The sequence below is a fragment of the Xenopus laevis genome, chromosome 5L, assembly GCF_017654675.1.
Source record: "Xenopus laevis strain J_2021 chromosome 5L, Xenopus_laevis_v10.1, whole genome shotgun sequence".
NCBI lineage: Eukaryota > Metazoa > Chordata > Amphibia > Anura > Pipidae > Xenopus > Xenopus laevis.
Genome location: NC_054379.1, coordinates 63,079,585 through 63,151,673, shown reverse-complemented (window position 1 = coordinate 63,151,673; position 72,089 = coordinate 63,079,585). Strand labels below are relative to the sequence as shown.

Below are 72,089 nucleotides of genomic sequence, written 5' to 3'. Positions count from 1 at the left end.
GCTCTGTTTCCCACAATCTTTATGATCATGTCCTGGCAATACTGGGTATTAAGAGCCTTTGTAGGGGAACTTATGAGGAAAGGGCCTATTAGCAGAAAACATTCATTGAAGAAAGAAACACTTTTTATTATTTTTTCTGTAATTCGGTATCACTTATGGATGAGTAGGTGTGGCAAAACCTTTGGGAGGAAGGAACCATGGATTTGACTGTTAAGAAAATTCTCAAGGATTTGTATTTCATCAGATTTAAAGAAATTAGTAAAAATAAAGAAAATATAAATTGGTGGAGGAGAATTCATTTTACATGGGAAATTTTTTTGATGATATTTAATTTGCTTTATGTAAAAATTGTTCATTCATAATCTGTCTATGATTTGAAAATTTGAATGTTAGTGTATTTTGTTTTTGCTAATGTTTTTATTTAAATTATTTAATAAAAATCCCTATCTGATCCCCATTGTAAGCAGCAGTCCTGTCCTGTCTTATGGCTGAGATTCAAAAAACCATTTGCTTTCATGTTCCAGTACATGGCAAAACTCCATGCAACTTCAGCGTGAGCCAACAAATCGCATGTCACGTCGGATGCACTAAATCTAATGCAAGTGATAGGAATGTCAGATGTTGTCGCAGCATGCATCTGACACAATGTGACTGGCTGATGTGAACAATGCTGCATCTTCATCAGACAGTTGCGCCATGACGGATGCACGCTGCGTCAATATCCAACATTCCTATCACTATTAGATTCAGCGCCTCCGACGTGACATATGCAATTTGTCATGTCGTGTCGGCTCGCACTGAAGTCGCCCGTAGAGTTTGGTGCCAATTCCTGTTGTTAACAGCCCCAACCCCCTACTAAAGTCCTGCGTGTGAGGCTGTTCACCTGAGCAAGCCCTTGTGCTTTCAAATGCTGATTAGCTAAAGTCCACAGGAATACACATTAAAGGTGATTAAGGTACAGACAACAAAGGGTAGGGGTGGGGGTTGTGTGCTGTTGTATTCCTTGTGCTAAGTAAGAGTTTGTGGGAGATGGTGATGTGAGCTCTTGTGTAGGGAGAGAAACCACCATCTATACTTAAGCCTTGCCTTTTGCAGTATCTGGTCTGGACAGGAGTCAAAATAAGCCCTGGCATTGAAAATACACAGAGGCCCAAACTGTACCCAACCAGCCCACTAAAGAGTGACTTTCTATAGTATCTTACAGATAGGGTTGCCACCTTTTATAAAAAAATTTACCGGCTGCCGGGGGTGGGGCCTCAAAGGGGCGGGACGTGATGTCAAAAGGGGCGGGACATTATGTCAAAAGGGGCGGGCCACACCACGGACGCTAGAAGAGGCAAAAGAAAAGGTAAGTTTACAGGGGATTGGGGGCGGGCCGAGGGGGTCTTTTTAAGGGTATTACAAATTTACCGGCAGTTACATTGCCGGTAAATTTGTAATACCGGCCCCGGCCTTGGCAAGTATTTTACCGGGTAGGCCGGTAAAATACCGGCCGGGTGGCAACCCTACTTACAGAAGCAGCTCCTCTCTCTCACAGAACTGGCCTGCTAGGTGAGTATAAGTGATGGGTGCAGGTCTAGATTTAATTTTTTGGCACCCCTAGGCACCCCTTCCCGCTGCAATCGCATGGCACAGCCCAAGTATGCGCCAGTTCACGCCCCCCACCCCGGAACATGCACCCCTGTGACTGCACACGCATGAGCAGGACCATTAGGGAGAGGTGTTACCTTGGATGCAGCTAGGGTTGCCACCTGGCTGGTATTTTACTGGCCTGGCCGGTAAATATTATGGCTGTTCCCAATGTTATTAATAGGAAAAAAATATAAATATATTGGAAAGTCTGTATTTTTTTCCATAAAAGGTGGCAACCCTAGATGCAGCTACATGGCATGCTTCCCCAGAACTTTTGTCGCCCTAGGCCAAGGCCTTTGTGGCCTTGCCACAAATCCAGGCCTGGATGGGTGAAATATTTTGCTATGAAAAATGGTCAAAGACTGTAATATACAGTAAAAACATGTTTATTTAATACATGCTTTTAGCTACACAGAGTGGAAATAGAGATCAGCCCAAATGTGAATAATATTCCCTCTAGTACATACAGTAAGGTAACTAGGTCTGGACTTGGAGTCAAAACAGGCCCTGCCATTTCAAGTACACGGAGACCCAAACATCTCTCCACCAGCCCAATAAATAGTGACTTTCTATAGCAACTTACAGCGGCCCCTCTGGCATTTGCCAGAACTCACAGATTCCCAGTCCAGGTCTGTTGAACAGGCCAACAATGTGGGCATTTACAATCTGAGTTTAAAGTTTGAGCAACAGTGGAGGGCTTTTACAGCCTGAGTATGATATGTAAACAATGCAGGAGCCAGCTAATCACAGTACTGATACCTTTAAGGGCATGTGTCCCATCAGATGCGCCAAAATAAAAGGTAAGTAATAGCAATGTCGGATGTTGTGCTGAATGTTGCGTCTCATCAGATGCACACAGTGACAACATCTGGCATTGCTGTTACTTACCTTTGATTCGCGCATCCGATGTGACGCATGTGACTATTTGTGTTGCGCTGGAACGCGCTGAAGACACTCTTGGAGTTTCAGCCTTAAAGCTTATACATGGTAATCAGTCACAGCAGCCGGACTACATTTGGGGGTGGGGGATACACAGGATAGACCTGCTACTGGGATTATGTAGACCTGTGGCACTACTTCCCTGAAAATATTCTGCTTTTTTGGATTTAATAAGTGGGACAATTTACATTGGAACATACAAGTAAAAATGCCTTCCAAGCTTACTTTTTCAGTACTTATCTACAAGAGATATATACACAGCCAGCAGAATCAATAATTTGGTTTATCTGGAGATTCAGATGGTTAGATTGTAGCTGTACCAATGCACACTTATGCTTGTTCTGGTCATAGTAACATAGTAACATAGTAACATAGTAAGTAAGGTTGAAAAAAGACACATGTCCATCGAGTTCAACTTTTTTTTTTTTTTTTAATTAACTACCTATCTGCCAGTTGATCCAGAGGAAGGCAAAAAACCCATCTGAAGCCTCACCAATTTGCCTTAGAGGGGGAAAAATTCCTTCCTGACTCCAAAATGGCAATCGGACTAGTCCCTGGATCAACTTGGCTATGAGCTATTTCCCATAACCTTGTATTCCCTTACTTGCTAAAAAGCTATCCAACCCCTTCTTAAAGCTATCTAATGTATCAGCCTGTACAACTGATTCAGGGAGAGAATTCCACATCTTCACAGCTCTCACTGTAAAAAAACCCTTCCGCTTTTCTTCTAATCGGAATGGGTGACCTTGTGTCAGCTGGAAAGACCTACTGGTAAATAAAGCATTAGAGAGATTATTATATGATCCCCTTATATATTTATACATAGTCATCATATCACCCCTTAAGCGCCTCTTCTCCAGCGTGAACATCCCCAATTTGGCCAGTCTTTCCTCATAGCTGAGATTTTCAATACCTTTTACCAGCTTAGTTGCCCTTCTCTGTACCCTCTCTAATACAATAGTGTCCTGTTTGAGTGATGGAGACCAAAACTGTACGGCATATTCTAGATGGGGCCTTACAAGTGCTCTATACAGTCTATGCCCCTTTTAATACAGCTCAAGACCTTATTTGCCCTTGATGCTGCTCACTGGCATTGCTTGCTACAGCCAAGTTTATCATCTACAAGGACTCCAAGGTCCTTTTCCATAATGGATTTGCCTAGTGCAGTCCCATTAAGGGTATAAGTGGCTTGGATATTTTTACATCCCAGGTGCATGACTTTACATTTATCAACATTGAATCTCATTTGCCACTTAGCTGCCCAGATTGCCAGTTTGTCAAGATCATGTTGCAAGGATGCCACATCCTCAATGGAATTAATTGGGCTGGATAATTTTGTGTCATCTGCAAATACTGATACATTACTTACAACGCCCTCCCCTAAGTCATTAATAGGGATGCACCGAATCCACTTTTTTGTGAAAAGATTCGGCCGAATACCGAACTGAATCCGAACCCTAATTTGCATATGCAAATTAGGGGCGGGAAGGGGAAAACATTTTTTACTTCCTTGCATATGCAAATTAGGATTCGGATTTGGTTCGGCCTGGTAGAAGGATTCGGCCGAATCTGAATCCTGCTGAAAAAGGCCGAATCCTGGCCGAATCCCGAACCGAATCCTGGATTCGGTGCATCCCTAGTCATTAATGAACAAGTTAAATAAAAGTGGACCCAATACTGAGCCCTGGGGGACCCCACTAAGAACCTTACTCCAAGTAGAGAATGTCCCATTAACAACTACCCTCTGTACCCGATCCTGTAGCCAGTTTCCTATCCACGTGCAAATGACTTCATTAAGCCCAACAGACCTTAGTTTAGAAAGCAGTCGTTTGTGGGGCACAGTATCAAACGCTTTGGCAAAATCCAAATAGATCACATCTACTGCCCCCCCCACTGTCCAGAATCTTACTTACCACATCATTAAATGCAATCAAATTCGTCTGACATGACCTATCCTTCATAAAGCCATGCTGATTGTTGCTCATAATGCCATTCATTTGGACAAAATTTTGAATGTGATCCCTTAACAAGCCTTCAAATTATTTGCCCACCACAGATGTCAAGTTTACTGGCCTATAATTGCCAGGCTGAGATCGTAATTCCTTTTTAAATATTGGAATAACATCAGCTTTTCTCCAATCCATAGGCACCATACCAGATGACAGTGAATCTGAGAAAATCAGAAATAAGGGCTGATCTAAAACTGAACTAAGCTCTCTTAGAACCCGGGGGTGTATGCCATCAGGCCCTGGAGCCTTGTTTACATTAATTTGTATTAAAGCTTTTTGAATCATATCCTGAGTCAGCCACTGACTAGATTGAGCTGAACCATTCGTGCAGTTATTAAGTGGGCCTGTGAACCCAGACTCCTCTATTGTATACACTGAAGAAAAGAACTGATTTAACACATTTGCCTTATCTGTATCTGTTACAACCATACTGGTACCATTATTTAATGGAGCAACACTCTCAACCTGCATCTTTTTACTATTAATATATTTAAAAAACTTTTTAGGGTTAGTTTTCACCTCCACCGCAATTAACTCTTCATTTCTTTTCTTAGCCTTCCGGATTACTGATTTACAACATTTATTAAAGTGTTTATATTCATTAAATGCAGCTTCTGTCCCTACAGATTTGTAGTTTTTAAATGCCTTTCTCTTCTTTCCCATTAACTTCTTTACTTCTGTATTAAGCCACACAGGATGATTCTTAGAGCTTCTACGTTTAGTCCTTAAGGGAATAAATTCAAGGCACTAAAATTAGCTTTTCCAAAATTCATGGTTTTTGTTGCCCCAGTATATTTTTGTTTTTTGCACCAGACAATAAAAGATATAACATTATGGTCACTATTACCCAGGGGTTCAATGACTTGCACATTTGCTATAAGTTCTGGGTCATTTGAGATCACTAAATCAAGAATAGCATTTTGTCTGGTAGTCTCCTCAACAACCTGTGCTAAAAAATTGTCGTGCAATAAGTTTATAAACTTGTTCCCATTAACTGATCTGGCAGTACCGTTGCTCCAGTCAATATCTGGGTAATTAAAATCCCCCATTATCATTACTTTACCTAAACTAGCAGCCTTTTCTATTTGCATTAGGAGCTTTGTCTCTTTCTCCTCACTTACATTAGGGGGTCTATAACATACTCCTACAATTAATTTGCTGGATTCTTTACAATTGGTGAAGAACTCCACCTATACGACTTCTGCCCCCTCATTTTCTAACATAACCTCCTCCTTTATATGAGCTTTTAAATCCTGCCTAACATACAGACATACCCCTCCTCCTTTTCTATTGCCTCTGTCCCTCCGAAACAAAGTATAGCCACTGATATTTACTGCCCAGTCATGCGACTCATTCAGCCATGTTTCAGCCACACCAATCACATCATATTTTCCTTCCAACACCAGCAGTTCCAGCTCTCCCATTTTACCAGTCAGACTTCTTGCATTTGTAAACATACATTTAATACTGGTACCATATTGAACATATGACATGTGGTCCTCCCTATCCTTAACAGTATCCCCAGCCAAATCTCCTCCCCCATTTTCCCTTTCTTTGCCCACTATCTCATCTAACCTGTCTTCCACTGAATCTTTTACTGAACCCTCCCCCCCCACACCTAGTTTAAAATCTCCTCCAACCGTCTAGCCATCTTCTCTCCCAAAACAGCTGCCCCATCATCATTGAGGTGCAGCCCATCCCTAGCAAAGAGCCTGTAGCCGACTGAGAAATCAGCCCAGTTCTCCAAAAACCCAAAACCCTCCTCCTTACACCAATCTTTCAGCGACGCATTAATCTCCCTACGCTCCCGCTGTCTCCTTAGTGTTGCTCGTGGCTCAGGTAATATCTCTGAGAAAATTACCTTGGAAGTCCTCGCCCTCAGCTTTGCACCTAGTTTTTTAAAATCATTTTTGAGGACTTCACCACCTCCTCTAACTTTGTCATTGGTACCTATGTGTACCAAGACCGCTGGGTCTTCCCCAGCCCCTCCCAATAATCTGTCCACTCGTTACACCACATCCGCGACAGATTACCCTATCCACCTTTCTAATAATTGAATCCCCTATAACTAGAACCTGCCTTTCCTTCCTTGCACTCCCCCCACCACCCGTATTAGAGCCACTGCCTCTCGGGGTGCTCCGAGAGTCAGCCTGCTCCATACACGCCAGTTCGGAGTTTTCCTCCCCAGCATCTTCAGCCAAAACGGCGAATTTGCTGTTTTGGACAAACTGTGGACCAGCCCCCCTACTCTTCTGTCCCCTACTTCCCCTCTTGACTGTCACAAACCTTCCTCCCTCATTAGCCTCCACTGCCCCTTCTCCTCCCCCCACTCCACTAGCCCCTGCCAGTGGTTGCTCTGCGAGTCTCCTGTCATTCCCCTCATTTGCCGATGCTCTCAGTGCTGCAAGTTCACCCCTTAGAGTCTGCAGCTCAGATTCCAAGATGAAAACCCACCGACATCTCTCACATGTAAATACTGCATGGAACTGCGGCTCCAACAACACATACATGTGACAAGACACACACTGAGTAATACCAGCAAACCCACTCATATTTACACTGGGTACTTACAGTCTCCCAAATGTAATTCCTCACCAACACCTTTTTGGTTTTAAACGCCTTAAGGTTTTTAACGCTGCTTAACACTTAATTCACATGCAACACTTAATTCACATGCAACACTTAATTCACATGCAACACTCGCTAAGCAGCTCCCACACTTGCTTTGCCTTCACAAGTTTAAGGTTTCAACTAGAGCACACAAAGCCTGTTCAAAATTTACCTGATTAACCCCTCCCCCTTAATTAGAAGAAAGAGGGAAAGGAGAGAAAAAAATGCTATTTGCTACCAGCATTAAAACAACCCCTTATTAACTTTTTTTTTTTTAAAAAATGTTCCCCTTAGACCTCTAAAGCTAAAACACAAAAAGAAAATAAATGCACTTAATGTATCAACTAGTTTACCCCAAAGAGAGAAAAGAAAAAGCTGTTTGTCTCAGTCAGATAACTCTCAGAACACACAGCAGTCAGTTATTTGCACTTACTCCCTCCTTGCACCCAGCACTCCCAGCATGCACAGCAAACACCAACGCCTTAAGGTTTTTAACGCTGCTTAACACTTAATTCACATGCAACACTTCGATCACATGCAAAACTCGCTAAGCAGCTCCCACTCTCGCTTTGCCTTCACAAGTTTAAGGTTTCAGGTCCTTACACTAATGACAACATTCAGGGGTGGAACTACCGGAGGAGCAGGGGGTGCGAGCAGGCCAGGGCCCGCACCCCCTCAGGGCCCCCCAGCAGTCCGCGCCGCTTTTCGGTGCATATTCCTGGACAGTTCCGGGTGTACGGAGGGGGGCGGGTGGCCCGGCTGCGCGTCCTGCGCCAGGGCCCGCCCCCCTCTAGTTCCATTTCTGACAACATTTATTACCAAAATTATTATTATTATTATACAGTATTTAGATATTTAGGTGAAATTCTCTATGGATTGGTAATAATTTTGAAAAAATAATGGCATTGTAGAGAGGTGGCATGAAAAATAGTTTATCTATATTTTATTCACAGTTTATAGAACTGAATTGGTGCTGTGTGAGGGCTCAAGAAACAGCCTTCTATGAACTCTGAACCAGTGCCAATACATGTATTAAGGTTTTAGGGTGAGGGAGAGAGAGACACAGATGGAAAAATCAGGGGAGGAAGAGAGAGATGGAGATGAAAAAATCTGAGGAAGCAGAGAGAGACACAGATGGATATTGGGGGAGGGAGAGAGAGACAGATGGAGATGTAAAAAATTGGAGAAAGCAGATAGAAACACAGATGGAAAAATTGAGGGAGGGAGTGACAGATGAAAAAAATCGGAGAAAGCAGAGAGAGACAGAGATAGAGAAATTGGGGGAAGGGGGAGAGAGAGAGACTAATGGAAAAATTGGAGAAAGCAGAGAGAGACACAGATGAAAAAATCGGGGGAGGGAGATGGAAAAATCTGAGAAAGCAGAGAGAGACACTGATGAAAAAATCAGGGGAGGGAGACAGAGACAGATGGAAAAATCTGAGAAAGCAGACAGAGACAGATGGAAAAATCAGAGAAAGCAGAGAGAGACACTGACGGGGGAGGGAGACCAATTTTTATATCAGTCTCTACTGATAGAAAAATTGGGGAGGGAGAGAGATCAAGATGGAGATGGAAAAAATTGGAGAAAGCAGAAAGAGACACAGATGGAGAAATTGGGGGAGGGAGACAGAAAGACCGATGGAAAAATTGGAGAAAGCAGAGTGAGACAGAAAGAGACTAAGCGCTTCGTCAAATATACAGTACATCAGTTACAGAAGGAGAAAAGAGCTCAATATTTTACATGGTGCAGTGGTGGTCTAGTGGGTTAAGCACATGTTTTTGGCAGGAGAGTTTGGTGTTCAATCCCTAATGAAAGTTTTTTTTTACCTTCTTATTTGTATTAAAGAGTACACTTTTTATTATAATAAAATTGCAGCCCAATCCTTTTATATTAATATGCACAATACACACTGTGTCTCTCTCCCTCCACCAATTTTTCCAGCTAAAAAAAAACAACAACTTTCATAGGGGATTGAATACCAAACTCTCAGGCCAAAAGCAACCACTTAACCCACTAGACCACCTCTGTACTATGTAAGCTGTAGAGCTCTTTTCTCCATTTGTAACTGATGTACTGTATATTTGAACGAATGGTATTAGCTAGTGCTTAATGACCTCTAGTGGCCACTACTGGTATCTCATGCTGGTAAATGCGATAAATGCAGAGAGGCAACGTAACACATCGCATTTTCTGCTGCTTATCTAGCTTACAGCACGATAAGCGTACAAAAGAAAGTGGCTGCATCTGTATATCGAATGCCTCTATAAAAGTCCCAAAATGCAAATAATCTTGGGGGGAGCTAAGTCATCACCCTTTGAAATATTTAAGGGTACGAGACAAGGTCGCCCCTTTTATTTAATATTGCACTAGAACCATTAATTTGTTTCATTGATTTGTCTAAATTGATTAAGGAAATTTCCATCATGATTTATTGCTGATTTTAAAAAAAACCAGAGTCTTCATTTAAGATTGTTAAATGTAAATAATTCCAAAGAATCATTTAGACTTATATGGTCTCCTTACTTTGAGTTCTGTGACTCCAATACCAGAAGTCAAATATCTCAGTTTCTTCAATTGTAAAATGTTCATAGGGGGGTTATCTGACATTCCCAAGACAATGGGCTTTTTCTTTCTTTTTTTTCTTTTCAGAATGTCTGTGCGTCCACTGGCTTAGTTAGTGATAGTTAGTTCTTGTTAGTTTCTATTTTATTTTACATATTACTTCATTGTAAATTATACATTCTGTATAATATGTCATTGTATTAATCTTCTTATTCTGCATACTATTTGTTATCATATTGATTTTTATGGTTTATTGTGAAAACCATATAAAATATTTCAAACTAAGACCTGGTGGCATTTGAGTAGTGGAGAGCTAGTCCCAAAGCCAAAGGGAGCTGTTATAGGTGGAAGAGTAAGCTGTGACCGGGTCCTTGGAGCCTGTTCTGAGTTTGGCATACCCTGCGTTACAAATATGGTCTGTTAAAAGGGACCACCCTAAGAAAGAAATAATTAAAATCCTGTTTTATCATGTTAGTCAAATAAACTTTCCTTTGGTCTGGGAATTCATAATTATAGCAAGCAGGCAGGCACCATTTTGTGGACACTAGCTAGCCTTGCATCAACTCCTCGAAATCTTGTTTGTGCACCAGAATAGGGCACTTGATGTCCATTCCCATGCACAGGCTACACAATTAAATGGTAAAGTGAGAGGGGGGTTGTGGGGAGTGCAGTAATATCTAGTAAGTGCTGAATGGAAAGTGGAATTAATTGCCTGTCCCGCCTCTATACTTGTATCATGGACAGCACCACTCACGATTTTCCATTTCTTTAAAAAGCCTTTATTAAGCCATGGGCTCTGACCCAAACAATTTGGCAATGTTTCAGACTGCCATTGGTCTTTTAACAAGCCCGCCTCTATGCCTAAAGCAATATTTGGTTGATAGCTGAGAGTTTTAAATGGGTTTACAGCAGCTATGGATGATTTAATAAGAAAAATAATTTAGATTTTATGTTTAATTTGAAAAGGACTTATTATACAGTTTTTTTATGTCTAGGGACAGGTCCACTTTAACTTATACATTTTACATAAAATATGGCATAAAATGTGGATAAATATGATTATGGATATGAATACATGTATGAAGTAGTCCATTTAAAGAAGATGTACTCCAGAAGGTGAACTCATCAGGAGCAAGTGGCTGACATGAGGTATGCAGACAGAGGGAGGACACTGCCTTGTGGCATGTTATAATGCAATGTCTTTATATTGGGATTCACATGTTTTGATAATACTTGCTGTGGTGATTTTGCACTAATAAGTATTTGAAGTGATCTACTCTGCATCTTTCATATTGAAGAATTTGCCATTTGCTATTGCATCCTTTGTGCATTTACTCATGTGTAGATGGTATGTATTCCAAATTAAGGGTTTATTTATTCAGACAAAAAATTGTGACCTGACAAAAAAATAACTACCATTTAAGCTTCTGTTCTGTAATAATTGGCACAGCATTTATATAATTTAGACATGAAAGGTTGAACTTGATGGATATTTTTTTTCAATGTTAATATGTTATGTTACTTTTGTATTATTATATGATGATTGCACTTTTTCTCATTTACTTAGACTCCCTTTCGTCATCTATGGTACGAATGGACCAGATGAAAGTTGATATAATTTCAATATTTAAAAAAGGGATTACAATGTCAACCTGTTATTTATAGGCCTGTTTGTGAGAAATTTGTTGTGGACAAGTTACTTGGAGGTTTTTAAAGAATACATTCATGGCATTATAATTAGTAATCATCCTTGCTTTATGAATGACAGATCGAGTCACATAAAAGTATGTTCACAGCTGCGTTTCACATAAGGAGATTTCACATTACAAGGTTTTAGTAAAGAAGGGTTAACTTCGTGAAAGTTGGTAAAAGGGATACAGATACGGTATACTAATTCCTCATCAATTCAAGGTGGCTCACAAGGGGACCCTTGCTGGGATGGTGCTCAAAAACATTTTATCATTGGTTTATTAAAAATTATTCTTGAAAAACAAGATTTTTTATTTTAGGATACGATTTATGAGCAGCGTTGTGGAACATCGATGGGGTCGAATGTGGCTCCTACATATGCAAGTATTTTTGTACATTTTTTTGAAGAAAAATTTGTGTACACGAATAATGCTTTCATACAGTACTGCAACCATTGGGTTCGCTATATAGATGATATCTTTTTTTTTTTTTAACTTGTTTTTATTAAAGGTCGACCATGTACATCAATGAAAACCGTTTGGACCTACCAGAGGTCCGAAATAGTAAATAAAACAACACGGAATAGTACGTACATGTGTCATAAAGTGAAAGAATAGATAAAGAAGAAAGGAGAGAAAAATCGAGAAGTAAACAGATAAACAAAACAATAAGTATAGATGATATCTTAATGCTATGGGAGGGAACACATTTGACATTGATTGCTTTCCTGAGGGAGTTAAATGAGTACTACTTACCTGATTTAAAATTTATCATGCAATATGATTTTCTGCGGATCAATTTTCTTGACGTATTGATCTATAAATCTGATGGTAAATTGTAGGCAGATTTATATATCAAACACACTGAAAAAAATTACCATTTTGTTACACTCTTCATATTAAAAAATCAGTACCAAAATTACAGTTTTCTAGGGAAAATAGAACAGTATCAGAGAAGACAATTTTGATGGATGAGATGGAGGTGAAATTTGTAACCAGAGGATATCCAAAGAAATTATTAGATAAATTTAAAGGGGAAGTAACGTCACATAATACAACATAATAAAACATGAAAAATAAGAAACAGGTGGTTAGATTATCTCTTGTGACTAGTTACAATAATCTATCCAAAGAAATTGAGAAGGTGATCGGCAAACATTGGAATATACTGAGGATGGAACTGCCTGATGTGCCAGTATTTCAGAAGCCTCCATTAATTTCATACAAAAGGGCTCCCTCATTAAGAGATAAGTTGGTTAAGGCGGATATAGGTCCGGGGAGATCGTTACATCAGGAGACACTATGTGGCAAAAAAAATTCCCATGTAGACATTGTAAAAATTGTATGAAAGGGGATATAGTATATCATTCACATAAGGACACTGTCATTGAAATAAAGGGATATCACACTTGTTTGTCATCCTTTGTAGTTTATTCTATAAAGTGCCCATGTGGGCATTTATATATAGGTCAGACAACTAGACAATTGAAAGATAGAATAGGTGAGCATAAATCTGACATCAGGAGAAACAAAGTCAGATTGCAAGCCATTTTAATGATGTAGGTCATACTATTGTTTAGCTGCGTTTTCAGGTACTTTAGCAGATTCCCAGACCTAGGAGGGGTGGAGACAGAATAAAACAGTTACTTAAATGTGACGCAAACCGGATAAAAAACTGGGTACATTAATGCCTGGGGGTCTCAATAAAGAATACGATTTAACCCAGTCTAATTATGATGTATATATATATGGCTCAGTTGTTTTTATAATTTTAATTGTTACTCATGTTTTATCTTGTAGTGGCCATCAATGAGTCTACATATACAAGTGGAACAGTAAAAACAAGTAGTATGAAAATGTATACATAAATCTTATAATATGTAACACAATATGCATAAAATTTTTAAAAAAAATTTGATAGTTGAATTTATATTACATTGGTTGCTGCTATGGTGTTGCTGTGATTGCTGATGGAACCCTCCATATTTGTACCGCTAGGGAGCAATGTGCTATATGGGTATTTAAGAAAGTTGTAATTATCTGCAATTGATACTTGTCAGCTTGAGAAAGGACCTGTATGGTCCAAAACATTGCTGGAGTTGCTGTATGAAATTTATTATTTCATACGGCAACTCCAGCAATGTTTCGGATCATGATAAAACCAGGCAGTTTTATCTTTACAAGATAAAAGAGATTGTGATGTCATATCTGTTCACCATACATGCAGAGATCCGCTTGTTTGGTGAGGTCACCAAATGAGCTGATTTCTCCACAATATGCACACCTTGACGTGTGTGATATCGGATCACAATGCTATAAGGATTCAGGCAGTCCGACCAAGGACCACAGCAACAAACTGATGCAGTCCTCGATCCAACAGGATTTTTATACCTGCCTGATTAACATCTGCCCGATTTTCTGTCAAATATCAATTGGGGGAAGCCTGTTGACTAAGTCGGCAGCTTATTGGGCAATGTATGGACATTGCCCAATAAGCTGCCGACTTAGTCTGTCAGCTGCTTATATTGGGCAATGTATGGCCACCTTTAGTCTGTGTAAAAAACATAACACGCCAGGATTTAATGTGAAAGAAAGTTTTCTTATTTAACCTCCAACACTGAATGAAAACAGGAGTACACATTAGGGATGGGCGAATTTGACACGTTTCATTTCGCCAAAAATAGGCCGCCGACAAAATGTCGCTGACGCCCATTAAAGTCTATGGGCATAAGAAAAAATTTGCCTATGGGCGTCATTTTTTCAGCGAAAGTAGGCGAAAAAATTCGCCCATCCCTAGTACACATATGATTGCTATCGCTAGAACAGACTATACGAATATACCCACTTTCTATGGTGAGAAGGAACATTGCCAGTGGGGTTGCAGTAGATGTGATCTACTTGGATTTCGCAAATGCTTTTGACACAGTGACACACATTTATTATCTGAAATTTATATATCTAAATTTTATATATAAACACATTTACACTGTGCTTTACAGAGATTATAAATCATTTATATTAGTCCCTGACCACAAGTGGGTTTTATAACCTAAGGTCTCTATCACATTCTCAACAGGTTTAGTGTTTTTTGGTTTAATAAGTCTGTGGCTGCACAGTGAGTGTGGGAGCTGCTAAGCGAGTGTTTTATGTGATCTAAGTGTTGCATGGGAATTAAGATTTAGCAGCGTTAAAAACCTTAAGGCGTTGAAAACTAAAAAGGCATTGTTGAGGAATTGCACTTGGGAGACTGTAAGTACCCAGTGTAAATATGAGTGAAAGTGTGTGTCTTGTCACATGTATGTGGTGTTGGAGCAGAAGTTCCATGCAGTATTTACATGTAAGAGATGCAGGTGGGTTTTCATCTTGGAATCTGAACTGCAGACTCAAAGGGAGGAACTTGCAGCACCAAAGAGGGGCCTCAAGCGTGGGGAAGGAAAGGAGGCTCACAGAGAACCACTGGCAGGGGCCAGCGTAGTGGGGGTGGAGAAGGGGCAGTGGAGGCTAATAAGAGAGATAGGTTTGTGACAGTCAAGAGGGGAAGTAAAGGACAGAAGGTAGGGGGGCTGATCCACAGCTCGTCCAAAGCAACAGATTCACCATTTTGGCTGAAAATGCTGGGGGCAACAACTCTGAACTGGTGGGTATGGAGTAGGCTGGATCTTAGAGCACCCTGGATGGCAGTGTCTCTAATACGGTTGGTGGGGGGAGTGCAAAGAATTATAGGCAGGTTTTAATTATAGGGGATTCAATTTTTAGAAAGGTGGGTGTCATAAGGACATTTACTAGGTACTAGGGTTTGGCATGTGGTGGAACAAGTGGACAGGTTATTGGGAGGGGCTGGGGAAGACCCAGTGGTCTTGGTACACCAATGTCTGGCTCGGAAGTCCTCAGAAATTATTTTAAAAAAACTAGGTGTAAAGCTGAGGGCAAGGACTTCCAAGGTAAATCTCTTCAAATGGTTTTTTTCTTTTCTTTTCCAATTGTTTTTATTGGCATTTTTGAATAAACAAAAAGAACAAAAAGCAGCAAAGCAATAGCTCAGCAAAACATTTGACAATTTCATAATAAGAAGAGAATTATTACACAACAATTAATTTCTAACCAAACATCAAATAAAGACAATAACAAAATTCATCAATAAAAATAAAATTATATAAAATAAGATAAAGTAAGATAAAATTTTCCTCTCCACCAACCAAAAAATTTACCCAAATAGTGAACAAAATTATCACATCTTCAGTCAATCTTGGAATTGCAATGAGCATAAAGAGAGGAGTCTTCGTCAGAATTATACATACATTTTTCTATATAAACATTATTTTTCAATAACAACAAATATTGACAAATATTTTACTTTCTGATGCACATTGGAGAGGCTTTTTTCATCTTTTTATGGATTGACTAGCAGTTAAGAAATTTTGGACAAAAAGGTGGACATGTGTCTTTGTTCAGCCTGAATTACTATGCAACAACACCACAATGTCCTTCTTTGTTGCTTTAACATAGCCTATTGTTTCTCTCTATTTGCAGATTTCTACTGGATATAGAGGATCTGTTCTAAAGAAGCAGTAATGTCACTGTGTAGGAGCCCCAGGCTATGTAGTTAGTAGCAGTATTTGGATTAGTAATTGTTTGATTGAACGTTTACATTTTGGCCTAGAGCTCTGTGATATAGAAAGTTGTTCCTACTTAATCTTGATCGTGCAACTTTTTTTACCAGTGTAGACAAATTAATGTCATACGCAAAGTATTTTAGGAGTTCTCCCTATGCAGCCCCTAAGCCCCAACTCTTCCGTGGGCTTGGTATTATCAGATCGCGAAATAGATCTCCACTGTCAGTCGGTCCTTTTACGGCCCCTGCCTTTTTCACCTGGTGCCCAGCTAGACTGGCCATGTATGGGCACCCTGTGAGTATGTCCAAGGGGGGCAAGGTCGATGCCCAAGAGCCTAATATGGTGAGAGATTGGGAGAGATAACGGAGGGAAAGTACGGCGTAGAGGGAAGGCTGATTATATATAAATTTGCATTCAACAGGAAATCAGCCCGAGCTAGCTGGTTGACAGGCTGGAGAGCATTGCCTGCACTGCCTGAAGAAAAGCGGAGCCCGAGGTGAGAGACATTACACGAGTAGGATGTGTTATTTCAATACATTTAGATATTTTTCTCGATTACAGAGAGGAACACTGGGCATGGGCACACTATAAGTTTTACAATACAGACGTAACATGACTCGAGGAAAGCCCACCGTAAAGTGGGCTTAGCGACTTCACGTTGCTAAAATCCAGAGCCACTATTACATGCTTCAAACCACATGATGGAGACAAACACAAACATAGCAATTTATATCGGCAACAATGCAAATGGCACAGGAAACTGGGAAGAAAGTCATGTGGGAAAGATAAGAAAGATAAAACCAGTAAGGAGTGAATGCAAAACTACAATAAATTATGTTTCTTATCTTTCCTTGTTTTTACACTATATATATTATAATAAAGTATGAGGCCACAGGGTTGGTAATAATTTCAAAAGTTTCAGTAAGTTAGTGTGACAGTTGATATTAAGCGCTGTTTGTATGGATAGTTTTTTGAGTTTATAGAGAATTCCTCTCTTTTAATTATACTTTTATAATGAGCTAGTGAAAGTTTTGAAGTTCTCTGTAGTGTTAAATAAAATAGTTAGAGGAGTTTATGTCTTTATGGATACTATATGTCCACAAATTAACATAAGAGTCAAAAGGGAAAATTGCAAATGATTATGCATACAAAATTTAAGGTTGCCAGATCATCCAGATTAATATAAAATCCATACTCTGAAATGACTGAAACAGGACTGGATGGGCATAGAACAGGACAGATTGGAGCAGGATACAAAAGCACAATGGTAAAGAAAGGTTGGACAAGCTAGGGTTCTCAAGAAAGGCAACAGCAAGGAAGAGTGAGACCTCGGTGTTAAGGCTACAATGCACAGAGGGACCCCCATTGTCAGGCATGACATTAGCTTGGTGTTTTGATCTTTTACCTTCGGGGGCACAGGGGATGGCAGGAGCTTCTCTCCAGGGGGCACAGGGCATATCAGGAGCCCTCTGTTGACAGCAGGTTGCTAAAAAGAGATAGGCTGTAAGAGAATAGCATTTTTTCGATGCTTATTTTTCTTTTTTTATGCTTTAAGTGCTTATTTTTCTTCAGTTAGAAGAAATTATTTAAAGGACGAGGAGAGTCAAAACACAAACTGATGCTAAATGGAACATGGAACATTCTTATTAGCTTGTTTGTTTCATCTGCCAGCTTTTGAGATCTTTGTCATTAATCATAAACCACTTTAGGACTTAACCCCCTATTAATAACACATTTTCAGATACAGATTGGAGTGGTGCTTATCTTCCTTATCGCTATATATATATATATCTATATATATATATATAATGTCAACAAATACCAGATTTAAAGACCATTGTACCTTTATTGTATTTATCTGAGGTACTTTTTCAGGTATTAGGATATTTGTCATTATTATCATTACTGGTCTTTTTAAGGAGCCAGAATATTATATCGATTTTTTTTAATCTTTTTCCTCAATTTTCTCAATTCCTATTTAATTACATCAGAGTTTATATTTATTCAGAGATCTGATGCACAATAACTTTACTGTCCTGATAATGTAAATAGTATGTGCCATTTTGCCAGCTTTTATCACTAAAAACACAGGGATAAAATAACAATAATTCCCAAAATCTTCTCCATATTAAAGTAAAATCAATCATATACTACTGTTGCACATGTGTTTTGTTAAATTTAAATGTAAACTTGTTTTCAGGCAATAGTGACACACCACTACCAGCAGCATTTACTCACAATGAAGGAGAGTGCAACAATTATAGCTATACTCCCAGATCATACACAAAAGAAAGTAGGTGTCCTGGTTAAGAACTGATTCCTGAGTGGAATACAAATAATTATTTTATCATTTTCAGAAAGCTACATCATGTGTGATGATGAAGAGACTACCGCACTTGTGTGCGACAATGGCTCCGGACTTGTAAAAGCTGGGTTCGCTGGAGATGATGCTCCAAGAGCAGTGTTTCCATCTATTGTTGGACGCCCCCGTCACCAGGTATATCGTTTAACACATAGTTACCTAGTAGACGAGGCTGAAAAAAGATAACCTTATCCAAAAGAAAACCTTATCCAAAGTGGCCTTATCCAAAATTCTATCCTGACTTCAAAACAGTAATCAGAACAGTGCTTGGATCAAGACTGCACTAATATTAAAACCAGTAGTGAGACCCAGACTGCCAATCTAAAATTTTTGCAAATGCCAAAGGGGCTGCTGTAAACTGCCTTAGATAAGTGCTTTTTATTGGCCCTTTGCAGTGCTGTTTGGGTCTTGAACTCTTTATCTCTGAATTATGGGAAAGCCATCTCCAATATAGTCCATTTTAGGCACATATTTCAAATGTTTTGCAATTATTATTCCTTAATCGGTATCAGTTTATAAGATTGATGTATACTTGATTTGACTATTCAGGATTTGACAACTTTAATAAAGATCTTGATAAATCATGGATACACACTTGTCAGTACTGGTTTTATATATTTGTACAGTCATAATAAAATTAAGTTTTCCATAAATAATTTACTCCCAGAAAAGTTTTTACCTTATGTCAAAGTATATCTGTGTGTGTATATATATATATATATACACAAAATGTCCCAAATAAGGCATACACTCACAGGACTTATCAAAGGTGAAAAAATGATGTTTATTCAGCAAAAAACTGCTAGTATATATATATATATATATATATATATATATATATATATATATACTGTACATACATGAACACAATGGTATCTTGACTTTCATCGCTTGTGGTATTATTGTTTCCATGAAAGCACTGATCTTATTTATTGTACTCTTCTCTTTCTTCATTAGGGTGTCATGGTTGGTATGGGTCAAAAGGACTCCTATGTAGGTGATGAAGCACAGAGCAAGAGGGGTATTCTTACACTGAAGTATCCAATTGAACATGGTATTATCACTAACTGGGATGATATGGAAAAGATTTGGCATCACACCTTTTACAATGAACTGCGTGTAGCCCCTGAAGAGCATCCCACCCTGCTTACTGAGGCTCCATTGAACCCTAAAGCTAACCGTGAAAAGATGACCCAAATAATGTTTGAGACCTTCAATGTCCCAGCTATGTATGTTGCAATCCAGGCAGTGCTTTCTCTTTACGCCTCTGGCCGTACAACTGGTGAGAACCAAATAGTGATCTTAATTGCCATTTTCTTGAAATGAAAATAAATTCTTAATGCAAGGAAGAACATAAGGTTTGGCAAGAAATTCATTTTAGGACAGTTGCCTCAAGACATATTTTTTTCTGTTAATCTGTTTAAAGAGATTTCATCTTAAATCATTAATAGTTTTAGTAACTAATTTTCAATAGGTTTTGGCAAAAATTTAACCTTTTCAAAACTATATATAGTTTTTATAGTTTTAAGAACATGACAATTTTTTAAGTGGCAAAATACATCATGTTTTGATTGGCAATGATTATTATCTCTCATTAATTTCTTCAGGTATTGTGCTCGACTCTGGGGATGGTGTGACACACAATGTACCAATTTATGAAGGTTATGCCTTACCTCATGCCATCATGCGCCTTGATTTGGCTGGTCGTGATCTTACTGACTATTTAATGAAAATACTGACGGAACGTGGCTACTCTTTTGTCACCACTGGTAATATCATTAATATGCTGTTACAATAAAAGCAATTCTTAGCTTTCTTAGTTAGTTAGGCACCTTTATCAGCTTTGATAGATCTGTCCATTCATTAAAACGTAAAAAAAATTCTTGACTGTTAAGAAAGTTTTGGAACATCAAAAAACAGATGAAACTGCTTAGAATCCGTCTGGATTGCCCATTTCAGTTTTTCATAAAACAGCCCATTGATGCTACAATCTATCAATTTGTTCAAAGTGTGGTGTGTGCATGTGTCTGTAAACTAATTTCTTTAAGGGGTTACTGAAAATAACTCTTAGTACAAAGTTGATCCAGGGACCGTTCCAATTATTCTCTTAGGAGTCAAAAAAGGTTTTTCCCCCTGTTAGGAAAATTGGAGATTTTGACTCTTTTGCTTCCTTTGTATCAACCAATAGTTAGACAGGTTTCATTAAGAATAAAAATGTTAATTTGATGGACTTGTCCTTTTTCAACCTAAATTGCTAGTTATGTTTCCAACAACTAACGTTTTTAATTTATTAAAAAAAAAACCTTCATTTCCAGCTGAACGTGAAATTGTTCGTGACATCAAGGAAAAGCTCTGTTACGTGGCTCTGGACTTTGAGAATGAAATGGCCACTGCTGCTTCCTCATCTTCCCTAGAAAAGAGCTATGAACTGCCTGATGGTCAAGTTATAACCATTGGAAATGAACGTTTCCGTTGCCCAGAGACTCTCTTCCAACCATCATTTATTGGTAAGTGTACTTTTGTATATCTTACCAAGCGATATCAAATTAATTATGTGAGGTGTCTTTAATATGTTTTTATCTTCGAGGAATGGAATCTGCTGGTATTCATGAAACAACATACAACAGCATCATGAAGTGCGATATTGACATTAGAAAGGATCTCTATGCTAACAATGTGATGTCTGGAGGTACCACCATGTACCCAGGTATTGCTGACCGTATGCAGAAGGAAATTACTGCCTTGGCTCCCAGCACAATGAAAATCAAGGTAAATTAGAATAACCCTAATTTGGTTACTGACTCTTTAAATAGCAATTTACCCTTGGTAATCCAGGGGCCCTGAGTCAATTTGGCGAATGAAAAGTACCTGGAGCTGGGAATTACAGTGCAGTGCCTCCACCTAGGGAACACTGAGGAACACACCTCAGGGGGGTTCCACTAGGAATCATAAAACACACTGTTTGCAAATGAAAAATTATAAACTTTATATAAACTGTAGTAAACACTTGGGCAACTAATACACCATGCACTCATACACTGGGGACACGTGGGACACTACCTAAATCACTATGTTGCTTCAACACAGTCTTTGTTAAATATCAAAGTCCCAATCCTCCGGAAGGGGTTAATAACCATACAGTTCAAAAGAAATGTCCCTTCCCCAGAGCTCTTATTCCCCAGGTAGCGCTACCATTTCCCAAAAGTACATCTCCCTTTGGAAGTTAGCAGCAGCTTCCACGTAGCAGGTAAATACACCAGACTTGTCTTCACTTTGGGGCCCCAAGCTTGTTGTATCCATGCCAGTATCCTCCCTTGGGTGGCTCACTCACCAGGGTGCTCTCGGAGGTAATTACACTGGAGATAATAGGCAGCTCTGCAGCAGGATCAATCTCACCAGTGGCACCTTTCTCCTTCTGAGTCTCTAGCAACTTGGCAGGGAACAGGCTGGGCTCAATCTGTACCTCCACAGATTCCACAGATTTAACAGCTTCTCTGTACATGACAGTCTTACAGCTACTCGTGCTGGCTCTGTTCAGCTCTCTGGGAGACCCATTGCATTTGGCTTCAAAGTCAGGCACACCCTCTTTCCCCAGGATGCACTGGGGTGCCCAGCCTATCGGACCACTCTCCAGCCTGTAACTGGGCTGGATGATGTCACAAGCATAAAAACAAGGGAAGGATTCCTCTTGTCCCCTACATTAGTCATTTTTATTACTATTTGAATAATTCAGATAGCCCTGCATTTACACAGCCGGAAACTTAAGACACAAACCATCTTTTGTATGCTGCAAATGTGATATGACATAATTTTTCTTTCAATGTATATACATTGAAAGAAAAATTATATCATATCACATTCACATTATACAGCAATTTAACAACATCAATAATTTTCAGTTATAAAATGAAATGTATAGCTTTAATTTTCCTCTAAACTAGTTTTTGGCATTATTGTTCTACTAATGATGCTGCCTCTTAATTTTCTTCTGACCTGAGTAAGTCTTTAGAAATCAGTTACAAAAGCCAGTCATATACACACTTCTTTCATCGTTGCACATGTCCAAGTTCTATATAGTTGGTTACATTCTGCAATGCAATATTTTAGTTTTTCATTCAATCCTTCTCTTAATGCATTTCTGTGCTAATGAACTCTGTATTTTTTTCAATCAGATAATTGCTCCTCCTGAGCGTAAATATTCTGTCTGGATTGGTGGATCCATTCTAGCTTCCCTTTCAACTTTCCAACAGATGTGGATTACAAAACAGGAATATGATGAAGCTGGTCCCTCTATTGTCCATCGTAAATGCTTCTAAACTAGTTATGTTGATCTTTGCACTAATGACCAGACCTATGTTAATATTCTTCATTATGGGCTGTTAAATATATCAGGCAGCAATATAATTTCATCTGTAACACATACTGACATTGTTGCCATATATAAAGTGTACATAAACTGTAATTTATTTCAAGATGTTTTATAACTGAAGCACTGCTCTAACTTGGAAATTTCAAACAATAATAAACGTATTATGCCAGTCCCCACTTTAGTCTTTCATCATGTTGATTTATTTTTGTAGGTACTTAAAAAATACATTGTGTTCACGAAGACTCCAAATTTCAGGAAAGAGGATTTTAGTGTATTAATTGTATTCATTGTATACATAGATTGGGGCATTAGGTTTTTAGCTAATGGGGCATCAGCTGGACAGCACTGACGTAGTGGATAACATATTAGCTATGTAATAGAATACAGTGGTATTCTACACAATTTATCCTCTATGTAAACCTGTGCTCTTTCACCTTGAATAGCTGCTCCTGTCTTTCTATGTACTATGAAAGCGTTTATACGCGCACCCGGAACTTCCATCCGCAACCCGCAGGGTACCGCAGGTTTAATTTGTTGGAACGTTAAGCTGCTCTGAAATGATTATAGACAATTTTTTGAGTCTGGACAGAACAAAAGTAGTTCTATAGGATCACAGGATGACTGTTAAAACTGCAATTTCCCTACTTGTGGGGCTAGCTCAGATGATCTGGCATCTTGGTCGAAATAGGTAAAGCTACCCCAACCATTTCTCAGCATGTATAGCCACCTTAAGTTCCGGTTCCGGTTAAAAGACATAAGTGTATGCTTTTTCTAATTGAAATGCTAAATCATTTTCTACAGGCTTGCAAAATATTAGAATGAAGCAATGAAATTTGACACAGTAGCTTTGTGGCCATTTAAAAGATGCCGGGCAACTTGGTTTCCCATTTAATTTTTCATTTTTGAAAACAGAGACACATACATGGGGCCTTCTGCCTACTCCCAAGAAGTCAGTAGTGACAAAAAGTATTTCAGCCTGTGATCACACTTCCCATCTCCTAGCTTTTTCAAAACAGTATTTATATTCAACTTTTGGAAATTGATTAGGATTGTGGTTCTACATCTAAAAAAGGAGCTATGCATTTATCAGTGGATCAGTAAAGTTTCACTAATACATAGTTAAATGCAATAATAAAATAAATAAATAGCAGACAAGCTTCTATGCTTGGAGCAAATTACACCACTTTAGAAATAGCAAAGATCTCCTGATGCCTGTTGTTTGCTCATTAGTAGTGGAGCAAGTGGACAAATTATTGGTGGATTTCTAACATTTTTGGGCTCAATAATAATAATAATGACACTACTAACTCAGTGTGTACAGGAACTAACCTGATCTGAATTTGCCTGTCACAGGAAGATTTCTGGATGAAAAGTTAACAAGTAGATAATGTTGTTCATGTTACATGTGAAGCTGTGTATAATTCGATGCTTTTTGCCAAACCTATCAACAACATGACTGCGATTATGCATGTATTTACATGCCTTACACTTGCCGCATGTCGAGGTGCCACTTATTGCTGTTTGCTGCTGTTTGCTGCAATAAAATATATATTGGTAAAACTAACCGAGTGTTTAAGAAGAGACTCATGGAACATGTTCACAGCATTGAAAATGCATTCGACCTTCTCAAAGCTAACAAGAAATTATCACCAGTTAGCCGCCATTTTTTCGAAATTCACAATCATTCAAGTATGGGCCTAAAAGTAATGGGTCTCTCCAAGGTATAAAAGGGGGTATCTGGAAACAGCCCCTTTATCCAGAGAAAGCGAGTGGATATTTCTGAGTCCCATTTTCTTAAATGAAAGCATTACGATGAACACCTTTATTTAAAGATCTGTACATATCTTTAACATTGTCTATAATGACACATTAGTTATATCTATGACAATGTATTGCATTGGCTTTGATATTTAATGTCTCATGCACTACTGTCACACGATGTGATTAGCCTTACTTGTCACAATGAAATGGCACATCACAAATCTCATTGATTTTACCATTGAGTGAGACGTGTGGGGTGATGTGATTCACATTTATTACACTGAGGATCTGACTGTACCATAAACCAGATTGGTTTGCAATTTCAATTATTCCTGACACACTTGAAGTGCGTTAATAATGCTGCTGTACAGCACCTGAAGGGTTAAGTGCCACAGAATATATACTGTACAAAAGTCCGTTGCTGGAGAGCAACACGATTTTTATTGTGTTGCTCTCCAGCAACTGACTTTTTATCTGAAGGCTTACTACACATCGCATGCACACCGAGATAATACAGTGTGCATACGTTGTGACTATTTGCCCCACTGGAAACATTGTTTCATTTCTTTAATTGGATACAAACATTATCGCTCAATAGGAAATCCTATCTGTATCTCTTGAAGACAGGCTCAGTAAGGAGAATATAGCATTGGTCGGCTCTTCTCCATCTTGACATCTCGCACACTGATTGGCCTATTCAAATCTTTACCGGAAATCCCGCGGCTATTTGTAGGAGTGCTATTCCCTATAATTAAGTGCCTGAGGCACACTGTATTCCAACCAACACTACCACGAGGACTTGATAGTGTGGCTTGGCAGCCATTTGCTAGTTTATTGTGCTGGAGGCCAGGGCCGGAACTAGGGGTAGGCAGAGTAGGCATGTGCCTAGGGTGCAAAGCTGGAGGGGCACCAGGAACGCACCTTCTCTGCTATCCCCTAGTCCGGTCCCTGCTCTGGCCGACGTGCGCGTCTGCGTGAGTGCACATGCGCGAAAAATACTAGTGCGCATGCACGAAAAACAAAAGTGCATGCGCACTTGTGTCTTTTTGCGCATGCACACTCACGTATTGGGCGCTTTGCCGGGCCAGGCTGCCTAGGGCGCCTGCCCACGTTGGCCCGGCACTGCTGGAGGCACACATCTTTTTCTTTTTCCACGTATTACTAAGATAAGGCCTTTGGCTTATTGCTACTTAGTGTCTTAACGTGAGTTTTTGTATGGGCAGGTGCAATCATATGGGCCAGTTCTTTCATTTTCTTTTTTCTTACTGTATGTATTAAACAACAGCACTGCTCAGCTCAGACAAATTTCAGTAGCTGCCAATCCACCTTCTTCTTCTGCTGCTTGTCTGGTATGTAGGGATTTTTTAAAATTAATATTTAAAAATAAATGCAAATTACATTGCATCTTGGTCTTGGTTAATGACAAAAAAATACCAGGGCCAAGGGACCATGTAAAACAATGCGGCAGCAGACAGTGTACCTGCTGGAAGTTTCTACATAAGGCAATGCATTGCTGTTGGGGGTCTTATTATTGAGTACCAGTAAAAAGAAGTGTGTCTTGGGGCAGTAGCAGTCAGTATGAAGTCTGTACAAAGGGATATAGCAGCAGGTGGTATGTCTAAAGCCCTTATTTATGTTGCCAATGGTTTTAAAATATTTCATCTCGGGGTCCTTGCAATAATTTCGGATGAAATAGAAAGCAGTTTGAGTGGGAGTGCCTTATGTAAAAATAATGCAGCAGCAGCTAGTGTCTAGGCCCCTTATTTTGAAAGGAGGTCGCATCATGTAGTATGCTGCAGCATACATACAAATACAGAATAGTGGTACTACATCTGGTACTAAATCATGTTTTAAAGCCCCCTACATGAAAGTCTGCCTGCTGTGTCTGCTTACCATGTGTAAACTTTAAAAGGTATCAGTACAGAGATTAACTGGCCCCTGCATTGTTCACACATTCATTCACATTTGTACAAGCTCGATTGTTCACACCCTAAAGCCCTGTACTGTTCACACCTGAGACCCAGACTGAAACTGCCCACATTGTTCACCTCTTCACACTCATACAAACTACTGGAGGGGCATCAGCACCGTGTCACTGTATGTAGTACACCCAGGCCCGGATTTGTGGCGAGGCCACATAGGCCCGGGCCTAGGGCGGCAAGACTGTAGGGGCGGCACGCCGCCCAGCCACCTGCCTGTGCACACACACACCTGAGGAGGAACAGGGGGTTGCGCATGACATTTATGGTCACTAGAACTCAGCGGCGCGCCGTTAGTGGGCTCTAGGACCCTGCGGCACAGAGCTGCCTCGGGGCGCCGAAGGCATAAATCCGGCACTGAGTACACCTTAAACTGGTCCCGAAAGGTTTCCCTGTCTCCTGTTCTGCCTGTCCTATGCTCCCTGTGTGTGCCATACTCTGCCCACCCTATTCTTCCTGTGTGTGCCATACTCTGCCTTCCTTATGCTCCCTGTGTGTGCCATACTCTGCCCGCCCTATGCTCCCTGTGTGTGCCATACTCTGCCTTCCTTATGCTCCCTGTGTGTGCCATACTCTGCCCGCCCTATGCTCCCTGTGTGTGCCATACTCTGTCTGCCCTATGCTCCCTGTGTGTGCCATACTACTCTGCATGCCCTATGCTCCCTGTGTGTGCCATACTCTGCCCTCCCTGTGTGTGCCATACTCTGCCCTCCCTATGCTCCATGTGTGTGCCATACTCTGCCTGCCCACACAAACTGCTTTCTATTTAAACTGCCATACTCTGCCTGCCCTATGCTCCCTGTGTGTGCCATACTATGCCTGTCCTATTCTCCTTGGGTGTGCCCTATTCTGCCTGCCCTATGGTCCTTGCGTGTGCCATACTCTGCCTGTGTGTGTCATACTCTGCCTTCCCTATGCTCTCTGTGTGTGCCCAGCTCTGCCTGTGTAACATAAGTCTGGTATTTATTCTGGGGTTTGTTAGCATTTGAAAAATATTGTCAGGGGGCCCTAAGGTGCTTTGGGGTGCTGTGTATGAAATGAAATTGGGTTAATAAATAGGCTGTGCAAAATAAAAAATATTTTCAATATAGTTAGTTAGCCAAAAATGTAATCTATAAAGGCTGGAGTGACCTGATGTCTAACATAATAGTCAGAACTTACCTAGCGACTAGAAAGGGGGGGGGGGTACATGTGGCCCCTTCTTTAAGCCACTGGCTAATAACAGGTTAGAGAGAACAAAGTTGAGTTCTGGCTATTACATTAGAAATCAATCAACTTCATATATATACATTATATTTTTGGCTAGATAAACACAGTTTATCTATTTACCCAGTTTTATTTTTGCACTAAACAGTTCTCTTAAAATGCCCTACAGTGTCAGACAAACAGAACAATGAAAAATATTGGTAATTCATTTTTTTTGTGAAAACTTAAGTGCCAAAGGCTTTTGGTGCTACTGTTTTTAACTGTTATATATTACATCACCCTGGCAGGTCAACATGCCCTTAGGTTTCTGTAGCATAGTATTTTCAATTGTAACAGTACTGGACAAGGGCACAGACATGTGAAGCAACTTCCATATTTTGTAAATACCCCACTCTTCACAGCACCTTCAAAACACCTAAAGCAACTGGTTAGATTGCAGCATACATGATACATGCTTGTATTGTACTTTGATTCAGGGGCTGGTCTGATTGAACACTATGAGGCTGGCACGCAACAAGGTACCCCTACAACATCAAGCAGCGTCTATTTCAATCTACGCTGATTATTCCGAGGAGGTCCAAAAGCAGAGAGCTAGATTCTTGGAGGTAAAGAAAAGGCTACAAGCAGCGTAACTGATCTACGCCATGTTATACCCAGCGAGATTAAGACTAATCCTGAATGAAACAGCACATTTCTTTGTCTCCCCGCAAGAAGCAAGCAACTGGATGGACGCCCATAATATTCCGGCAAAGCAGTAGTCCCCTCCTAAGGCACCTCAGAGCCTTGAGTTAACTTTTATATTTTGTTATGGTAGCTACATTACCTACCCACGGTTTTCTGTAAGTCACTGGACTACAGGACAGTATTTCCCTAACACTGCCACACAGAGAACCCTCCCAATGACTGCCTATATAAAGACACAGGCCCGGGAGAAAGAGGAAGGTAAACCTCTACCCCATAGAAACTAACTGTTCACGGTCTGCAAGCTGGATCTGGTTTAAGTGCCGCACCTGCACACTAGTTGTTTAATTCAGGGAATAATTCTACCCCCAGTTGGGGATGGGGTGGAAGGGGAGGGTTTGGATGTGGAGCAATGTGGAAATCACGGGGAGCTCCAAAAGTTAAGGGAAGTTCAATGGTTAATGTCAATGCTCAAGATGTGTTTTTTTGTTTTTCCAAGCAAAAGTACTTGTCATATACTGATGTCATGCACTAATAAGGGGTAATGTGTACAGTAGCTATAAGTTGGAATGTTAGGGGCCTCAATTGTCCCATCAAAAGGCGACTGGTTTCTAGATTACATAAAACAATTGAATGTTAAAATAGCATGTTTGCAAGAAAAATATATCTTCCTTTTATATCAGTTTCAATACTTTCCATAACAAATGGGACTGATTTGTGGATTAAAATCGAGACCCCAGAGGAGTAGTTGGAATAAGTGGCGTGGTACACCCAGCCTACCCAGGGTTTTTTAAGAGCTAGGGTTTTCCCTCCTACTAAATTTACTAAATTCTGGCCAAAATCCTAGCCATGAGGCTCAGCAAAGTAGTTACACTGCTAATTAACCTTGACCAAACTGGATTCATACCAGGTAAAACTGTAGCATTCAACACCAGGCGACTTTTTTTAAATCTCACAAACCATGACAACAGGGGCCAAAGAACCATTGCATCTTTAGACATAGCGAAAGCTTTTGACACTGATGCCGATTGGCTGCCAGCTACCTGTAGGATGAAAGTGGTGGATAAATTTACTTACCTTAGTGCAGAAATAACAAGGGACCTAAACCAATACCCTAAATACAATATAGACAAGCAGCTCTGCTGGCTTACGGAAAAAATAAAGGTTTGGAGGAGCCTGCCCCTGGGGCCGGTTGGTAGGATACAACTGGTTAAAATGTTATGCCCAAAATACTGTACCCGCTCTGGCACTCCCCGGTATGGATCCCAGCAATTAATATAACTCGCAGGGACTTTATATGGGGGAAGTCTAGATCTAGGCTAAGCTTACAAGCGCTTATGAGACCTAAAATGAAGGGGGGTTAGCACTACCGAATATGCTATACTATTTCCTGGCAGCACAGCTTACACATATAGTGATACTACTGCAACCGGCCCTCTATCCTCCGCTATATTGCAGTAGCAAAAACCCCAAATTTCCCTTGGAAGCAATCTTGAGAACAAGTGGAAGAACCACAAAACCAATCATTAGTACTCAAATGAGAGCGTTGCGAAAAGCTCATGTAATAATGGGCTTCTCACAAGTGGTCCCACAAGAACCCCTTTGGGGCAACACCTACTTTCCCCAGAATGCAAAAATCCAACCACCTACATGCTGGTCTGCCCTGGGGATCATGTCTATCTCTGATGTCTGGGAGAACAACTCCCCAAAAACGTTTGCAATTCTCAAGGCACAATATAACTTGCCAAATGCACAGTGGCTGGTGTACCTGCAAGTCAGCTGTGCCCTACAAAAACAGGAAAAAAATAGCCCCATCAGATTAGCTTCATCCCCGCCACTGGATAACCTTAGTAAGCTAAGGCGGAAAGGTGTGCTTTCTGTCCTGTATAAGAAATTAATTAAAATACAGTTGCCAGTAACACTTTGAAATGTAGAGAAGTGTGGGAAAATTACCTGGGATATGTTACAGACATGCAATGGGCCGAGGCGCTACAGGCTCCTACACATATATTTATTAGCTATAAAGACAGAATGCTCCAATTATATATGGTCCATAGAGCATACCTCACCAGAGAAAAACTAAACAAGATGTGTCCCAATGTGTCTCCTACGTGTCTTAGATGTGGCACCCCTAAAGCCACTTTGATACATACAATATGGCAATGCCCAGACTTGGAGGAATTTTGGACAATAGTTCTAACCCACTTATCTAAAATATCAAACACCGCACTGCCAGCACAACCGGCCCTTTGCCTTCTAAACATAGGGATTAAAGCACTGGTACCAGTGCTATACAGGAGGCTTGTGGCGAAGGACCTGTTTAATGCTAGGCGCCTAATAACCACCAACTGGAAAAGCAGCTCCCCTCCAGATGCCACAGTCTGGCACCAAACAGTAACTGAAATAAGTAACAGAGAAAGAATCATCCTACTCAGGAGAGAGTGTCTAAATGACAAGTGGGAAAGCTAGCAAAACTGGCAGTTGCCAGTAACACTTTGGAATGTAGAGAAGCTAGTGGAGAACATCTCATAGGGGTCTAAGCCCAGTAGTAGAGGCTACTGAAATAGTAACTGGTCTGTATTACTCATTGCTTTGATGTAAGACTATGTTGCATTTATAACATTGTATAATACATTACAATATACAAAAGTGTAGAAATGTACTACATGATGCTGTTTAATATGCTGTTTTTAATAAAACTTTTTATTTCTATTCAAGCCTCTCCTATTCATATTCCAGTCTCTTATTCCAGTTAATGCATAGTTGAGTGCTGCTAAACAGAAAGCTTTAAGGTTTACTCTCACTGGAACCAGGGGTCCTCATACAACCCATGAAAAACAGGTTTACAGCATGATTCCCCCTTTACCAAAATTTATAGTTCATAGATAGGTTTAGCCACATTATCAATTATAGGTTTAGCCACATTATCAATTATTCTGCTTATGGCATTTTAGGAATTAATGTTTAGTTGCAAGCTACTTTAAACTAATGAAATATGGTTTCTGCAGGTTACATCACTTGTGTACTTTGTATACTGAGTAAGAAGCAATACCAGCATATGTAATTTATAGTTTAAAATACAGAATATAGCCTAACAGTGTGTTATTTTAAATCTCTTTATTTGCATTAGAAAACAATACCACATAGTTTATTCAGCACTAGATATATCAGAGAACATGGATATAAGAAAGTTTTTGGCACGTCATCAGCTAAGAGCAGCATAGAAAATAAAAATAAAAGAAGTGAGACAATTGTTGCAAGTAGAGCTGACATTGCTGATAGCCCAGTATTATGTGAAGACAACAGTTCATCAGGCTCAGAGGCTTTAATAATGAGCTCAGAGGAGCATACATCACCAAGTTGTGAGGCACAGCAACTACTAGTGCAAGAGGACAGCAGTTCTTCAGGTCCAGAGATGTCAGACATTGCTAAGAATGACTATGCTCAAAGCTGTAAAGTTCAGGAAGAAGAGCAGGGAGAATGTTCTTATAGTGTTTCTGGCAGCACCAGAAAAGCCAAAATAACATCTATGCTAGACCTTGGAACAACTATAACAGGGCCATCACAACCTTATTTAACTGTATACCCCAAAACTGTTTTTGGTAAACAGAATAGGTCATTTACTTCAGAATACTTCATTCTTGGAGTACAGCAAGCAGTTAGATGCTGTGTTTTGTTTTACTTGCTGACATTTTGCAAGCAGCATCAAAGATTTAGCATTCACTGAAAAGGGCATAAGGAATTGGAAAAATTTAAAACATAAGGTGCAAAAACCTGCAGAGTCTGGCATCCATAAAAAAGTGCTGAAAAGTGTCTTTTATATAAACAGTCACAAGAAAGAGGTTCTATAATGGCAGCATTATCAGTCACATAAAGCAAGTATGAAGGAAAACAGAGAATATGTTGGTAAGATTATTGATTTGCTTATTTATTTGGCTAAGCAATGAATTGCTTTGCGGTGACATGATGAAAGGGAAGTATTCACAAACAGAGGAGATTTTGTTGGAACGCTGCACTCTTTTTGCAAGATATGATGAGGCCTTTGCAACAAAATTGAGGAGTTCATTCAATCTGCCAACTTCTATACCCTACTGGTTGACGAAGCACGCAGTTATAAACAAGAAGAATTAACAATCTGTATAAGATACACTGAAAATTTAGAAATAAAAGAGAGATTTCTAGGTTTTGTAGACTGTTCTAAATGTGGTGATGCTGAGGGCATCTATCAAGAAATTAAAAATTTCCTACAGACATTGGGGATTTTATCATTGCCTATTGTTGCACAGAGCTATGATGGAGCTGCTGTCATGGTGGTAGGTCATGTCAATGGAGTACACAAAAAAATGCTTTATGACCACCCCACAGCAATATATGTGCACTGTATGGCACATAAATTAAATCTAGTCCTTGTGGAGGCCTGCAAAGTAAACAGGACTGCTGCAGGATTCTTTTTTACTTTAGAGGATCTATACATTTTTTTCTCAGCCTGGCACACACCATTTTTATTTAGAGGTTCAAAAGATGCTCAGTATGAAATTAGAATTTACTAGTGTAAGTGACACCTGCTGGGCATGCAGATGGAAAATGTTTCTGCTGTAAAAAGTTCAATGAAAGCCCTCCTTGACATTTGAGCGATTTAGCAAAACCACCATACTGAAGATTTATTGAAGCATCAGGCCTTCTGAAGACTATCCAAAACAGGGATTTTTGTGTGTGTCTGATTATTTTCCATGAGATCCTTAGTGTAGTTCATATTGCACATAAAGCCCTGCAGTCCCCAGACCCAACTCTCGCTCAATCCTCCAGTGTGCTAGAGAACACTACAAAAACTTTAGAAAGCATGCGGACCGGTGCCAAGTGGGATGAGCTGTGGGTGCAGATCCAGAAATTCTGTGAAATGCATACTATCTGTGTGAACTCAGGAGAGGAAGTGTTCACAAATGGCCAGTGAAAAAAACAGCCCTTGCCTGTTCATTTGTCACAAGCACACTTGGGCAACGAGAACACGAGCCAGGTACACATGAAAGTCCCAAAGAAAAATGGTGCAGTCAACTGTATTTCCATGTTTTAGACACAATGCTTGGTGAATGTCATCGCAGTTTCTCAGCACCAACAATGGAAATAGCGAAAAGTGTAGATGCTGTGCTAAAATGGGACACCAGTGGCTTAAAGGACCAGTAACACAATTTTTTAAAAAAAAACAAGAATGCATACATATTACTTACCTCCAATATGCTGATCTTTCCTGCAATTTGGATAAGACATAGGAAAAAACTCAAACCGGCACTGTGCCACGGTGTCCAAGGGGTCTCCGCCATCTTCTTTCTTGTTCTCCTTCTTCTCCCCTACGTGCGCGCTGCTATGTCTCTCTTCAGGGACTGACTTCCGGGTTCTGACGTCACTTCTGGATGCTTTTCTCTCCTCACACTGACAGCAACTCAGCCGTTCTGTTGCATTATCTCCCTGCTCTTTTGCCCAGCAGTTATGTTCACTCCTCCAGCATGTCTCGCTCTCCCCCCCCTTCAGAATCTTTTTGTCAAGAGAATTTATCTCTCTCTTCCCCGCACCCTCCCCTCTGCCGGCATCCGTTCCTCCTCCTCAGCCTTTCTTACCCTGCAGCGTTTGTGTCCCCGCAGTGTTTCCCTCCCCTCGGCCGGCACCCATTCGGCCCCGTCAGCCTTTCTCTCCCTGCAGCGTTTCCCTCCCCTCTGCCGGCAGCCTTTCTGTCCCCTTAACTTTTCTCAACACGGCCTTTCCTTCCTGAGCATTTCTCCCCTTAGCCTCTCTGCCGGCAGCTTTTCTTTCCCCTCAACTTTTCTCCCCGCAGTCTTTCCTACCTGAGAATTTCTCGCCTCAGCCTCTCTGCCGGCAGCTTTTCTGTCCCAGCCTCTCTCTCCCCACAGCGTTTAAGTCCCTGCAGCATTCTGTCCCCTCAGCCTCTCTCTCTCTCTCTGTGCAGCCTTCGCTCTCCACTGCCTGCTCGGATGCTCTGCCTTACTTACCGGCTGCTCTGTGTTCTGACTTCTGGGTTCCTTACTTCCGGTACAGGAACAGCGTTGGGAATGCGCATGCCATGGCGAACTGGTCGCCTTTTCGCCGTTTTCCATGTAATGGAGAAAAGGTGATTTGATTGCTTTTTTAAAAAAATGCTAGGTGAGTTATATTAATTTATTAGGGCATGCCCATTATTTTTAACATATAGAATAGATTTTTTATGTATACATTTTTGATGTTACTGGTCCTTTAAATGGACTACTGAACAAGTATTCTAATGTTCTTAATATCAATGCAAAATTGGCCCTTACAGAGATGGCCTTAATTAAGATTGATATACCAGAAATTACACTTGAAAATTGAAAAGGGGCTGCTTCAACAAAGTTTTACCCTAATTTTACCAAACTTCTCAAGCTAGCACTAACATTACCTACTGGCACAGCTACATGTGAAAGATCTTTTTCTGCAATGAGACGTGTAAGAAACTGGATGAGAACAACAATGTGTCAGGAGAGACTCTCTTCTTTGTGTTTACTACACATTGAAAGTGACTTAACCAGCCAACTCAACAGCCAGCAGATCATAGACACCTATGATTCAAAGTCCAAACGACGAATTGTACTTCATTAAACTGGAACTTTATTGAAGATGCAGAAATATGACAAAAAATAAGTTTGAAAGGGCATTTTGCTATACAATTAACCTTTACAATAATGCAGACCAGTAGCATTCAGCAACAATTTATTAGAAAAGACACACAAACTATTCGCTGCTTTGAGAATTGTTTCCTGTTATGGGCCATTGGAGACAAATTTGTTTCAATTGGTTAAACTCATGGACACAAATGGTTAAAACACAATTTGTGTATTAATTTTATTGGGTAAAACCTGTCAAAGCCATGTGCTCATCATACCACTTAACAATATTATGTTACTTTTAGCAAGGCAAGTTGGTTAAACACTACTGCATATGTTTCCCTTTGTGGGCATATTTATGGTTAAAAGAAAATTCTCAAACTTCTCAGGAAGTTCCTCTGTTTGTTTGAAAGGAAGTTCCTTTGTTTGTTTCAAATTACTTAAAGGGGTTCCCATTTATTTATTTTATAGTATTTATTTAATTTTAGCACCTCATACTAAATCCTCAGTTATATAAGTATTCAAGTGACATTTCATACATAGTATGGTGACAGTATAAGAGGTCTTATTCATTGTGTTTCTTGTGAAAGTAAGTATGTGACCAATAAACATGCTTTGAAGCCAAATATTTGTCCTGATATCCATGTGTCTTTTTTCTATAATGTGCCATCCATCTGTGGACCCATCAGTTGGTAGCTCTTAATTAGCCCATGTATGGGACAGATTTCAGCCTGGTAATTCTAGAGTGCAGCACAGGGCTGTTTATAGGCTTGCATATAAGCGCAGCCTGAGAAACCATCCCTTCACTACACTTTCTGGTGTATTTGCACCCAGCGACACCGCATCAGTCTGGGTGCAGACACACAGAGCTGATTTTTGCAAAGAAACGCATAAGCATTAATTTTCAAGCCAAAATTCTCTCTGTGGGGGTCATTTATCAACACTGGGCAAATTTGCCCATGGGCAGTAACCCATGGCAACCAATTAAATTGCTGCATTCATTGTTCTACTAGCAGCTGGCTTCAAAAAGCTAATCACTGATTGCTATAGGTAACTGCCCATAGGCAAATCTGGCCAGTGTTGATAAATGAGTCCCTGTGTGTCTGCACCTAGCACAGCGCAATGTCTCTAGGTGCTGACACACCCAAGAGCGGAGTGGAGGGGCTGTTTTTTGATTTGGAGTCATATGCCATGGCCAAAGACAAAAATCCTCCCTGTGTGTTCAGTGAATTACAATGTTTGTCCACATAATATAGGAGTCAATCAGCTGCTACTCTGCCAGTGCAAAATCACTGGCAAAGAAACTGTTCATGTGACATTAGCCTTAGCCTACCCAAACAAAAAAAGTCCCCCTCTGCCTATGCTAACAACAACTGTTCATTGCTGAAGTCAGGTCTTTCATTACTTTACTCTTTCCTAATTAAGGGATCTTACACCCATATAATATGTTGTGGACAATAAAATCTAAAGCAGTTCTAAGCAACTTTCCGACATACATTAAAATTCCATAATATTAAAGGGGTGGTTCACCTTCGGTTGGTTCAACTTTTAGTATTTTATATAATGGCTAATTCTAAGCAAGTTTTCAATTGCCCTTCATTGTTTTCTTTTTTTTTTTTTTTTATAGTTTTTTAATTATTTGCCACCTTCTTCTGATTCTTCTGGCTAGCTTTCATTCCATCTAAAAACAAACGCTCTGTAAGGCTACAAATTTATTGTTATTACTCATCTTTCTATTTAGACCTTCTATTTATATTCCAGTCTCTTATTCAAATCAATGCATGGTTGCTAGGTTAATTTGGACCTTACATCATGATATATTCAACAAGATTTCCAATTCATAAAATATAAAACTTTATTTGTTCCATTAAAATTTGTCAGCTTTGGTACAGTGCATGGTGATCACCACTGACGCGTTTCATGCCCTACGGCACATCCTCAGAGTGTTACAGATTTTTTGCAAGGCACAACTTTATAGCAAAACCTAATTACAAACAATTCACACTGTGATTCTTAAAGGTATATTACACATATAACAAGATATATCTTCACATCTATATTCCATACCTATATCTATTAAGATTATTAAGACCATCACAAACTATTAAAAGAAAAAATCTTTTTAGTTCCATGTATCTTTGGGATTGGTGGATTACATGTTGTGGGTATTTATTTAGAAAGCTGTAGCCAGATATTTATTTTTCCTATTACAAGCTTCATAAATTTCTCTATTCAATATAATATTTGATCTCCCAATCTTTATTTAAACCAATTGGTTTTTCTGTTTCTAAAGTAAACATCCACCATGTTTCTCTTTTATTAATAAAATTCCAAATCCCCTTTTCTCCTATCTAATCTGGCATGTTCTATGCCTTGAAAGGATATACACCTATCATTACCATTATGTACATTCAGAAGGTGTTCAGCTATGGCGGATGAAACATCTTTTCTCCCTACACATGCTACATGCTCCAAAATTCTATCCTTCATTCTCCGCATAGTTCTACCTACTGTACATATTGACATCCACATATACATGTTGCCAAGTATATCACATTATCAGTTTTACAGTTTATATAGGACTTACACTCATATTCTTTACCTGTAGCTGAACTCCTAAAAACTTTTGATACATTTACATAATTTCAAGCCTTGCAAACCCTTGCACCACATTTGTAAGTACCTACATAAGATAACCAATTCGGTCTTCTCTGTTCTCGTTTTTTGGGTAGCATACTTCGGGATATGTGGCTTGCAATTGATTTACTCTTCCTATATGTGAACCATGGTTTATAAATTTTTAACAATGGATCTGAACAGATAACATGCCAATGTTTCATTATTATCCGTTTTATATCGGATGCCTCATTACTGTAATCAGTCACAAAATAAACTTTTTCTCTCTCAGTTAATTTTGATCTCCTGTGTTTATTAATTCTATCACATTTATTTCTAACACTCTCCCTTAACATAAGGTTACAATCACTGAGAACAGCTCGTTCATATGCCTTTTTTAAGGTTTTAGTACTATATCCTCTCTTCGCTAATCTATCCCACAAATCCATAGCCGCCTTCTGGAAAGCATCCCAAGTGGAGCAAATCCTTCTAAGTCTAAGGAATTGCCCAATCGGGATGCCCTCCAGAAGAAGTTCTGGATGGTTACTGCCAATGGATTTCCTAAATACATCTGTCTTTATTGAACCTTCCTCTTGTGATAACTGTATATCCAAAAATTCTACACATTTTTTATTGATCTTATAGGTGAATTCAATACCATATTCATTATTATTACAAAAAGCCACAAATTCTTGTACTTGTTCAATGCTACCCTTCCAGATCACAATCAGATCGTCGAGGAACCTACAGTATTTAAATATATGTTTACTCCAGATTGACTTATCGCCAAAGATATGGCACTTCTCAATCCATCCCATGAACAGGTTTGCACATGAGGGAGCAAACCGCGCCCCCATTGCCGTGCCACATCTCTGGAGATAGTACCGTCCTTCATATATGAAGTTGTTGAGGTTCAAAAGATACTGGACAGACTCCAAAATAAATTCATTCTGTTCTCGGGAGTAAAGATTAGATTTACAAAGCCAAAAATATAAAGCCTGTAGACCAAGATGATGTTCTATAGAAGAATACAAAGCTATAACATCTAGAGTTATCCAAATCATATCATCTTCCCATGTGACATCTTGTAACTTAGTTTTAACATCTCCACTATCCTTTATATATGAATTCAAATTAATAACTATCGGTTGGAGTAGTTTGTCCAAATACTCGCCAAGTTTCTCATTTAGGGACCCCATACCTGCTATTATTGGTCTACCTTTGGGGTTTTCCAATCCCTTGTGAACCTTGGGGAGTGTGTGGAATATAGGAATTTTGGGATGCTCGCACCAAATATAGTCAAATTCCTTTGTAGTGAGTTACACTACATATTCTAAAATTTTGGAATACTTTTGTTGGATCATTTTCCAAACTTTGATATTGCTTGGTATCACCTTAATTGATTCAGTTACTCTCTATCTAGAATGACAATAGATCCCCCTTTGTCAGATTTACGTATAACTATATTTTCATTATCTTTTAGAGATTGTAATGCTTCATATTCTTTTTTTGTTAGATTATTATGTTGGAATCTATTTCTGTTTGGGAATTCTCTCTTTTTAGAAAGTGCTTTTAAATTATCACATATCAGTTTATAAAAACGATCCAAAAATGGTCCATTCTGTCCTATTGGGTAGAATGTAGATTTAGGTTTCAAATCAGTATGTACTATATAACCTTCACCTACTGTATCTACTATATAACCATCCTCTAAATCTGCTAATACTTGAATAACCTCCTGTGTGGCAAAATTTCCCCCATAATCCTATGTACAATCAAGTGGAATCTCAAAACCAATAGGTACATCACTTTGTTTAAATTTACCACATTCAACATTTTTGAAATATCTTTTAAGGGATATAGACTGCATAAATCTATTAAGATCTACTATAGTAGAAAAAAGTGAGAAATGACTAGTCGGGCAAAAGGTTAAACCCTTATTCAATAAAGTTCTTTCATAGTCAGTTAATATATAAGATGACAGATTGATAACTAGATCATCTTCTATGGTAGTTTTTCTTCTTCTGTATTTCCATCTTTCTTATCCCCTTTCTCAAATTCACTTTTTTCTGTTCATCCATCTATGTTTTCTTCTGTTAGTTCGTGTCTGTCCTGCATCTTTTTTCCCCCTTTTCTTTATTTTGCCTTTTGCTTTTCCAGATTCTTTTATCTCCTGACTCGTATCCAATTCGCTGTCGGTGGTTACTAAAAAAGTTACTCCTTGGGTCTCATCCATGTCTCTTATAGGTGTGGAACTTTGTTTAGATTGTTTTCTCCATTTATTCTGTTTCAAGATCGGTCTTTTCATTTCCATCTGCCTTTCTCTTTATTTAGTTCCATACCCCAGGAGTAAATTCTTTCATTCTCATAATCTCCTTTATCTCTCAGGAATTTTTGTTGTTTACTTTCCATAATTTTCTTTTCCATACACTCTAAATCTTCATTTAGTTTCCTCTCTTTCTCTTTATATTCAGGCAACTGATGGTTGTTTATTAGTTGAGTTTTGGTTTCTTCTATCTCCACATTCAATCGGTTTTGTTCCTTTTTATATTTTCGTATTAATATTCCCATCAGGTTAAATGAACATTCAGATAGAGCCATGTACCATTCTTGCATTAAATCCTCATCTTGTAGGTTAAATGCCGGAAATTTTTTCACCCATAAACCTCTAGGCACTCTTTCGACCTCCAAATAATTTTCAAGGGTGGAAATCTCCCACCACACTTTAAGTTCTTTATGTGAAAATTTATTCAATTTCTTAAAGAGATCTTCCATTGTCTTCTGTGTACCTTCTGACATAGGTTGTTCAGTACTGTCAACTGTTACTTTGGTATCCATACAAAATAGCATCCTTGCTCTTTCTGTCCTTTCTTTGTAGGTAGACGAACTTGTTAACATACATGTCTCAATATCATCATTGCACTGTCCCATCGCCATTTTAAACTTTATAACTTATATATTATATGGCGGCTGTAACAAATTCATTTGTTGGGGAAAACAATTTTGTTTGTATTTCCACCCTTTATTACATAGAAATCTTCAAAGTAGAGTTAAATAGTAGACACATCAGATTTAGCTTTTATCCATTCTTTTAATAGTTTGTGATGGTCTTAATAATCTTAATAGATATAGGTATGGAATAGGTATGGAATATAGATGTGAAGATATATCTTGTTATATGTGTAATATACCTTTAAGAATCACATAGTGTGAATTGTTTGTAATTAAGGTTTGCTCTAAAGTTGTGCCTTGCAAAAAATCTGTAACACTCTGAAGAAGTGCCGTAGGGCATGAAACGCGTCAGTGGTGATCACCATGCACTGTACCAAAGCTGACAAATTTTAATGGAACAAATAAAGTTTTATATTTTATAGATTGGAAATCGTGTTGAATATATACTTATTCATAATGTAGGAAATAGTTCCATAGCCAGGAACCCGGATTTGCAAACAGAAATTGCAAAGTGGAGAACTGCTGAATTAAAACCACAAATAACAAAAAATGAAAACCAATTACAAATTGTCAGATAATATCACTTTCTACATCATACTAAAAGTAAATTTAAATAAAAAAAAACAACAACCCCTTTTAAGGTATTTGTAAATGTAGTTTCTATTAAAAGCAGTTCTATCTGTTTGTATACATTGCACTGCAGAGTTGGGAAGTGATGTTGCAAGTCAGCCAATTAAAAGACCTGAATAAGATCTACTATTGTTACATTGTTACCAGTAGCACACAAAGTGTTTTCTGTCTTGGTAGAAAAACAGAAAGAATTCTGTGATGGAAACCCAGGATTTTCCTGCCAGTCCTCCAGATCCTGATGAAAGGATAGCAAATCTTGGATTGAATGAATTGGCCTGCATAGTTTTGTCACCGTATTGTCATTTGTAAACAGTGATACATTGCTTATAATGTACACTACAAGTAAGTCATAAAATGGACCAAACACAGAATCCAGCGTAATCATGAATGGGATCCATAAACCTTTCAAGTAACTTGCCCAACACAAACTTACTGGACTATATTTGCCAGGGTGAAATAGTAACCCCCTTTTAAATAATGGAATTACGGGGCGTGGCTTGCCGAGGTGCTGCATGGCCGCTTGATTCTGCAGCTCCGCAACTAACTACCCGATCCAGGCGAAATACTGAGCGGAGAGATGGGGAAATCACACAAAACCAGACCGGATAAAGAAAGGGCTTCAACTAGAAAGTCCCTTGCCGGTACAAAAGATATTGCACCGCTTTTCCTGAAGAAAAACACCGAACGCGCATTATCCAAGATGGCGCCCGCAGCTGAAGCGCATGATGAGGATGCAGACTCTAACAGAGAGCCTTCGGATCTGGACAGCGATATGGAAGGTGAGCCAGATTTACATGCCTACATAGCTCAGCTCCCTACTAAATCAGACATCAAGGAGATGTTACTGGAGGTGACCTCTACTATCAAAGAGGAACTTAGAGATATTAAGAGGGACCTAACAGCATTAGCTTCTCGCACAGATAATATTGAAACTAATGTGAATAAGCACTCCTCCAACCAGAAAGCCATGTATACTCTGTATAATCAGGATGTCATTATTACTGAATTACAACGGCAGTTGGAAGACCAGGAGAATAGGAGCAGGAGGAATAATATTAGAATAAGAAGGATTCCAGAAGAGGTACAGAGAGAGGATATTCACTGAGCACTGCTCCAAATCTTCAATAGCATTTTGGCTAGAGACATTGCTCTTGATGTAAAAATTGAGAGAGCGCACAGAGTGCAAAAACTGAAAGCTGCACCTCTAAATGCGCCCCGAGATATCCTTTGCTGCCTTCATAGCTTTTCTACCAAAGAAGAAATCCTGGGAAAAGCAAAAGAGATGGACAATCTCAAATATGAGGATACTCATATCAAGCTGTTTCAGGATTTATCCAGGACAACGCTATATAAGCGGAAAATGCTTAAACCTCTTACTGATATCTTAAGAGAAAGGAATATTCTCTACAGGTGGGGATACCCCTTCTCCCTGATGGCAACTAAGGATGGCACTACAGCAGTTATTCGATACCCAGCTGACACCGAACATTTTATCAAAAGGCTTCATCTCCCGAATATGGAACTTCCAGGATGGCTTCCAGATGGAACTAAAATCCCGGAGTTAAACTTTGACTTGCAAGGAGACTGGTCACAGGTCAACACCCCCAAGAGAACACCCCGGCCCCAGAGGACCCCTAGGAAATGATGAGGATCTTCGCAGGATTTGAAATATTCTCTCCAACACTAACGAGGAACAGCATTTTTTTTTTCTTTTTTTTTCTTTTTCCTTTTCTGGGTTTCCTTTACAGGAACTTGAAGTATTGAGCATATATTCATTCGGAGGCGGCCAGACTATGATCTATACTGGAGCACTTTGGGATGGGCAAGTACTGTTGAGACGGCTGACATGAGTTCAATGTTGGTACAGCTCTGTATTACGTTTTTTTTCTTTTTCTTTTCTTATTCCTTTTCTTACAACCCTGCAGTGACCTTTTTGTGTTATTGGACTGATATTAAATCATTTTGGACTAATATAATCGCTACCATTGTCTTGCCTCCCACTCCTCCAAATTATATTATGTAGGCGGTGAATCACTTAATTTATAGATGATTGGGAGAGGATGGGAAAGGGAACAAGGGGAGCGTAACAGGCGAAACAAAGGAGGAGATTAAAAAAGAAAAAAAAAATTGATAAAAAAAAAAACAGGGGAAAAAGGACGAGTCCTTTATATCTCTTTTTTCTATTTGATTTCTCTGTCTCTGATTTTGGATGTATCTAGACTTATCTGTTTTTCATCAGGTGACTTGATGTCTATTTGTCTATGGTTTACCACATACACGGTTACCCAGGGTATTCCCCCCCCCGTCTCCCTACGTACATGCTTGGTCTATTCCAGATTTTTTTTTTTTATTTCTCCTCCATTAACATTTGTACATTAGTACTAAATCTAGAAAAGAAAAAAAAAACATTAAAAAATAAATAAATAAATAAATAAATAAATAAATAAATAAATAAATATTAAAAATAAATAGAAAGAAAAAAAGAAAAAAAGGAAGAAAAAAAAGAAAACAAAAACACAAACAAAAATAGTTTACTGCTGTTCCTCTTGAGGTTTGTATATTATGCTGGATCGGGGTAGTGGGTTGTTTGGATCAGTGGTCAGGCACTATGGGAATTTTTTTCTCCTCGCAACCACGTACCCCCACTTTAGAGGTGCCAAGCACCCTCGCCGCTGAAATTGACCACCAGCCATGGGGACTCTTCCCCAGTAAGTCTACTGCGGCTTTTTTTTCCCCCTTAATCCCCCCGTACTCTATCCTTTACACTTTCCTAAACCCACCCCCCAGTTCCCCTTCCTCCTTTTTGCAAGACAACAACAAGTGTTAGCATCTTATTGGGATTGTCTTGTATATACTGTGATTTTACATTATAATGGCTAATCTCTCGACCATGGACTGTACAGTATTTTCCTTTAATGTTAATGGTATGAATGAGCCGGTGAAGAGAGCCCAGATATTTGGGGAATGTAGAAGAAGCACTGCTAAAATTATTATGCTCCGAGAGACCCATTTTAAGGCTAATTGCCTGCCAAAAATGTACCTTAAAACTTTCCCACACCTTTATATGAGCAATAACCCTTTGAGAAAATCCCTCGGGGTAATTACTTTAGTACACAAAGATTTACCTTTCCACTGTATGGAGACTTTAGCGGATGAAGAAGGGAGATATTTGCTTATTAAATGCAAGTTAGCCAGTCAAACTTGCACTATAGCAAATGTTTATGCCCCTAACTCAGGCCAAATCTCATTTTTTTAAATTTCCTGATGGTGTTAGAAAAATTTAGTGAAGGTCTGATACTGCTGGGAGGTGATTTTAACCTCACTACTAACCCCAAGACGGATTCCTCCTCAGGCAAGAGTAATATTTCCCTTAAGGGTCTCAAGGAGGTGAAATAACTTCTGAGAGATCAACATCTTATAGATATTTGGAAGGTAATGAATCCCACAAAAAGGGATTTTACTCACTACTCCAAGACACACAACGTTTACTCCAGAATTTATTTTATTTATGTATCACAACATTGGCTCCATTTATTCCAACAGGCTGAGATTAAAGGGGTTGTTCACCTTCAATGTACAAATCTTATGAAACCACTAACAATGCTCTCAATGTGTTAGAAAAACCATTTTCCATAAGAAAAAGTAAAAATGCCATTGTAAAAGCTAATTTGTATAGCTATTAACTCAGTCCTTCTCCTGTCTCTCTGACCAGTTTTCTGAAGTGATGGGAGTGGCCTATTTTGAACCTGACACACCAAGAACTTCCTATATGATGACATCATCATACCCAGGCTTTGCCCTTACTTGTTTCCTATTGGATGTTGATACTGCCCTCCTCCTAGTAATTCATTGGTTGCTTGTGAACTGTAACCAGTCACATCATTTGAATGGTCATTGGTTGATTACTCAATTGTAATGGCAGAGGTTAACAGACGCAGCATATAAACAAACCTGCCTTGTAACAAACAATCACACAGCCATGCAGACAAATACTGTAGAGAAGGAAGGAGCAACATTGTTCTCCCAATTCTGGCACTCTCCTTCTGCCTAGACTAAAACTGAATGGAGTGCCAAAGGGGTGCAACCTTTTCTGGGAATAAATACTGGCTTTTCTATATTTTTATCTTTTAATACCTTTGGCATTAAGCATAATGTCAGTTATTTAAAAAATTGCAACAAAACCAGCACTGACTTGCTTAGAAACGTATGTAACTTACACATCTAGCAGGGACAGTAGGGTTGCCGCCTCACCCTTTTAAAACCAAACACATATGAAATCCACAGCCTGCATGGCTTATTATCAACTCATTTAGATGCTGCAGACTGAACTGATTTCTGTGCAGCCATGTATCATGCATCTAAATGAATTGCTAATTAGCCATGCAGGCTGTGGATTTCATATGTGTTTGGTTTTAAAAGGGTGAGGTGGCAGCCCTAAGTGACAGGCAGAGCAGTGTTGAGGGCAGGTAGGTTTTTTGAACATTTTGTGCTCTCTCCCAGGGGGGGCAGTAATTTACCTAGGAAAATTATACCTTTTTTAAGTGTTTAAGTGTTCCACTTCTGGAACCAAAAAATTAAAAAGTTATATTTTTCATGATATAGGGATCTATACCAGAAAAATATTTTACTTTATGCACAAAAATTCAACTCATTTGGAAAGCCTCAAGCTCATACAAATAGTCCCGGAAGTCACGTCAGCTGCTGAATAATGATTTTTTTATGAGGTAAATACACAAAATAATACATGGACCCCCCCCCAAAAAAAATAATATATTTCTGGAAAGTACAAGTGTCATCTCCCATAGTATCCATTATAATCCAATAATTCAGATTTTTAAAAATGATTTCTTTTTTCTCTGAAATAATAAAACAGTAGCTTGTACTTGATCCCAACTAAGATATAATTAATCCTTATTGGAGGCAAAATCAGCCTATTGGGTTTATTTAATGTTTACATAATTTTTTTAGTAGACTTAAGGTATGAAGATCCAAATTATGGAAAGATCCATTATCCGTAAAACTCCAGGTCCCAAGCACCTCGATCCCCCCCCATCTGCACAGTTGAAGTCTCTGCAGTACACAGCCCACACTCCCCCTCTCACAAACTTGTAACAGTTTCTCTTCAGTACCTGAATGCTGCTCAAATTCCCCAGCACAGGAAGCAGTGGCAGATTGACAGCAGACATAGCCAATAGGAGTTAAGTTAGCTGCCAGTACAATGTGTGATGTCATATGAGGAAGAGGAAGTGAACACTGTAGTGTTTTTGGGGGTCAGTGACCCCCTCCCAGCACAGGGTCTGTGTGGAACTGAAGGATTAGTACAGGGACACTTCTGAGATGAATATCTCTTGAACTGTACTTTTTCTGTTAACTATTTCTATGGAAAAGTTTGTTCTATTCCTGTGAACTGTTAGATTTGTCAATGTGTTACAAAGGTGAACAACCCCTTTAAGTCCTCATTTATATCAGATCACTTTCCAGTAATAACCAAGTTCCAAATCCCTCAAACTGCAAAATCAGAGTATAATTGGTGCCTTAATGATTTTCTTCTCCATTCCGATGATAGGAGGGGTAAGATCAAAGGTTGGATTGATCTCATAATTAGCACAAATAGCTCATCTGACATCTCCCCAGCCACGCTGTGGGAAACTTTGAAATGCGTCCTGCGGTGGAACCTCGTGGCAATGGGCAGTGCTCTGAAAAAAGAAAGGAAAAAAGAGGTTGACATTTTACTTAAAGATATTGCACACTTTGGGGCCCATTCACTAAGCTCGAGTCAAGGATTCGAATGAAAAATACTTCGAATTTCGAAGTATTTTTTGGGTACTTCGACCATCGAATTGGTTAAATTCGTTCGAATTCTAACGAAATCGAACGAATCGAAGTAAAAATCGTTCGACTATTCGACCATTCGATAGTCGAAGTACTTTCCCTTTAAAAAAAACTTCGACCCCCTACTTCGGCAGGTAAAACCTACCGAAGTCAATGTTAGCCTATGGGGAAGGTCCCCATAGGCTTGCCTGTGATTTTTTGATCGAAGGATTTTCCTTCGATCGTTGGATTAAAATCCTTCGAATCGTTCGATTCGAAGGATTTAATCGTTCGATCGAACGAAAAATCCTTCGATCGATCGATCGCAGGATTAGCGCTAAATCCTTCGACTTCGATATTCGAAGTCGAAGGATTTCAATTCGAGGGTCGAATTTCGAAGTATTTTTAACTTCGAAATTCGACCCTTAATGAATCTGCCCCTTAGAGAAAGATCATAAATTCTCCCTTTCGGAGACCACTTTGAATGTATTAGAGGGTAAGAGAATACAACTAAAATCTTTATTAGACGTTAAAATACAGAAAGCTTATCTTAGCAGTAAACAAAGGTTTTACGAATTCAATGACAAATGCTCTAAGCATTTCGCAGGTATACTCAAAAAGTTACAGCCGGCGAAACACATTTTGTCGATCAAAGATAAATCTAATACACTTATACACAGCACTAAAGGTATAGCTGAAACTTTCCATGATTATTATCAGTCACTGTATAAATTGGATTCTTCCCCCCCACTGGCTGACCTTGTAGATAAAATAGATAAATTTGTAACAGAAGCAGGTCTCCCGAAGGTATCCGTGGAACAGGCTCAACTGTTAGATGCCCCCTTTACTTCCCGGGAAATAGAAGAGTGTATCGACTCCTTGATAAGTGGGAAAAGCCCAGGACCAGATGGGTATACAGCCTCTTTCTACAAGATGTTTAAAGGGGAGTTAACGCCACTTCTTTTAGATTATTTTAATTTTATTTCAGATCAAGATAACTTTCACCCGCAAGCTCAAGAAGCCCATATCTCTATTATACCCAAACCAGACAAAGATCCTCAGCTTTGTTCCAGTTATAGGCCTATCTCCCTAATCAACATTGATTTGAAAATTTATGTGAAAATTCTGGGCAATAGGATTAAAAGATACTTACCATTCCTGATCCATCACAACCAGGCTGGCTTTGTCCCTGGAAGGGAAGGGAAAGATAATACGGCTAAAGTTATCTCCCTTATAAAAAATGCACAAAATAAAGGCACACCTACCTTGATACTTACAACTGATGCCGAAAAGGCTTTCGACAGGGTTTCCTGGACATTCTTGGAGAGGACCCTGCATGGTTTTGGCCTAGGACAGAAAATCAGACAACGAATATTAACATTATATAATAAACCTTCAGCCAGAATAAAAATCAACGGTACGTTATCCCCGAGTGTTCATATTTTCAATGGGACCAGACAAGGTTGCCCTCTTTCCCCGATTCTCTTTGTTTTGGTTGTGAAAACCCTTCTAGCTCATATAAGAACTAATCCCAATATTTCCGGATCAACGGTAGCAGGGAAAGAGTATAAGTGCGCTGCCTTTGCAGATGATTTACTAATATGTATCACTAAACCCACTATTTCCTTACCTAAGTCGGAAATTTTAAACATCAACATAGCAGAAGCCCCGGCCACTGTATTAAAACAGAGCTTCTCGTTTAAATGGGCAAATCCTCATATTAAATATCTGGGGGTTAAATTGCAAGCTCGGCTTGACAAAGCATATGAGGACAACTATCTCCCACTTCTGAGCTCTCTCCAAAAACTTTTAGAGAAATGGGGTAAGCTAGGGTCCAAGCCATCAAAATGATTTTTCTCCCGAAAATGTTGTATTTATTCCAAGTACTACCGATTCATATCCCCGCTGCTTTTTTTTCTACTCTTAAATCTATGGTGATTAGATTTGTTTGGAAGGGGAAAAGTCCGAGACTAAAATTTAACCAACTCATTCTCCCAAAAGAAAGAGGCGGACTAAATTTGCCGGACCCCCATCTTTATTATATATCTGCTCATTTAGCCTGCATTTATACCTGGTCCAAAGGGAAATATAACAAGGACTGGAGCGTCTTAGAACAGACCTTTTTACCTATCCCGTTAGAAAATATTAGCTGGACGAAAGTCAATAATCTACCTACTGAAGCATTAACCCACCCTTTGATAAAAGCAACTCTGAAGGTGTGGCATAAAAATAAAGAAACTTACAGACTTACAAGATCCCCATATATTTTCTCAACTTTGCTGAACAACCCGGATTTCGCCCCAGGGATGGAAAAGGGTACCTTTGATAGATGGGGCACTTGGAAGGGGAGGGATACGAGGATGGTTGATTTTATAAAAAACAATAAGACAATCCCACTAGCAACTATACAACAACGATGGGCCCCCCACCCTAGAGATATCTGGAACTACAACCAATTACATGGATATTTACAGTCTATAAAATCTTGTGATTGGCATAGACCTCCGACTCCATGGGAACATCTTCTGGCTACATCTGCGAACTATATTAAACTATTATCTAGACTCTATAAGATGTTGTTAAACGGTTTACCTAGAGATAAACCTGCTTTTTGCCTAGCATGGGAAAGAGAGTTAGGGATCACTCTTACTGAGCAGGTATGGAACAGAATTTTTAAAATAACACACAAAGCCTCTAGAGCCTCCAGATCCGCAGAGGCCATGTACAAATTGACTACAAGGTGGCACTACACACCATCGAGACTAAGTAAGATGTATCCTTCTTCCTCAAATTAATGCTGGAGATGTAATACCGAGGAGGGCACCCATCTACATGTATGGTTGACCTGCTCTAAACTAAAAACTTTTTGGAAAGATATACTGTTAGCAATACACACAATCACAGGGAAGAAAATACTGATGGAAAACCATACTCTAATATTATTAAATGTACCCGGTGATACTTCCTTATTTGTTTTGGATTCACTTACCTCTCACTTACTCCAAGCAGCAAAAGCCTTGATACTGGGAAAATGGAAGTATTCTCATCCCCCCACGTTAAGAGACTGGATAGCTAGAGTGGAAGAGATAAGAAAGTTAGAAGAGCTTACTTATATTTTGCATTTTGAAAGCCCCAAATATTGGAGAATATGGTCCCCTTGGTACGCCTACACAAAGAAGTTAGGCACAGGGTAAAGTTCGGTAACATACCCGGATTACTTTAGAAGTTTGTACTATAATATGGCTCCATAGCGAACAAATTAGAGCAAGAACTTGTTGTTTGTGTTTGCCTAATTCAATTCTATGTTTGTTCTATGATTGCTTGCATGACTGTACCCCCCCTCTTTTCCTTCTGTACCCCCCCATACTTAAAACTATAAATAAAGATTATAAAAAAAAAAAAATAATAATAATGGAATTACATCTGCTCTGTTCCAAAGAGCCAGTGTATTCCAACAAACTTGAGTGCCTTCTTTAAGGGGCAGATTTACTAAGGTTTACTAAATTCATATTCAAGTTTTCGAGTATTTTTTGGTCAAAACTCACAATTTCGAGTTTAAAACCACCAACTCAAATTTGAATATGAGATTTATCATCGCCCTACCTTGGAAACAACTTGAATTTGATAGGTCGCAGGGGAAATCAGTGTGCAAAAAACAAGAGCAATCACTTTGCACAGATACAGATTGAATCTAGACTCCTCTTGTATACACTGAAAACAAGAACTAATTAAACACATTTTTATTATATTCTGGACCCTGTAGTAGTAGCAGCTGGGAGAAGAACAAACTTTACTATGGAGGAAAGCATGGCTGAACTGCCAACAAGTTGGGAGAAAATAAAATATAGAGAGGCAGATACTTGTGAAACAATTATCAGCAGAGCAGAATGACACATCTCAGTTTAACATGTAACAGCGCCATCTATGGCAGTACATTGACAGTCAATACATAACACCCCTCCCTTCCTAGATAACATAATCCTCTAGGTGGTGGGGCCCTCGAAAAACACTTATTTGCTGCTCCATTGACACTGATAACCTCTCCTTGTGGATTGGTCTCAGTATCTGCAGGTACCCCCTCAGGTACATCTACCGTCGTCCAGCTGCAGGAATCTCTTCCTCTGGAAAAGCTCTCTGAGTTAAGTCACCTTGCAATCCAAACTGGCCATGGTTACCCTCTGTGTTAGGACAAGGATTGTCCCCTAGTCTGATCAATATGTCTTCGAATAACACGGCCATCTGCAGTCTTAACCTTGTACGAGACAGGGCGTGTGGCTTCAACAATGACTGCTGGTATCCATTTTTGTCCCAGTGCATAATATCTGGCATACACACTTGACCTGCTTCAAACATCCTCACTGTGGAGGTCTGTGTATTTTTATGGAATTGATCTTCCTGTTTACTTTGTACATCAGAAGCCAAGTCGGGATGCAGTCTGTCTAAACAGGTTTTAAGCTGTAGGTTCATAAAAAGTTCTGCAGGACTGCAGCCAGTGCTAGCAGAAGGGGTTATGTGCTGCTGCAACAAACATTTTGCCAGTCTATAATTCCAGTCACCATCGATTATGCTTTTTAATGCATCCTGGACCATTCTGGACCATTCGCTCAGCTTGTCCATTTGAGGATGGATGGAATGGTGCTGTTGTAACATGACCAATAAGCTTATGATCTGAAGTCTAATGATGTAAACTGTGCTCCATTATTGGATACAATAGTGTCTGGGAGTCCATGGGTGGCAAACAACTTCCGCAACACTTGAATGACTGCAGGGGTGGTTGCAGATGCCACTGGAACAACTTCCAACCATTTGGAAAATGAAACAAACACAAGTAAGAATGTCTGACCTTGAAAAGGCCCTGCAAAATCGATATGGGCTCTGCGTCACCTCCCATGAATGTACCCAGGGGCATGGCGGTTGGTCTGGCAAGGAACACAACTTTTTACCCATTGTTCAATACATTCATCCATTTTAGGCCACCAGACATAACTTCTAGCAAGGGCTTTCATATTTACAATGCCTGGGTGTCTCTCGTGCAGGGCTTTAAGAACATGGTTTTGCCCTGCTTTGGGAATTACCACTCTATTTCCCCGCAAAAAGCAACCTTTGTATGCAGAGAGTTCATGCTGGCATTTCTCAAAAGGTGTGAACTCTTCCTTTAAACTTATTTATTAAAACCATTTGGAAAATGAAACAAACACAAGTAAGAATGTCTGACCTTGAAAAGGCCCTGCAAAATCGATACAGGCTCTGCGTCACCTCCCATGGATGTACCCAGGGGCATGGCGGTTGGTCTGGCAAGGAACACAACTTTTTACCCATTGTTCAATACATTCATCCATTTTAGGCCACCAGACATAACTTCTAGCAAGGGCTTTCATATTTACAATGCCTGGGTGTCTCTCATGTAGGGCTTTAAGAACATGGTTTTGCCCTGCTTTGGGAATTACCACTCTATTTCCCCGCAAAAAGCAACCTTTGTATGCAGAGCGTTCATGCTGGCGTTTCTCAAAAGGTGTGAACTCTTCCTTTAAACTTATTTTTGGCCACCCCCTCCATACTCAGTTCAACCCTTCGAGATAATACTGGGTCGGTAGCTGTCATGCGGGCAATATCTGATGCCTGCAGAGGGGGGCTAGGATGAGGACCTCAGACAAGGCCAGTACTTGAAAATCAGGAGTGTTTACAGGTAAACTGCTTAAAGCATCTGCATTACTTATTTATTTTCCTGGGCGGTACTGCAACTCATAGTCATATGCATTTAGCAATAAACATCATCTCAGCATGTGTAAAGAAAGTATCTGTGCAGTAGGCCCATTATTTTTAAACAGACCCAATAATGGCTTGTGATCAGTAATAATAGCAAAACTTCTGCCATACAAGTACTCGTGGAATTTCTGCCACAATGGCTAAAGCTTCCTTATCAATCTGAGCATAATTCCTCTCTGTGGTACTCATCGTCCGTGAATAGAATGCAATGGGAGCCTCACAACTGTCAATTACAGTATGACTTAAAACAGCCTCTATTCCATAAGGAGAAGCATCACATGTAAGGTTGAGATTTATGCAAATCACAATGTTCTAGCACACTGTCTGATGATAAGAGTCTCTTGGCATCCTTGAATGACTGCTCATGCAGGGCTGACCACTTCCAGGTAGCATTTTTGTCCAGTAGTCTGTGCAGTGGCTCGGCCACAGTAGCTTTGTCTTTGAAGAATGAATGGTAGAAATTTAATAGGCCGAGAAATGCTTGCAGCTCCTGTTTATTTTTGGGAACTGGAGCTTCATGAATGGCTTTTACTTTTGCATCTGTTTGGATGTATTCCATTTGCATCAACTTTGTATCCCAGGAAATCAACACTTGGTAATCCTAAAACACATTTTTCTTTCTTAAGTTTTAACCCAGCATCTGCAAATCACTGTAATACTGCTCTTACCCTTTCAGTTAATGATTCCATAGAGTCTGCTCCAATGAGGACATCATCAAAATATGGCACCACCCCTTGCAAGCTGGAAAGGAGGTCATCCATCAATTTCTGGAACACACCTGGCGCAATGCAAACTCCAAATTACAACTGTGTAGCTTTAAATGCTCCTTTGTGTGTGATAATTGTTTGTGCATCAGCAGCTGCATCATCCACTGGTAACTGTTGGTATGCTTAAGCTAAATCAAGTTTGGCAAATAACTTTCCTTTAGCCAAGGTGCTGAAAATCTGATTGAAAGTACACATTCTGGCGAATCAAAAATGGGTAATTAGATCTTTCTACTCCAAACTACCATACTGCAAAGCTAAGCAGCGGTTTTTATGACATTTCTGAAAATCACCTAAACATATTTCAATTGCCCACATTTATCTCACCCAATTTCTTACATACAACTGGAAAACACCCTAAATATTGACACCAAGGGTCTACTGAGCAGTTTGATGCCCAATATGCATAGATATACCAAGGCAGATGGCATGTGTGGACCCCAAATAAAAATAGTGTATATGAATTTTCTCCACTGTTGATTCCCCTTCTGTGAGCAAAGCCCCTGGACTGAATATTATGTGTCTAACAGCAGAAAGATCCCCCCACCAAAACCATATATTTTTGTAAAGTACACATTCTGACGAATCCAAAATTGCTAAAAATGAGTTTGTATTTCAAATGATCAAAGTGCCAACAACGCTAAAAGAACAACAATGCAAACAACAATGCAAACAACAATGCAAACAACAATGCAAACAACAATGCAAACAACAATGCAAACAACAATGCAAGCATAAAATCATAAAAATCAAAAACAATTTGGTAAATCAATGAAATAACAAAATAACTGATCCGACAGCGTGGTTAGCGGTCAGAAGGCTTGATCCATTAGTCATGCTGTAAAATCAACAGCTTTTAGCGGAATAACGAGAGGAAAACTGATAAAATGAAGAACTAAAAAAAAAAAAATGTGTGTGCGTGCTTGTGTATGCATGTGTGTACAGCTCTAAAAGGTGTGTAAATGTGTGTATGTAGGTGTGTAAATATGTGCAAAAGTATGTGAGTGTACAAAAGACAAAAAAACCCAGAAAAGCAAAAAAAAAAAAACTTACCTTTAGTTACATGTGTAATGAGTGTGTGTAAATACGAGTGTGTGTGTGTAAATCAGTAAAGAAACGCCGCTTACCGTTTCTGTGGCTGGGTGAGTGCTTGGCAGTGTTGGAGGGCCCAGGATCTCTCACAGGAAGTGAGTGGGAGGCGCAGGATCGGGTCCCACGAGGTGTGCGACGTTCCTTTGATGTGCCTACATGTAAGACTTGTTGAAGTCGGGTCCTGCAAAGATTGTGTCGCAGGAGCGAGCTGGCAGCCCCCTTGGCTCGTTGCCTAGTGGTTTGGGGACACAACAGACTCATAGTAACATAGTAAGTAAGGTTGAAAAAAGACACAAGTCCATCAAGTTCAACCTTTTAGTTTGTTTTTTTGTTTTTTTTTATCTGCCTAACTGCCAGTTGATCCAGAGGAAGGCAAAAAAAAATCTGAAGCCAATTTGCCTCAGATGGGGAAAAATTCCTTCCTGACTCCAAAATGGCAATCGGACTAGTCCCTGGATCAACTTGTACTATGAGCTATCTCCCATAACCCTGTATTCCCTCACTTACTAAAAAGCAATCCAACCCCTTCTTAAAATTATCTAATGTATCAGCCTGTACAACTGATTCAGGGAGAGAATTCCACATCTTCACAGCTCTCACTGTAAAAAACCCTTCCGAATATTTAGGCGGAACCTCTTTTCTTCTAATTAGAGACATTATTATATGATCCCCTTATATATTTATACATAGTTATCATATCACCCCTTAAGCGCCTCTTCTCCAGCGTGAACATCCCCAATTTGGCCAGTTTTCCCTCATAGCTAAGATTTTCCATATCTTTTACCAGCTTAGTTGCCCTTCTCTGTACCCTCTCTAATACAATAATGTCCTGTTTGACTGATGGAGACCAAAACTGTACGGCATATTCTAGATGGGGCCTTACAAGTGCTCTATACAGTGGAAGAATGACCCCCTCCGCCCGTGACCCTATGCAGTCCCATTAAGGGTATAAGTGGCTTGGATATTCTTACATCCCAGGTGCATGACTTTACATTTATCAACATTGAATCTCATTTGCCACTTAGCTGCCCAGATTGCCAGTTTGTCAAGATCGTGTTGCAAGGATGCCACATCCTGGATGAAATTAATTGGGCTGGATAGTTTTGTGTCATCTGCAAACACTGATACATTACTTATAATACCCTCCCCTAAGTCATTAATGAACAAGTTAAATAAAAGTCTGCATGGTGGCAAAAGCCACTACTAAATGATTTGAATTTTATTATTGAATATTTCACTTGCAGTGATTATGATGATGCGTGTTCATGTAAGGTATGACTAAACAAATGTCTTATCTTACGGGTTACAGTGTATTTGGAAGTAGTTGAGATTTGGCTTTTTGTATTGTATAAATTGCAATGGGTACTAAAAAGAGGGACATTAATTTGAGAGACAAGTGTATGTACAAGTGTATTGCTATGTATGCAGGGGTGCTTTGCCGATGAGGCAAGTTGAGGCTGTTGCCTCAGGCGGCAGTGCCCCACTAGGTACCAGGGGCAGCAAAAATGCTGCTTCTGGTACTTTAAGAGCGAATTTCCGGGTGAGGGGGGGCAGCAGCAACTGCTGCTGCCTCAGGCGCCGGAGGGACCAGGATTGCCCCTGTATGTATGCTAAGCTCTAATCGGCGTTCTAAATTCACACTACTTGGTTAAGTTAAGACAGTTCTAGAAACAGTAATGCAGAGCATTATTTTCCATGTTATGAAAAAGCACCTTATGTATTTTTGGTCTTCATTGGGGGGTTATATCACTGCACTTGCATATGGGTATGGGTTATTGAATTGCACTATTATTAGATTAAGAATAAGGTTATCCTTTACTGTTGTAGTTGTAGAAATTAAATCTGAGTGAAACTAGACTAAGCTCAAGCAACTATTGTTTACTATAATAATACAGGGTTAGCTCAAGGGTGTTGAATCACCCATTAACTTTTTTTTTTCAGTCTAGTTGCCAAGCTAAACATAGCACCATTTTAGGAACAATTTACCAAACAAAACAATTCATTGGTCTTTGCTACTTCACACCCCTGATTTATGTCCCTTTTGGTTTCTGTCTAATTTGCTCACAGACTGTAAGCTCTTTAGTAGGGACACTGGCAGGTAGAATCCTAGAGTGGTATATTAGCCTTGGGAACCAAAATATCATTATTGAAGGGATAAGGTTGTGCCCTTATTCCATGTCTTTAGTAGTTTATTTAATATTACTGTTAATGGTGAATAATTACTTTGTTTCATCTTATTTCTAATATAATTAGTTAGCCAAAAAAAGTAATCTACAATGGCTGGAGTGAGCTGATGTCTAACATAATAGAAAGAACACTACTTCCTGCTTTGCAGCTCTCTAACTCTTAGTTAGTCAGCGACTTTAAAGGGGGCTACATGGGACATAACTGTCAGTGAGTTTGCAGGTCAAATTCAAACGCAAAAAGTTATGTCACTGGTTACTGCATGGGTTTAATAGCGTCCCAATAACACTTCATCTGAAGAAGACCCATTTAGGCTCTTCAGTGAGTACTTACTATGTGATACATACATCTCCAAAATTGCCATGCAATTGAATAGAGAGCTGTGGAATTTCTCTCTGGTGGACTTTTGCAAACTCTATTTCACCCTTTGAAAAATATACTGTGTAGACTCTGTACCTCAAGAATGGTTGCTACTTATGACCAGACACACTTTCAAACTTAATTTTAGGCTGACATAAATGTCCCCCTTGCTGCAAACAGTAAAACGTTGCAGTAATATGATGATTACATGAAAACATTCAAGATGGAAAATCTGCAAAACTTAGAATCGGAGAATTGAAATATATCAAAAGGTGAAGAATATATTCCAAATCTATGGTTGCCAACATTAATTGCAGCATGGGATTATTTTGATTTGTATGACAAAGAACAGCCTGGAGGGTAGCAGAGGGAACCCAGAGTTGTCGGTAAGTGAGGAAAAGTTTTTGGAGGGGACAGTGGATGAGAGAAAAAGAGGTTATCTCTCACAGAAACCCAGAAGAGGGCTGAAGTGATAGAACTGGAGATATAAAGCAAAGCTTGCTCTCTAGATTGCGAGATTTGGTGGTTGGCGGGAACATATTTGGCATTATTTCCATCTGTCTCAGTTCTAGTGTACACTCTTTTGTCAAAAAGTTTGGTACGAAAAAGAGGATATCTGAGTGAGTTATGGAGCATTGCAGTAAAAAGTAAACTAAATATAATATAAATATAATATAAATATAAGAGGTACATCAAGAAAAAATGGCTCCCTTCACTGACATGCAAGAGGATAGTGCTTCTGAAGAACTGCACATTCAAGGTATCCAGGAGTTTCTTTAGGTTATCTGCCTGGAAGTTGTGCGTGGCCAAAATGGAGTGTACAGATAAACCTTGTAAGTTATTTTTAATGTTTATAAATTGTGGGTAATTTTAAAGAGAAATTTCATGACATGTGGCAAAAAGGTTCTTAAAAAAAAATTATATATATATATATATATATATATATATATATATATATATAAAAAAACATATATATATATATATATATATATATATATATATATATATAGGCAGTCCATGTGGACTCACACCTTAAGCCAAAAGTCTAAACCTGGGTGCTAGTTGAAAACATAAATAGTGATGCAATGTAACAGCACTCCAAGGAATTGCAGAAGCAGCAAATGATGCAAAGGGAGGTTTATTAGATCCGACGTTTCAGCTCCTTAGTGGAGCTTACATCAGGGAAAGAAAACAGAGCATAGTGTGCAAAAGGATGTTTAAAACGCCATTTTGGTGCCAAAAAGCGTTGCTAGGCAACCAAAATGGCAGCAGTATAAGTGCAAAGAAAAAACTAATTGCCAGTCTCATATTCCAATCTGCACAATATGTACAAGGCCAAATGAACACAAACGCAATTGCTACATTCTTAACTGTAAGCGTAGCAGTGTGGATAAGTGGGCGTGGTCTACGCCCTGTCCATGGTGCTGTAGTGGTGGGTGGTTACTATGACCAAGGAGGTACAGTTGGCGGACCGGCACGTGACCAGCACTAGGTCACGTCCCCCATATCAATGCGTAGGGACACCTAGCAATGCTACAGCATCAGGCTAATAGGTGCTACACAGCGCAGCAGCGCAGCCAGTCTGCGAGTAGCTGCAAACCAGCATGCACCGCTGTCAGCTGTCTCCATTAAAACGCAGATGACTTCCGGGTATGGCGCCGAGGAGGAAGGAGCGCCTAGGCTAGAGCTCCGTTACTCCGCCAACTTTCTCCTGCAATAAATAGTCGGAACACTTATCTTTTTTAGCTGTGTCTGACCCCATTGGTCCCCTGCTTGTCTCTGGTGAATTCCGTATGGATTTATGTGCGGCTCGCAGTGGCTGTTGAGGGAGCGAGGAGTCTGCAGGGCTCATTTGTTGTGTGCTGCAGCTTGTGGCGAATTGAGGAAACTGCAATTTAAGCTGTGAGAAACTTCTACAGTGGTGATACAAGTCTCTGGAAAGACTGGGAACTTGTTCTTGTGGTTAGTGATAACTGCCAGGTTCGAATAATTTGTTGAGGACAGTTTTTTTCCCTTTTTTTGTCAGTGGTCTGTGAGGTGCGGCGGCCATTTTCTCCATTTTTAGTGTGGTGATCAGTGCTTTGATCAAACTGCTATAAGGAGATTTTGACTAAACATCATCTCTGGAGCTTGGAAACAGTTTTATTACTTCTTGTGAACTTTTGTATTAAAATCTTTCTTGTTACTAATACTAAAGTTTTGTGGTTTCCACTATCATATAGACCAGTCTGTATCTTATAGACTATTTCTGTTAAGGATCCACCATTTTAGTTAAACAGCTTCATCTCCTGTTTACTGGATTTTTCCTCTAGCCTTGTTGTTTCTCCTAGTATACATTTTCAGTAAAACAAAGAAAAACACATAAACTAATAAAAAAATAAAAAATAAAAAAAAATGTTTTTTAAAAAAAAAAACCACAAAAACAAAAAACACATTAAAAGAGGTGAGTGAGGTGAGATTTGATAGTGATTTTTTCTGCTACTTTCTATTGCCATTCAATATGGAGAAGATTAATGGGAAAGTTTCTGAAAAGAAAAAAGACAGATCTTGCAAAAGTGTTGAGGTCAATCAACATAATGGAAATTCTACTCAAATAAATACTAGCCAACTTAGTTTCTCGAGTAACGACTACATATCTATTGCAAAGGAAGTTGCTAAATTGGTCAATCCTTCTATCGAAGCTTCCATCAAATCTTCGATTAATAAGGCTGTTGAAAATTTACAGGACAGTCTACGTGATATCTCAGAAACTCTCTCCTCACACGAAGACCAAATTAAAGACCTTCAAGAAACTGTGTGTTCAGGAAGATTCTATTTCTACTTCTAAACAATTGAAAGATATGGAGAAGAAAGTTTTGGATTTACAGCTTAAAGTTGATGACCTGGAGAACAGAGCTAGAAGAAACAACTTGAGGTTTATTGGAATCCCGGAATCTTATAATATAGAGGCTCTAATTACACTTGTTACAAAAACCATCCCAATGATTCTTCGCCTTCAGGATAAACTTCCTAACATAAAGATTGAGTGAATTCATTGTTTAGGCCCACCCAGGGAAAACATGAATTTAAACCACCTGCTGTCATTGCTAAATTTCTAGACTATTCTGAAAAAACTCAAAGAATCCTATTATTTCAAGATTACTCTGCTATCCTTTCTCAAAAAAGAAAAGAATTCTCTAACATTTGCCAAGCTCTATCCAAGCTCAATATTAAGTTCTCTTTGAACTATCCTTCTAGACTTAGAATTGTTCATTCTTCAGGAACTTTTGTCTTCAGTGAACCAGAAGAGGCTCAAAGTTTCCTTCGACGACTCAACATTTCAGGATCTCCACCAAAGATGGCAAAAACATCCAATTCGACTCAGGAATCTCGTTCTTCACTAGTAAAGAAATCTGCAAATTTCAGAGACTATACTCGCATCCCTTTGAGATCTCAAAGAAGAGATGACAAACAAGTTCATAGATCAAGATCTCCCAGATCACTTTCTCCTGTTTATCAGGACTTAATGGTCCAATGATTGTACTGTTTCTTCTTTCTAGGTTTCCAACTTATTTTTGGGTTTTTTTTGGCAGTTGCTCGCCCAGGCTACTTATCTTAGTGAGATAAGTGCATTGCCTTATTCCTTTTGAGGAAAAAAGGAAGTCAATAAACAGGTTTTGATGACCCTACTTTTAGGGTGGCTCTTTTTGTTGTCAATTTTTGGTTTCTTGTTTTTTTTATTTTTTAGTATTTTTCATTATATTACTAATTGTTTTTTCCTCTCTGTCTGATAGAATGTTATATTTATCACATGTTGTCCTTTTTAAGTATCATATTAAGCTAGATTCCTATCTCATGATCTTTAATGAGTAATTTGAAGGTACTAACTTGGAATGTTAATGGGTTAAATTCTTATGTGAAGAGAAAGAGGATACTCAGTGCTTTAAAGAAACAGAAGGTTGATATAGCTTTACTTCAAGAGACACATCTCTCTGACCAGGAATCTATTAAGTTAAAAAGAGATTGGGTGGGGTCAATAGCTTTCTCTCCAGCTTTCAAGAAAAAGAAAAGGGTTGCTATTTTATTTCACAAATTGTTGAATGCTCAAATTATTTACACAGAAATAGATGATAATGGTCGATTTGTTCATACTGAAGTTCTCATTAATAATAAAATTTTGAATGTTTGTTGCATTTATGCCCCTAACGATAACAAAATTGAGTTATATAAAATGTTGACCCAGAAAATTACCTCTTTGTCTCAAGTTAGGCTGATTGTAGGTGGGGATTTTAATGAGGCACATGTTGCTTCTATGGATAAATGGGGCCCAAAATCAAAACTTTCCTTTAATAAATCTCCATTGATATCTAATTTTTTGAAAAATACTAAGTTAACTGATATTTGGAGAACTTTGCACCCTACTGAGGTCGATTTCACTTTTTTTTCTCATCCTCACAACATGGGTTCTAGGATAGATTTTATTTTTACATCCATAGATATTCTAAATATTGTTCAATCTGGGGATATAGGGATAATTGATCTATCTGACCATGCACAGGTTTGGGCTGAATTTAAGGTTAATTCTGCTCATAGATCTTATATTCCTTGGTCCTTTCCGGTTGCTTTATCTGAGAAGCCTGATTTTATTAATATGATATTAAAAAGATGGGATTCTTTCTTAAAAGATAACATTTTCCACCAAAAGGTTCCTCTCTTACTATGGGATACTTGGAAATGTGTTATGAGAAGTGAAATCACTTCCTTTAAAAGTGCTTACTTAAAAAAGTTGAATAAGGAATTTTTTTCATTAAGCAAAAAAAGTATGAAAAAATATATCTTAATTTTAAAACGTTTCCAACATCCCATAATGCTAACAAGCTTAAAGGGGTTATGGAAATCTTTAAGAAATTGAGGGATCTGAGAGATCAATTTTATACCTCCTTTGCAAATGCTAGATTTCATAATCTTAGTAATAAATCTAATAGGTTTTTGGCTAACCTAGGGAAAAATTGGAATAGTTCTTCTCATACTTACATGATTAAAGACAGCAAGAATCGAGTTATTAACTCTCCTAAAGGCCATATTGAATATTTTTAAAGATTATTTTCAAAACATTTACTCTCGTCCTTTGTATGATAAAGATAAAAGCTTAGAATTTTTGTCCATAATACATTTACCTCAAACCTCTCAGGATAAATTGAAAATCTTGAATTCCCCTATTACTACAGAGGAAGGTATGAAAACCATCAAAAGTCTTAAAAAACTTAAAGCTAGTGGTCCGGATGGCCTTCCCACTTCTTTTTATAAATCTATTTCCACTAAAATATCCCCTTTCCTCACTGATATTTTCAATGAAATGTATTTACAGGGTAAAACTTTACAATCCAGTATAACTTCAAACATTAAGCTTATTCCTAAAGAAAGGAAAGATCTTTTGTTAACTTCTTCTTACCGCCCAATCTCTTTAATTAATCAGGATTTAAAGATCTTTACCAAGATTTTGGCTGATAGATTGGCTAATATTCTTCCAGATATTATCTCTCCTTTTCAAAATGGGTTTATTAGAAAAAGGTTGGGAATAAAAAATATTAGGGCAATCCTAAATGCCATTTTTTACTCTAAAAAACATAAAATTCCATGCTCCTTAGTAAGCTTAGACGCTGAGAAAGCGTTTTATAATGTTAACTGGAATTATCTTTTTGATTGTTGTAATTTCTTTGGTTTTAAAGGGGAGTTTATCTTTTTTTTAGAGCAAATTTATTCTTCTCCCAAAGCCAGGATAATAGTTGCTGGAGAACAATCTGATTCATTTACCTTGTGTATAGGAACAAGACAGGGTTGCCCTTTGTCCCCCCTGCTCTTTAATTTAACAATTGACCCATTGATTCGATTTTTATATCGTTCAGACTTATTTCAGGGTATACAAGTTAATGGTAGATATATTAAAATTTTAGCATTTGCAGATGATCTACTTTTGGTAGTTCAAGATGCTCAAAACTCAATTAGGAAGATTTTTAATTTTTTCAATTCCTATTATTCTTACTCTGGATATGTAATTAACTGTAATAAAACAGGATTACTTAATATATCTAGACTTTATTCTTTAAATTTGTCTCCCCTGATTAGGTTTACTGAATCTTTACGTGATAAGTGGCTTAATTCGCCTCTTTATCTTATAGGAAGAGCTGCTTTCTTTAAAATGTTTATTTTCCCAATGTTATCATATCCGTTACTTAATCTTCCTTTTCTTTTAAAACATTCTGATGTTAAGAAGTTGGATCAAGGGCTTTCAAAATTTTTGTGGCAAGGGAAGAAACCTAAAATCTCTTTGATTAAATTACGTCAATCGAAAATCCTGGGTAGTCTTAATATTCATAATTTTAGGTTCTTTAACATTGCTTCTCTATGTAGATACATTTTTGAGTGGATTTTGGGTGGGGAAGTTTACACCAATCCTTTTTTTGAATCTTATTTGGAAGGGGGTGATCATATTACCACCTTTCTTCATAGAAAATGGGGTGGCCTTACTATTGATATTGAGAGAAACATTCTTCGGCGGGAAACTTTTGCTACCTGGAAGATAGTTTATAAATTGCTTGGTAGCAATTATCAAATCTCTCCCTTTTTGTCGCCTTTTGATCTATGTTTATTTACTAAAACAGAAAGAAAATCTTTGATTCCGTATTGGAGGAAAAAAGGTATTTCCCATCTGATACATTTGGTTGATAACGTTTCTGGTTCACCAATATTATGGGAAGATTTGAAAAGTAAATTTGATCTCAATGAATGTGACAGATTAATCCATCTGAGATTTTTGTGTGTCTTAGACCTTCTTACAGATAAGAAAAATGTTGCAGTTGATCAACTTCCTCTATGTAAAGGGTTTCAAATTTTTTTAGATGATTCTTCCTTTAACAGGATATCCTATATCCTTTTGTCTTAGATCTGCTCCTAGCAATTTGAATCCATTACAAATTCTAGCGGGAAAATGGTCATCCTTATTAAAAATTAACATTACCTCTCAACATTTATTATCTTCTATTAAGAATTTTAATAAACTTATTAGATGTGAAGGTTGGCGAGTACAGCATTTTAGATTGGTCCATTTGAGCTACAAGTTATCTTATTTTAAGAATTCAGAGGGTATATCACTTTCTTATTGCCCTAAGCGCAAGTCAAAGAATGTTTCTCTATTTCATTATGTGTGGGATTGTCCTTTCATTTCTGAGTTGTGGATTGAGCCGGAAAATTTCCTAAATGACAAATTGAATATTGATCTTAAATTGTCTCCTGAATTTGCACTGCTTGATTGTCAGGTAACATCTTCTGCTGTTCGTATTCCAAAGACAAAATTTTGGAATAATTATAAGAATTTTGTACATCTAGCTATTGCTGCTACCCGCAAATCCATTTTTTTATATTGGATCCAGGAAACTTCTCCAGATCAAAAGGTTATTTTATCCTATCGTAAGTCTCTCTGCATAGATGAAGCAATAGATTTTAGGTATAGGAATGTGGGTTTTAGAGAAAATTTTCTTGCGCTGTGGTCTCCCTATCTTAAAATTCTGGAGTCTGAAGATATGGTTTATATAGAAAAATTATGTATAATTCTGGCGAAGACTCCTCTTTTTATGTTCATTGCAATTCCAAGATTGACTGAAGATGTGATAATTTTGTTTACTATTTGGGTAAAAAAATTTTTTTTTTGGTTGGTAGAGAGGAAAATTTTTATCTTACTGTATCTTATTTTATATAATTTTACTTTCATTGATGAATTTTGTTATTATCTTTATTTGATATTTGGTTATGAATGAATTGTTGTGTATTAATTCTCTTCTTATTTTGAAATTGACAAATGTTTGGCCGAGCTATTGCTTTGCTGCTTTCTGTTCTTTTTGTTTATTCAAAAATGCCAATAAAAACAATTGGAAAAGAAAAGAAAACGCAGATGAGGCGGACTCAAATATGCTGTATAGGTACGCCACCTTGCCACCACACCCACATAGCAGAACCGAAGAGGACACAGAGGAATCACTTGTTCACTTTCATCAACAGTTTAATGTCCTAGATAGTTCTGTCAAGCTTACCCTTAATCACAGCAGAAGGGACATTGACTTTCTGGATCTAAACATATTTCTGGAGAATTCCACACTAGGTACTAGACTGTTTCGTAAAACCACTGACAGAAACTCTATTCTTCATGCGGCCAGCAATCACCCTCCAGCCACTACTCGGGGGATACCTTGCTCACAATTCCTGAGAGTGATACGTAACAACAATGTCAGAACTACCGCACAACTGCAACTACGGGAAATGTTTGCCAGATTCCTGGACAGAGGATACTCACAAGAATTACTGTTTGGACAACTCAACAGGGCGCTTGAACACACACAAAATGAACTATTGGAGTCATCCCCTGTCAAAAAACACTCGGATAACCAGGTGATTTTCACTACCACTTTCTCCACAGCATCCCGCCAGCTAACAGCCAGCATTGGGAAACACTGACCGATGCTCAATATGTATGAAACAATGAGCCTCTATACTGCCAAGAAACCCATCATGGGATTTAAGAGAGGCAAAAGCCTGAGAGATCTGTTGGTCAGGACTGACTTCAAAGGGCCTTCCAACACGGACATAGATTGGCTCTCTAAGCAAACCAAATTAGGTTGCTATAAATGCCCTGATTGTGTGACCTGCAGGTGCCTCCTAACCGGTCCGGATTTTCCACATCCCTATACAGGTAAGAGAAACAAAATACGCTATAGACTTGGCTGCACGTCATGCACTTCACTATCATATACATCAGGGCTGTCCAACTGGCGGCCCGCGAGCCGCGATTTACTCTGGCCCGCGACTGTCTGGTTAAATCTAATGTGATTAATGGTATCAAGGGCGGCGACTGTCTGGTTAAATCTATTGTGATTAATGGTATCAAGGGCGGCAACTGTCTGGTTAAATCTAATGTGATTAATGGTATCAAGGGCGGCTGATGCACAATCGGTAGTTAATTAGGTCGCTTAGCTTGTCTCTGCATTGTGTAGTGTCTGGCACAGTCTCCCGGCTTCCAACATATCGCGCGCGATGCCACAAGCCCCGCCCCCATGACGTCACAAGCCCGTCCCTCTTTTTGTGTTCGGCAACTTTACAGAGCAGCTGATCTTGCGATCTTGGTCTGGTCTCTTACAACCTACTCTTGCCACCTGAACTTGCTGCCTCTGCTTGCACCAGTGAGCCTACTCTGAAACAGGTGACCCTGAGAGTATATACTAATGATTTTTTAATACTGTGGGACACAATATCAGTTTCTGCTGCTGGCTAATATTGAGAGTAACTGTAACAGTTTATGATGGTGGTAATTCTGAATTTAATGCATTGGGTTACAGTTCCGCTTTATACTGGTGTTATTGTATTATTTCATGCTGAGTCACTGTACAAGTTTATTCAGGGGTTCCCAGTGCCATGCATTCCAGTCTATTAAAGGGTAATGCTGCAATTGCTGCTGTGGGTCACAGTATCAGTATCAGTTTATAATGGGGGTTATTGTTTAATTTCTTGATGTCATGTTGTGGGTTACTGTAGTCATTTTTTCTGGGGTTCTTGTTCCATTAAGGAGTGCAGAGTTTCTATTAATATTTTGTATTGGGAGCTATGTGCAGTTTAAGGCTGGGAGTCAGCATGGCTGGATTTCATTTTAGGGCCTCTGGAGGCTGACAATCAGCCCCCCAAGATCACGCTGCTCGGTTGTTGTCGGTACACCTGGAGCACAAGGATAAATCTGGGCCTGTGAGTCAGTGTACCAGTGTACCAGGGGGTTTGTATCGCATTCAGTGCTGGGGGCTAGTGTGCCTTTTGATACTGGAAATCAGTGTAGCAGTTGTTGAGGGTCACTGTACCATTTTATATGGGTTAGATGTGCAATTTAATGTGTGCTGTAAAACTGTTTGCTTTGTGGATAAATAAGAAGTTATTTGGGGCTATATCAATCTATTGCTCAGTGCTGGAGTGAGAAAGCAACAAAGCATAATGTGGCATAGGGAATATGTTCACTACTATGGCTTCACTTTGATGCCAGTGGTATGTACACCTGTTCACTTTCTGGACTCTGAGGTAGTATCAGAGCTGTGCCACTGTATGTATCAGGCATACTCTTACTGCTTTGTCCTATGAATCTTCATTACACCGGTGCAAATCTTTCAATATAGGCTTCTGGCTTGTGAATAAATACTCCCAAAATAAATAATTTAGCTCTTAGTGTCCTTTTGACCACTCTTGCAATTAATGTAACTTTGTATAACTAGTTTAATAAGGAGTATATGGTTTGTCAGCTCAAAATATAATATGATTAAGTGGGATTGACACACTTTTTCAAGAAGGGCTTCTGCTTAGTGATATATGTTGGGGAGTAACTGCAGTGAAACAATAATATTCATTACAGATCAGTACAACTGTTGCTCTAGACATCCTTGACACCATACGCATGGATTATCATTGCTATTTTCATCCCTGTACCTTAAAAGGAATAAACAGCAAAGCAAGCAAAAAAAGGAATTAACCAACCAAACTTTATTAAAAAATGATCTTGATTGAGATACAACCAAGCACTCCCGAAGATCACTGCATTATAGCTACAGAATTAGCAAAGGATACATGGTTATATTTTCAAAACTGTAGCTAGTGAACTTGAAACTTTCTGTATCTCCATTGTTCACTCTAATTCTTTTTTGGCTATGTGCACAAAAATGTGTGTGCCATATGCACATTTTTTTAAAAAAAAATTCTGTGCTCAGGTCAGAATTAATGCAAAATGTTGTGTTTTCACACACAATTTTTTTGGGCGTACCACAAGTGCACAGTTAAGAGTTACCCTCAGTCATCTGGCACTGGGCTTATTAAAATCTAATTTTACAATTTTGACTGTTCACAGAGTTCACAGCATTGAACATGTCCAGCACTTGTGCAACCAAGTCTATCACGAAAAACTGTGCAAAGAAAAGAAGGATTGATTCAGAAAATCGTGAATTTCAGGAAAAGTGGGAAGAAGAATATTTCTTTGGAAAAAACAAAGATAAACCACAATGTTTGGTGTGTGCACAAACTATATCTGTGTGCAAAGAATACAATGTTAAAAGGCATTATACAACACTGCATAGAGATAAGTATGCCAAATACACAGAAGCTCGACTGACCATCATTAAAGACCTAAAAAGCAAACTCCATAAACAGAAAAGCATATTTACTGCAGTTACAACAGCACAGAAGGCAGCAGTAAAAGCTTCTTTTCTTGTTGCAGAAGAAATTGCAAAAAGAAAATATCCTTTCAGCAGTGGGACTCTAATTAAAACATGTGCACTGGCTGAAGGTTTTGGAAATGAAACTATGGCTAAAACAGTGGAATCTGTTTCATTGTCACATCAAGCTGTTGCTAGACGTGTCTGCACAATTAACCTGCATATAACAGATAAGCAACAGGACATTGTAAAAAGTGCACCTTACTTTTCCATTGCACTGGATGAAAGCACTGATATAACTGATATTTGCCAGCTCATTATATTCATTTGTTCTGTGGATCAAGAGTTTCATATTTCTGAAGAGCTTTTGGAGATAGTACCTCTGCATGGATCCACAAGAGGCGAAGATATATATAATGCAGTCAAAGCCACAGTTACTAAGTTTGTAGGCTTTAATAGGTGTACTTGCATTGTTACCGAGGGTGCCAGAGCCATGGTGGGCAAAACTCAAGGACTCAAAAGAAGGAAGGTGTAGACTGCCACATGTTTCACTGCATTGTACATCAGGAGGTATTATGTGGCACTTCTCTAAAAATGTCTGAAATAATGGATGTGGTAACTAAGGCCACCAATTTGATAAGAGGTGGCAATCGTTCCCTGACACACAGGAAATTTTAATTATTCCTTGAAGAGCTGGATGCTGCTTATGGAGATTTGCTTCTGCATACAAATGTGAGATGGCTGAGTGCAGGAAAGTGTTTGGTAAGATTATTTGCCCTTAGGAAAGAAATATACATCTGACACAAAATGTGACTCAGCATTGATAGAACACCTTATGGTGGCCATACACGGGCAGATAAAGCTGCCGATATCGGTCATTTGGACCGATTTGACAGCTTATCTGCCCGTGTATGGGGGCTTCTGACGGGTCTTACCGATCGATATCTGGCCACGATATTGATTGGGAAGGTTGGATTTTTAACCGACCGACCCGTCGGAGCCCCTTGGCGCATCGTAAATAGATTGTTCGGCCATACGGCCGAACGTTCGAATTACCCCCGATATAGCCATGCCGTTAGTGGCATATCGGGGAAAGATCCGCTCGTTTGGCGATGTCGCCAAACGAGCGGATCTTTGAGTCTATGGCCACCTTTACTGATGTCAACTTTATCACAGCTCTTGCCTTTTTGACTGACATCACTCAGTTCCTTAATTCTCTGAATTTAAGTTTGCAAGGAAGAAATCAAAATGTGAGCCAGCTTTATAGTCACATTGCTGCATTTAGGAACAAGCTTCACATACTGAAATCTTTCTTAGCAAAGAATGACCTGACACATTTTGAAAGTTGCTATGAACTTTTTCAGGAAATGAAGGGAAGTGGAGTGATTTTAAACTTTTGCCAGTTTTCTTATTCATGAATTTAACACCCGATTTCAGGACTTTGAGAGAATGGAGCCAAGTTTTAGACTTTTCAACAACCCTCTTGACACAGACATCACAGCTCAAGATCCAATATACCACATGGAACTATGTGAGCTGCAGGCAGAGAAAGTAGTAGCATTCTTCAAGCTGCTCTCTCAAGAACGATACCCTATCTTGAGAGATTTTGGAATGAAAATTGCATCAATGTTTGGCAGCACTTATATCTGCGAAAAGGCTTTCTCTGACATGGGCTTCATCAAATCAAAATACAGAAACAGTATATGTGACTCAGCCCTGCAGCAAATAATGCGCATTTCCACATCATCCATATCAATGGACATTGATGAGCTTGTTGCACAGCAGCTGCACCCTCAGACATCCCATTAACAGTTTCACATTATTTTTTTCATTTAATTTTGTTTACTGCACTTCTCATTGTTTTAAGACTTTAAGTATTTCTTCCCTTATGTTTTTATGGCTAATGACTGTTGCTCGATAACTTTACTGCTGGCCAAAGATAAATGTGCAATTTCTTTATTTAATGCTGTTACTACAGGAAGTGTGTTTTGTGCTGAAAAATATTTACTTTTATTGTTCTTTATCACAGTCTGTATATTTTTATGGAATATTAAATTGACATTTGAGTTTGCATTGTTTTGTATAATACCCTGCAAATGTGTGGGAATGTGCTTCAGGCTTGTGACTAGAATGTGAGGGCAGTTCTGCTGTGCACTTTATTTCTTAGTTAGTTATTCTTGTTTTATTTGGTGGTTATTGTGTGCATATGTGTGTGTGTCCAAGGAAAAACTATGGATTTTCTGTTTTACACTTTGAAATGGGGAGCTCCTACTTTACAGCGGAGGTAGGAGAAAAACACAAATTCTTAACTGTGTGCGAACTCCCTCTTTTGCAGTTTCTACAGATGCTAGCATGGGTGTTGACTAAAAACAAAGGTGTGGTAAAGGGGTGTGTCTTATTAAGAAGGTGTGGCTTTTAAATACTCAGGCGTGGTCAAGATTTCAGATAAATTGCGGCCCTCGGTACCAAAGACGTTGGACAGCACTGATATACATCATTACCTGTCTGTGTGGACTCTACTATGTTGGCAAGACCTGTACCACATTTGAAGGAAAGGATCGGCAACCACCGTTCGGCCATTAGCAAAGCCCTTAAAGAGGGCAAAGCATTGCAACCAGTGGCAAAGCACTAGATTTAAAAGCATGGCAATAGACTTTCAACCCCCTCCAAGCAGAGGTGGCAACAGGGATCAAGCTTTACTGAGGAGGGAGTCGAGGTGGATCCATAGACTTGATACAGTGACCCCCAAAGGACTTAATGAGACTTTGCCCCTTGGGTGCTTTATTTGAAATGCTTTGGTAGTCTACTTTTGCTGCTTTAACATATTATATGCAACCCTGTCTGTCTCTATACTATATATGTACGTTTACTGGACCCTACATAGTGTCTAATCTGTACACTGCTACATTGTTTTTAACTTTTTCCTTCCCTGCGACCAATGACTCCGTATGGACATTGGGTAACAGGCATACCCATTCTTTGGCCCGCACACCAGCTCCCTAGAACTTTTCCCAACTATGGAAAAGTCTGCATGAAGAATCACGTCCTCTTCGGTCCTGCTATGTGGGTGTGGTGGCAAGGTGGCGTACCTATACAGCATATTTGAGTCCAACTCATCTGCGTTTTAATGGAGACAGCTGACAGCGGTGCACGCTGGTTTGTGGTTACTCGCAGACTGGCTGCGCTGTGTAGCACCTATTAGCCTGACGCTGTAGCATTGCTAGGTGTCCCTACGCATGGATATTGATAATATATTTTTTATATGACCACATTTATATGAGAACAGCCTATTCCAATGACGGACAAATGGTTATGTGTCAGAGTGTAGGAATAATAAAGTCTAATAACAAATGCCCCTATCATTCTGACTCAGCAATAACCACATGCCCAAGGCAGGAAAGGTGAAGGGATAGGTGATGTTCCCCCATTTATTATTTCTCTTATTAATGACACCCAGTGATGAGAGTTCACTTTGTAAGTTACCGAGAATTCAGAGTGTCAGCAGATGCTAGATGAGGCCCCTTTCTACAGAAGTGTTTTCTTTATTGCTTAGGTCATCCCTGTGTCTGCTTTTAACAGATTAAGAACTGAAAGGCTGAGGGAGAGTTGTAAGCGGGAAACTATTTTCAGTGCAATATCTGTAGCTAAGAATATTCAGTCCTC

At 39.1% G+C, this 72,089-nt stretch overlaps 2 protein-coding genes and 1 pseudogene across 2 annotated transcripts; 2 read left to right on the top strand and 1 right to left on the bottom strand.

The window, feature by feature from the left end:
• The first annotated feature begins 16,465 nt into the window (after positions 1 to 16,465).
• acta1.L (actin, alpha 1, skeletal muscle L homeolog) lies at positions 16,466 to 22,961 on the top strand. Its single transcript, XM_018263165.2, has 7 exons — positions 16,466 to 16,550; positions 18,412 to 18,551; positions 19,374 to 19,698; positions 20,024 to 20,185; positions 20,732 to 20,923; positions 21,004 to 21,185; positions 22,589 to 22,961. The coding sequence occupies exons 2-7, from the start codon at positions 18,423 to 18,425 to the stop codon at positions 22,730 to 22,732; spliced, it is 1,134 nt and encodes a 377-aa protein (XP_018118654.1). The 5' UTR covers positions 16,466 to 16,550; positions 18,412 to 18,422; the 3' UTR covers positions 22,733 to 22,961.
• A 29,341-nt stretch (positions 22,962 to 52,302) lies between these two features.
• Positions 52,303 to 53,778, bottom strand: LOC108716136 (annotated as a pseudogene).
• A 12,545-nt stretch (positions 53,779 to 66,323) lies between these two features.
• Positions 66,324 to 69,228, top strand: LOC108716325 (general transcription factor II-I repeat domain-containing protein 2). Its single transcript, XM_018262433.2, has 2 exons — positions 66,324 to 66,445; positions 68,123 to 69,228. The coding sequence occupies exon 2, from the start codon at positions 68,140 to 68,142 to the stop codon at positions 68,959 to 68,961; it is 822 nt and encodes a 273-aa protein (XP_018117922.1). The 5' UTR covers positions 66,324 to 66,445; positions 68,123 to 68,139; the 3' UTR covers positions 68,962 to 69,228.
• Positions 69,229 to 72,089: the final 2,861 nt, after the last annotated feature.

Bases quoted from the DNA above. Each gene is read 5' to 3' on its own strand.
- acta1.L (XM_018263165.2), top strand. From the start codon at position 18,423: ATGTGTGATGATGAAGAGACTACCGCACTTGTGTGCGACAATGGCTCC. The intron at 19,699-20,023 runs GTGAGAACCAAA...TAATTTCTTCAG, and splicing joins CGCCTCTGGCCGTACAACTG to GTATTGTGCTCGACTCTGGG. The intron at 21,186-22,588 runs GTAAATTAGAAT...TTTTTCAATCAG, and splicing joins CCAGCACAATGAAAATCAAG to ATAATTGCTCCTCCTGAGCG.
- LOC108716325 (XM_018262433.2), top strand. From the start codon at position 68,140: ATGTCCAGCACTTGTGCAACCAAGTCTATCACGAAAAACTGTGCAAAG.